Here is a 72089-nt window from a genome sequence, read left to right on the forward strand (position 1 = left end):
TTTACTTTACATGTATATACAAACACACAAGCATTGTTAAACGAGAATTGGAAAATTGGTTCAATGGAAATTTAAACACAACCTTGATAGTTGGATCTAAAAGTATTTAAATTAAGAAACTTGTTTTCCCTTTCACATTTCTCTGGATTCATTATATTAAAAGGAAATATAGAACACGGTTTCTCTTACTAGTTATCTGTAAAAGAAAGGAGAATGAAAAATACTAGACAGAACAACTTTTGTTCCATGAATGCCTCTTCAGTAACTAGTTTCTTCAGAATCGTAGCATTTTTTACTGTATCTTTTGAATTGTGCCAATTTCTTCCTGTGCCATTATTTGCTAACAGCGAGCACAGTTCTTTGATTTGTTTCTAGACAGAAAAATAGTCACCAATCACCAAATAGTCTATATTCTAAATTGCTATTTGAAAAGAAAAATCCAGCACAATTAACAGTAATCTTGGATGATTGGTGTTATGAACTGTACATATCACATCAAGCAATATCTATACCTTGAAGTGATCTTATAGGTGAAATAGCTTATAAGATTTCATTTTTACAGTCATCATGCCTTGAAATTTCAACCATCTTCACCATGTTGAACCTCTGAAACTCTACAATTCAGAGTTGGGTGTTGTTTCAATTCCATTTTGGAATCACATGTTTAGACTTAAAACTCTTCACCATCTTCTGTTGATCTTGTGATGGGTATGGACCATCTCCCCAAATGTGCAGTATAATTTATGCATCTGATGACACCTTTTCCCTTAGCTCCATCAGGGAAATCAAGAACACTAACGCTCCCTGCATCAAGATGAAATGATCCCAACCATTCTTTGCTCAAATTAAGACAGTGCCCCATTAGTGCTATGTGGATTGCAGGGTGACCAACTGCCACTATAACTTCTTCTGGCTTAGATTCATCAGATATTTCATCCAACAAAGATTGCCACACTTTTCCAGATTGATTCCATAATCTTGTTCTCAATCCATCATCAACTCTATTTAACCAACCAGGTTGAAATGGCGGAAAGTTTGATATATCCTGCAGTGAATAAATGAAAATTAGACAGAACATACTGATAATGCACACATAAACTGTTAACCTATCCTTGTTGTTTAAGACTAGAAAGATGGATATTGAAATTACAAGCAGCTATCAGTACCAAACACTTGGCAAAACCTTTTTCTAGTTGAATTTCTTGGTACATTGAGATGGTCACAATTTCCTTCTACTTTTCTCAATATTGTTTGTCATGAAGCTTTTTATCTATATCTTCAATTTGTATTTAGCAAGTTTTTGTGACAATTCCTTTGTAAAGATACAGAAAATACTACATTAACCAGTATCCATTTCAGAGAAAGAAAAATGTGGACAAATGATTGATCCACATTCAAACATTACTTGCCATTTCAGATTGCTTGAAGATAGTTTCAACATCAAGGTTCCCAATCTGCTTCATCTCAACATATCGAGGCACACAGTCAGCACCCAAGCAATCTGCAGCTTCTTGTACCTAAATTTAAATCTAACAATTTAATTAGAGGAGAACAAATATAAATAGAGAAAGAAACCAAAACTCTCCAGTTCAAACATACAATTTGTTGGAAGTCTCACGTTAGTTAGAGATAACGACTAGAGATAAAACAAATTTACAATATATAAGTAGGTGCAAACCTCATCTCACAAACTGGTTTTGTGGGGTTGAGTTAAACTTAAAATTCACTTTTTAACACAATTCAATAGGCGGTGTGTGTATTAAACCAGAATCAGTGTAGCAGTAGATGCAAGTATATATTAAACTGGGAAATAGGAATTTGACATAAGAGCTAACTACAAATTACCAAAAGTGAGGCTACCTGGGAGATTACCGAGGCTGTCCCAACACTGGCTTTGTTAGAACTGCTAATTATGGAACTCACTTTCAAATCAAGTAGTAGCTCTGCAGATTTCTGGGACTGTTATACATGCAAAAGGTCAGATGAAATAACTTTACCCCACCTATTTCTCATGATTGGATGTAATACCTGTATGACACCAAGCATGTTCAATGGTTGATCACCACCGAAAGGAAAACCATTCTGTTAACACAAGGTAGTTTGTTTAGAACCTGGATGTGAAGAAATGCATTTGGGATCATAGACCAGATCAATCAATTATCCTAAACCCTAAACCACATGGTTGTTGACTATATGAAAACCTGAAAGATGAACCAACTACTCCAAAACCTTAAGCTTTTTGGGTGAAATATTCACAAATAAGCTCATGATAGGCATCACTGCCATCATATGAAGATTTTATTAAAATGAAAATGGTTTTATATCCCACATGAAGCTTTTTAGGTGAAAGTTAAATAAAGACTCAATTTTTAGAAATTTATCAAATTCATTTTGGCCATTGTTTCATACCTCTGTATTTCCTTGTGTTGATCCATTACAAACAAGTATGATCCTCTTACTTGTCTCTCGACCTCCAGATTTCCCACCAGCAATAGGTGAACCAGGGGTCTGCATTAAAGTTCAACTCTGTTTGTAGAACAGTTTTTTGTAATAAAAAACATTTTTATTTGTTAATAAAGAGGGGAATAACACAGTCTTCATTCACATCAACTTTGAAGTTATGGCCAGGGGATAATAAAGCCAATTCCACATTTAACCTCAGATGGTCCACTTTGTGGCATTGTACCAAGTAAATTAGCCATATACCTGATTTAACCGGTTAAGGCAAATATGCGGAGATCCACCCTCAGATCTTGGGATGAAGTCCAGCACACTAACACCACAATTGCTCTGAAGTAATTTTCTGAAATACTCGGACCCCAGACCTGATTGTTAGGAATGGAAGAAAAACTGAGCATAGTATATTCAAATTGACAAAAATTTGATCTTTTCTTTTCATCATCAAAATTTCCTCAGAGGGAGAAACCGGTACCAATTGCTGTGGCAACAAGAGCCTGATTAACAGCATTGTGAGCAACCACAAGAACAGACCTGCTATCATGAGCTAAGATTTTAGTCCAGCAGCTTCTAGCACGATCCCACAACTCTCTAACTGGATAATGACCATCAATGATGAAATTCTCAGCATCAACCTGCCATTGACGAAAAGCAGAACCAAATTTTGCTTTCCCCTCATGCTTCAGCAGACCCTAAAGTAACACAAGATCAGTCACACCAAGTCACAAGCTATACCTCAGTACAATACAAACACCATTGTAGTACTTAAAAAGATACAGGCTTATAAATTTGGTAACTCACAGACTCTCAAGGATCAAGGTCTCTAAATACTTTCATGCTTCCATCCTTAAACATTGACTTTACCAATTTCATCCCTCCAAGTTCAAATTCTCAATATTTAAATCTTCCATAACGCAGAGTAGAAAGTTAATGCCTCGTTTTCTTTTTCCAGGCCTTAGACCCTCGTTGTCTGGAAGTTACTTTGAATCTTGACAAATCCAAGTTGAGCTTGGTGCCACTTAAGGACACAAAGATTTCCTAGTGCTTATTTTTCCCATACATAAGATTCGAACCCAACAAACAAACATTGGTAAAAGAGCTTGCTTGCTTTGGGAAAATATTTGCGAATCTCATTCTCTATTTTCATTAATAATTACAGAGACGTCCCCTTATTTTTGTGTTCATGTTTTCAAATATAATGCATGAAGAATAGGGCCATTAAAGGTCTATTTGGTTCGACAAAAAGTTTTCTATTTCTACTTTTAACGAATAATACGAAAAGGAATCAAGCTACTCTAAGTGTAACTCCAAATTATTAAAATTCATTTTCTGTTACAATCAAAGATGGAAAAACATAAAGAGTACTCTCTTAAAGTTACTTTGAAAATAACTTGATCTTTCCTAATCACAAAATTGTCGACTTATTTTTACTTTTTTCCCAATTTTCAAAGATTTGTGCATTTGGTACCTAAATCTTTGACATCACGTGACAAGTTTTATGACTACATGTGAAAGAAACAAAAGAATGAAAGCAAAATGTTTTCTTAAGTTATTCTACTTTTTCATACAACTGGTTTTCTCAGCCTATTGGATACACTAGTATCGTTGGCTCAACATGTTTTCATGCACAAGGAGAATCCTTCACTATATGAATTCACCAGAATGTATGAGCGCAGGTATCTGACCATGAAGTCAACACAGTGCACTCTAATTATGTTCATTTTCCAATTACCAGTGAACTTAAAGAGAGAAAATAGAATATGCTCTTAACTAAACAGAAACTGACATGCATATCAGCTCTTACAATAATGACTTTAACAATCACACTTAGCATGATTTATAATTGGTTAACTTAACACTGACTCTAAAAGTTGCTACACAGACATTAAGTATAAATTGAACTAAAACAGAAAGAAAAAAAAAATGATAATTGTGTGAGAGTGGAGCATGGCATACTTGAAAGGAGTACAAATCGATTTCCCTCAAATCAGAGTCGGTAATGATGGGTTCCGGGCGCGATCCCCAAATGATTTCAGCAGTTTTCTTGGATCGAGCCAAAGGACTACACAAAGAAGAAAATCCAGCGTCACGAAGAGTCATAATCATAATAACCAACAATTGCATTGATCAATGGAAGACGATGATAATGACGATGATGAAGAAGAAACCTGGCAAAGCAGGTATCGAAGTTGTCGTCGATGAGCATTTGGCGTGAGGTCTCAGCCTGAGACTCCCCCTTCTTCGTCAGAACAGAGAAATTAGAGCTTCCTTGGATTCTCCCCTCCGCGTTCCACGTGCTTTGCCCGTGCCTCACCAGAACCACCCTCTTCGCCGCCCTGATCGGCGGAAATGCCAGCGAAGGCTGCAGCTCCGAATCCAATTCAGCTTTCTCCTTCTTCTCCTGCACGCTGCTGAGAGAGCATCTAATAACCACGTTTCTGCTACGGTGCGATGTGGGAGTTGGGTGAAGACGATGAATACCCGCAGAAGAAGAACCACATGGTCTTACCACCAAAAACATCGTACTGTGTCCGCTGCCACTCTGATTGGGTTGGAACTTGAGATTCTGTTTCTTTCTAATTTTTTATGCTATGTAACAATATGGTTGGTTGCCGTTGTTTCTATATCGCTCTGCGTGGAGGGAGATGCCTGAGGAAAGACACGTGTTCCAAGACCAAACCTCTATCTTAAAAATCTTACTATGTATAATTTTTTAAGATTGTTACATTTAATATAGAATATGCATATATCACATACAATTCCAGTTCTGTCGATAAATACAAAACACCTATTGTCTGTATTTACAGTAATCGATCTAGTTATGTGATGAAATTGAATAACACTATTAAAATATCAACGAAAGCAATAGACATAACAAATGTTGCAATTACACTATATGGCGAACAGAAAAAAAAATTCTGCAGCCACAATTTGGAAGAAAACACATAACAAAGAAACTGAAATTCTAAACCATCACTTACACATTAATTGATCAACGAATTGAAAAAAGGCGAAGAAGGAAAGAACCTGCAAAATAGTGATGAACGAGAGAAGCAGTTTGAGGCGAAAATGAGAAAGATCGAAGACGATGAAGGTAGAGTGTTTGATACTGGAGTTAATTTAGCGACTAATTTAATGAAACTGCTATCTGACACGATATTATTGCTAGTGCGATACTATACTAAGTTGATATATGATTTTTTTTTAATTTAAAAAAATCAAAAGAAAATTAAAAATAAATAATAAAATTGATACCTGGTATGTATTATTCATTGTCTCGTTCGTTATTTAAACGTTAATAAAAATAATTGAATTGAATTAAATTTACTAAAATTGTAACCTCATAAAAGTGGACTGAATTAATAAAATTAAACGAAGATTAAATATGTATTTTAACCTATTATATGTAATAATAAACAAAATAAAATAAAAAGTTAAAATAGTATTCATATTACTGATCATTTTATAATATGACATAATTATTTAAAATTTATATGTACTCTGGTTTTTATTAGCTCACAATATAAAGTATTATACAAAAAATGATTGCTAAAAATTAAAAACTCAAACTCTTCTGCTAAGTTAAAAATTTAATTTAAATTCATCAACACCTTTTTATACTTTTTTTCTTTTTTATATTATATTTAGAGGCTTATTTCATCAATAAGATGTGAAGAGATATACTAATAAATATATCTGAACAGTTATTTGATACACATATACTAACTAATTATATTTAAGATACATGATATGTGAGGATCCGTTTAAAGTATATCTGTTTTATTTTCAGTATTTACCATTTATTTAAAGATGTATGCATGAAAATAAAAAATAAAAACTAAAATAGTAAGTACTGTCATACCCCTTTTCTGAATTTCCTAAAAACAGAAACATTGCTTCCCTTCCTTTTCACTTTCTCAACTTCTCTACAACCCAACAATCTCCCAACTTCTCTTCTCTACAACCCAACAACCTCCTAACCTCTCTTCTCTGCTGCTACCATTTCACTGATTCAACCTTTCTATACTTAGATTCTGGAAGGACCAACCCACAGGAACCTCAACGGCTTCCTCCCTCAGCTTCTAGTCTCCTAGGTAGGTCTCTTTTTAAAAATTGGGTTCAATTCCAGCTAGAATTCGCTAGTTAATCTCTGAATTTTGAGTCTGATCGTGTAATTCTTCCTTCTCCATGTTGTGGTGATGGATTCTCCTAGGTTAAACTGAAAACTCTGCTGTCTTGCAAATTGCTTGATTCCACCAACTAAATTCTTGGCAAAAAGGTAAGGGAAGCTGACTTTTCTCCAAATTTCATACGAAATGTGTTCATGAGTGATTGAATTGCTTGATTGTGTGATCAATTCGTGTTTGGAACTGCCTGTGTGTGAAATTGGATGTTGGATGATTCTGAGCGAGCCTGCATGTGAAGAACAGAGGGAATTTTCTGGTAGGTTCGCCCAGGCGAGCAGCTCTCGCCTGAGCGAAAATACCAGAAGATCACCTCTGTCACTGCGCGAAATCTCGCCTAGGCGAGCTGGAGTCACCTGAGCGAGATAACTTCTCGTCTAGGCGAGCCAGTTTAGCCTGAGCAAGAGTTCGCTCAGGATTTTCATTTTGCCACTATAAAAGGTCTCGCCCAGGCTAGAGCAGCTCGCCTAAGCGAGAAAAACTCTTTAGCTTAGGCGAGACCCTCTAGCCTAAGTGAGATTCCCTGCAGAAGTTAGCTCCCTCACTGTTTTTGACTAATTGATACTATAATAATTGCCTTAATATGATAATGGTTGGTCTTGGGTGTGATCCTTATGTATGATAGTCAGTGTGTGGGAATTGAGTGTGAATTTGGTATGAATGAGAATGTGTTAGAGTTAGGATTTCATGGGAAATTCTAAGAAAATGGTTTTAGTAAATGTAAGGGCATGAGGACTCATATTGGTGACATTCTAACGCTCCTAGTAACCATTAAGACTCGTGTAGAGTATGATGGATTACGTCGGGGGGAGTAGTAGGAGGTCCTGGTCTATGAACTCGATCTGTCATAGAGGTGATGGGATTTACCTTGGGAGTGGTTGAGTGAATACCCCTTGTGCCTAAAACTCTACAGAGTTTGGGAACCGTCTCAAGTGCAAGCCACCGAGAGCTCCAATGTCACTTACATAATTCGGATATCGAGTCTAGAATGGTGTATGGTGTTATGGTTGGGATTAATTGGATGATTTTGATAATTGTGTGATAAATTCTGATTTCTGCGTAAGTATAGAAATTGCATGAATTGCTCTTGATTCAAGTTAGCTTACCCTTCTTGTATGTTGTGTGTTCCTTGTGTCTTCTATTTTTGCAATGATCGTCCCTATTGAATGGCGTGAGCAGATATAGGTGCAGGTGAGGATACACCACTCTTGGACAAGAGATGAGAGGGTTCCAGGACGTTTCCAGTAGTTGTTGTCATTTGTTTTTCCTCATAGATGCTAGGGTGTTTTGCATCCCTTTTGTTTAGCATAAGCCGTATGTATGGACCGTATATGTATAGTTATTTTGAGGATGACTGTATTGTACTTCATATATTGGCCTGTTCCTACCCACCGCCTTTAAATCATTAAAAACTTAATGTTTTGTTTAATAGTATAACAACTATAAAAATCGGGATGTTACAAGTACCATATCAAATGTATTAAAATTGATTAAAATGAATAATAATTTTTAAATGAAATAGATTATATCTCCAAAATATTAAGTAAATTTAAATATATTACAATTTCTTTATTACTTCATTATCATCATATAAAAAATATAAATTATGATTAACTAATTAAAACATGTACTGTTGAATTTAAATAAACAATTACTTTATAAGAAGAAATAATGGTAAGATAATTATTTAAATTTAAAAAATAGTTATTTAATAGTCACTTAGTTATAAAAATATTTTAATGAAAGGGATTTTAACTATTGGATGAAATCTTACCACTAGTTAAAAATTATAGTTATTAGTATGGTTGGGCAAAAATAACTTAACCATATTGTACTATAGTTAATTGAACTATATTAAACTAAAACTAACTGAACTATTAATAGGAAAACTGAATTATACTATGTATTAGTTTAAGTTTTGAAAAATTGAACTTATAATAGTTAACTACTCACATAACTGTACTGAACTCTTTCTTTATTTTTCTAGTGATGTAAGTGGAACCTATTCTTATTGTTGTCACTTGATTCTCATGGAAACTCAATTACCCACATGAGCCTAGCAGCCCTGTAAACTATAGCATAAACTGAATATTTTTCTTTTTTCAATATTATCCAAATTTATTTTTTATATACCTAACTAAACCACAATCTCAATTACAATGGATTATCTACCACCCGAATTTAGCTATATCTTTTCCATCAATTTAGATTTTGGTTTAATATACGTGAATTTTAAATGGATTTTTCTTTTTTCTAGTTTAATATTATTAAATTTTAATTTTCATATTTTGTATGAATAATATTTTTGTTTTTAAAGAAATTGATATTTGCAAATAGTAATATTCTTTCACAAATTGATTTTGTTAATATATTGTTTAACTTATATTTAATTTACTATGTTGATGTTGTGAACAATTAATTAAGTTATCAAGAAATGACATATAGAATTATTATAGAAGAATATAAATATAAGCATACTCTAGCTATAAATAAATGAATTCAGCGACAATAATAATAAACAAGTAATAATAATATATTTTTAAAAGGTTGTTTATAAAAGAATTACCACTATTAGCGAGAATTCAAATTTATTTACAAAGTAAATGTAATAAAATTAATTTTTATTTGTATAAAATTAATAATACACTTATAAATATATACATATGTTATATTTAGAAACAAAATTGTAAATATATTATGTTTTTAAGAAAAATGTAAAAATATAAATTTAAGTTATATATTTATATTTAGTTTCCGATTTAGTTATAGTCACATAAAATAAAAATACATAAAATTATAAAAGTTAATATATTTTATTAATTTTTAGTTCGATAATTAATTTTTAATTACATAAACCTATGTATTAAGATATATTAATATTTTGATTTTGATATATTAAAATATTATGCTTATTTTCAATAGGAATTATGAAATACTAAATTTATCATGTTTTGTAGGATCTTGGAGTTTTCTAAACACTTTGAAGTATTACTAGTAGACTCACCCGTATGTAAGCATGAATTTGGTTCAAAAATAGTACAATTCGATTCAAAAATAGTGAAATTTATTCAAAATCAGTGCAATTCGATTTAAAAACGGTTCAAAAATAGTGAGTTAAGTTAAAAATTAGTGTTTTTCAGTTCAAGAATAGTGTAGCTTAGTTAAAAAATAGTGCAGTTGAGTTAAAAAACAGTGCAGTTCAGTTAAAAAATAGTGCAGTTTAGTTCTGACGTAGTGCAGTTCATAAAACAGTTCAGTTTATAACAGTTCAGTTTAGTTCATATTATAATGAAATGTAGTTCAGTGCAGTGCAGTCCAGTTTATTTTTAAGAAAAACAATTCAGTTCAGTTCGTCTAAACTGTTTTTTAGTTCAGTGCAGTTCATGCGAATTACTTTTTAGTTCAGTGCAGTTTTTGGTAGTACAATGCAGTTTGGTTTATTTTGCCCAGCCCTAGTTATTAGTTTTTTTTTTTTTTGTTGTGACTCGTTTATCTATTTTATGTTACCATAATTGTGCAACCCGCATTAATCTTATTTGAATGATTATCCACTAAAAATCAAAACCTTAACTTTTGATAACAATTATTAGATGGAGCATTTATCTTCTTTTAAAATCCACAATCCAAAATTTTAGTTAATATTAACCTGCAAAATAGTGATGAACGAGAGAAGCAGTTTGAGGCGAAAATGAGAAGGATTGAAGACGATGAAGGTAGAGTGTTTTATTGCTAGTGTGATACTATACTAAGTTGATATATGAATTTTTTTAAAATTTAAAAAAATCAAAAGAAAATTAAAAATAAATAATAAAATCGATACCTGGTATGTATTATTCATCGTCTCGTTCGTTGTTTAAACGTTAATAAAAATAATTGAATTGAATAAAATTTACTAAAATTATAACTCATAAAAGTGGACTGAGTTAATAAAATTAAACGAAGATTAAATATGTATTTTAACCTATTATATGTAATAATAAACAAAATGAAAAAGTTAAAATAGTATTCATATTGATGATCATTTTATAATATGACATAATTATTTAAAATTTATATGTACTCTGGTTTTTATTAGTTCACAATATAAAGTATTATACAAAAAATGATTGCTAAAAATTAAAAACTCAAACTCTTCGGTTAAGTTAAAAATTTAATTTAAATTCATCAACACCTTTTTATACTTTTTTTCTTTTTTATATTATATTTAGAGGCTTATTTCATCAATAAGATGTGAAGAGATATACTAATAAATAATAAGATATAACTTATTTATCCTGTTTTGAGATTATATCTGACTAGTTGTTTGATATACAGATACTAACTAATTATATTTAAGATACATGACATGTGACGATCCGTTTAAACTATATCTTTTTCATTTTCAGTATTTACCATTTATTCAAAGATGTATGCATGAAAATTAAAGATAAAAACTAAAATAGTAAGTACCATATCAAATGTATTAAAATTGATTAAAATGAATAATAATTTTTAAATGAAATAGATTATATCTCCAAAATATTAAGTAAATTTTACAATTTCTTTATTACTTCATTATCATCATATAAAAAATATAAATTATGATTAACTAATTAAAACATGTATTGTTAAATTTAAATAAACAATTACTTTATAAGAAGAAATAATGGTAAGATAATTATTTTAATTTAAAAATAGTTATTTAATAGTCACTTAGTTATATAAATATTCAAAATGTGTAATTAAGGGATTTTAACTATCGATGTAACCACAAGGTAAAAGTCATACTTATTGGTCTTTTTTTTATTTTCACTCGTTGACGTATATGTTAGGATAATTGTGCAACCTCATTAATTTTATCTGAATGATTATTTATTAAAAATTAAACTTATAATTTTAACTCTGATATCAATTATTAGATCGAGTATTTTTTTTTTTTAAATTCACAATCCAAAATTGAGTTAATGTACTGAAAATAAACTCTTATTTACATAGAAGGAATCACACATTCTGAACAGCATAGAATGGAGAAAAATTAAACCACAGGCGTTGTGAGATTGCTAGGTCCTTAAATTTCTATAAACATACATCTTTCAAAAAATCAAGTTTTATTAAGGAAATTAACACTATTAATTCAGTTGCAAATCTTCACCAATCAGCAACATAATAGATTAACATTATGGGTCCAACTTCTAAGCTTACTGGGATATTAGTATACCAAAGAATTATGATTTAGGCTTTTTTGGATTATCCGAGCTTGATAACTCAACTTTCCTCTTAATTCTCATAGGTGTCAAGCCACAAAGATTCATCTTCGATTCTTCTTGATATTGCTTCATACGCTTCTCTTGCTTCAGTTTTCCAGGTCCAACATGTTTCTCAAGAGCTAATCTTCTTGCTTTCTCTAAGCATTTACGAAGATCCTCATCATCATCTACAAAACCTGGAGTTTCATCTTCCTCTGTTTCGACACTGAGAGTTTTTTCCTCACGCAGCAATTTGGAGGCTTTCTCTGCTTTAGCATAAGCATACTCGTAAGCATTACTTCTCATCTCAGACTCCAATCGTTCTCGCTCTTCTTTCACACCTTGTCTCCTCACATTGTTCCGAGAACCAAGGTCACCAACACCCAACCCTGAAGACACAGCTTCAGCTTCAAGGGCATTAATGTCCAACTCATCTTTCTTCCGTAATGATTTCTTCTTCCCGGGCTTCTTAAATTTCAGCATTTCTTCATGCGTATAGTAATCTGATGATACCTTAACATCATCACACTGTGCCAACATTTTCTTCTCCTCATCATTGAACTCATCATCACATGCACCAGTTTTCTTTTTTGTAGCTTTATAAGCCTCGTCTCGTCGCTTCTGTTCTCCAATCTCAACGTTTTCGAGCATGTCAACCTCTTCATTAACATCACCCTCAGCAATTATGGGCTGATCTTTAATCGTTAGAACTACTACTGAACCGCCTTCCATGGCTTCATCAAAGCCATGGAGAGCCAAGTTTTCAGTGTGTTGGGTTGTATCTTTATCATCACTTTCGCATACTGCAATTTTGTCTTGCTCCTCAAAAATCTTTGAGAGTTGTTGTGATGCTCTTTTCTTTTCTAACTTGCGGCTTTTACTAAGCCATGCCGAAATCTCAGAACCACCTTCGGACGGTTTCTTTGTCCTTGATTCTTTCATCCTCGTCGGCTCCTGCAACGGTGCGTGCGCGGTGGCTACCATGGATGCAAAGAGTTCTTCGAACCAGGCTTCTTGTGTGGGTTGATGCACAGCGCAAAACTTAATTTTAACAGTTTTGTAGTTATTTGTATTTATATTAAAAAAAGAGAAAGATAGTAAAAGATAATGTGAAATGAGAATAAAAGATTTATTGATGTTAAAAGTATCATTATCTTTTTTAATATACACAATCGATATATTGTGAATGTGTTTTTAAACTTAATTGATTACTTATTATAGTAAAAACTAATTATGATAAAATTATATTGTTTGTTTCATAATTATTTTTTGTAAACATATACTTAAAATCTAATAACATTTTTTATATTAATAATTATAATGAGATTTTTTTTATAAAAAAAAATTATACATGTTTTTAATAGTCATATGTAACAATAAATTAGTTGAATATCATTTCAAGATTTCATTCTATTTGATTACATTTTACATTCTAGGATGACATAATCTTTCATATATGTATATAATTATATATATATATATATATATATAATTATGATATAAAATAAAATGTTAAAAGTAGTATAATTATAATATAAAATATTAAAAATATATAAATGTTGAGAATTATAGCGATTATAAAAATAAGAGAAATATGATATGCATAATAAATATAAGAGATATGTTATAAAAAAAATTATTATTTTATTTTATTCAAGTATTTTATATAATAATTAACTTTTAAAATTGAAAGATATTTTTAGAAATAAAAATATTTTCTTAAAAATGAATTTAAATAAAGAAAATACTAAGTAATTATTCTCAACTATAATAAATGATATAATAAATTTTATATTTTCTGAAAAAGTAATTAAGAAAACAATTTATGGCAAAGATGAGCTGCGTTTAATAATCGTCAGCGAACAATCTCATATAGTCCTATCAAATTGCGGATTTTTTCTTTTCCGAAAATAAAGTGACAATACATTTAACATAAAGAACTAGAATCGAAGATGAATCGAATTATTAGGTAGAAAACCTGTGTGGCGGATGGTGTCATGTTTAAAGATACCCGACTTTCCTGATTCGCGGCTATAATACTCAAACTCAATCGATGACTGTGTTGAATCCTGGCATAAAACTATTATGATTTTTTGGTATAATTTGCCTGTTTCAGTGCCAACCACAACCCACGCACACTACTTGTCTGTTTCATGCTCTGCTTTTCTCAAACACCAAACACCATGAATCGATGGTTCAGATTCATAACACAAAACAGAATAACTTTTTCATCATTCCTCCTCAAAATATTCATGATATAAAGAAAAAGCAATCGAGAAGATCAATAATTTAGACATGATCATTAAATTTAATACTGAAAATGATAATAACTCAATTTAAGTTACGACATACATGACATCTCATTTAAATAGAAAAATTTTTCTAAATAAAATGGCATAATTGCTAACAGAGAAAAAATTACAAGGACAACATCGTGATGATACTAAGGGTTTTCACATTTACTCACAAAGAAATTTTGAACATGTTATGGGAAGTAGTTAAAAATACATATAATAAAATTGGATTCATGCTTGCACTTGTGGTGGTCTTTACTGCTCTACAGAGTCATTGTCAATGGGTTTCATCCTACCACGCATAAGATTAGCCCATAATCATCTAAGGTCATTATCCTGCCAGAGACTAAGACCTCCGCTGCTCTCACCACTTGAATTAGTTTGTTTTATGTGAGACTGACTGATTTCTTTAGAGCTTTAGGATGCAACATTGTTTGAATACTTATCTAATTATATACATTACAACACCACCATGAAGTCCCACCGAGAGACTCATGGAATTACGTCTAACTCATACCATATCCATGTTCTCACACAAAATACACATGTAATCTCGAGCATTATATTCTCATGCCAATGAACAACCAACCAACCAATCCATGACTCATTTCATACCAAATACAACAAAATCTCAGTCTCATTAAATCACAAAAAATATACGGGGCACCATACTTCATGCTTTTAATGTAAATCATTCAACCATGGAGATAAACAACCAAAACAGAGAAGAGAACCGCACCAAAGCACACCCTTGCACCATTCTCGTTCACGCTAGAAGTCCTCGCTCGAGTGAAAGAGATTTCGTCGCTCAAGCGAGCCAGCTCAAACATTAAGCAATACATCAAGTTCTCGCTTAAGCGATAACTTCTCGCCTCAAAACTAGAGCTCACCGCCTAAGCGACAACTCAAGCTGAAACCAGGAGTAAGTTCTTGCTACTCTCACTTAGGCGAGGGCTACTCGCTTGGACGAAATTAGCAGGTTTCTCACCTGCTCACACATGCAACATCAAGCATTCAAAACCATATAACATTCCAATCAGTTCTATACGCATCACAGCAACAAAAGGCATCACAAACATGCTTCAAAACCCAAAAAAAAAACATGCAATACTAAAAAGAAACGTTAAATCCTAGCTTTCCTTACCTTGACAGAAAGCTAACCTAAAGAGAAGAAAACATGCAGTGGGAGGAGCACCAAGACCAGGAAAGCTTAAGGAGCTGAAACAGAAACAAGAGGGTGCTAAAATGAGACCATGACAAGGGTTAAGGTAGAACCAGAGCTTAGGAGTTGTAAACGAAGGGAACAGAGGGTGGGAATCAACTTACGCGGAAGAAGAATGAACTCAGTCAGCTCAAAAAAAAAACGTCACTCAAACCCTAACTAAACTTCTGCTTCAGAAAGGGGAGTAAAGAGATGAACTGTTTCAGTAACATGAGACAAATTAGGGAATAAAATTAGGGAATAAGTGGATGGAAGGGGTAGCAATGGAGTGCCCTTAGGCCTTTTACCAAAATTGGTCCAATTTTTTTTAAAACATAAAAGGGGTTTACAAGATCAATGTGAATGTTATTTTAATAGAAAAATAAAAAAAGTATATGAACAATGGGGTACCCATAAATATTTTCACTGTCACAAACATAAAAGAGTGAAATGATAAATAAAATAAAATAAGAAGTATTCTAATTTCATGTAAGTTGCATAGAAAATAGTATAAATAAAATCGAAATAATCATATATAACAAAATCATTGAGGCTTATACTATATTTGAAAGTAGCCATATTTGTTCATAATTGAAAAACCAAAAGTAATGATTAATTAACTTGAAGAAGTGCATTCTTGTGATATAAAAAATAACGAAAGTGTTATTCTCTTTCAACATGTTGATAACCATTTACAAGATCATAAGAATGAAGTAGTTTATTAGTTTCGTTGGTGTGGTGCCTAGTTGCTTTCATATTAGGTGTTTGGATAATGTAGAGAAGACTCACCAATCTAATATTCAAAAGAAGCCATTCTTCACAGCTAGCATTTTATATTTTATACTCTTTTTTTTCATTTTTCTCAATAATTATTATACCTCTTGATAAGTTGTGAAGTCTACCCCACCACCACTATGTCTTTTCTCACTTCTTCACACCCACCCATCTTTTCATTAACCAAATCCAAGTTTGTTAATTCATATCTAAGAACAATTATCTTTATTATATGAATAAAATATGTTTTTATTAACATTTTTATTTTATCTTATATTATAACTGTGTTCAAAATTTACATATACACATGATATTTGAATTTAAAACATGTATTTTCTTTTTCATGAAATACGTGTTTTGTAAAATTTTGCTTTTGTGAAAATGTTATAAAATTATTGTTTATCACGGAAAAATTTAGGTTGTTCATAACTTAGGTTTCAAAACACGACATAATCCGATAAAAGTTATTAGAATTAGCATTATTGTGGAAAAAACAAAATCTGAAACTGATATTTGTGAATATAATGTGTAATTTATACCAAGCACATTTCTTTTAATAAATAAATAATGTGAGTATTGGGTGTTTAACTATTTATTCATTAACATGTATGAATATTCTGACATGTTACCAGTGCATACACATTATGTTAGTTATTTTATTTGAGCATCTCTTTAAAAATTAATTTATTAAAATAAATTTACTCTTAAGAAATATTAATTAATTTATTGAAATAAATTTGTTCTTAAGAAATATTAATAATTAAAGAATTATTTCGAATTAAATTTTATAAATTTGTACTTTTTATTTAGATTTGTAAAACTAAAGTAAGTTTTAAAGAGATTAATTTTACATAAATGCATATTTTTTTTATACAATTTATTTAAACTTATTTTTCTAGATTTAACGATTCATTCAACCACCATATAGATTACAATAAATTCAATCAATTACACAGTTCCATGTATATCACATAATTAATGCAAGTAAGACAAAATCAAAGAACAACCAATCCTACAAATTCATTATCACCCTACATACCAAATCACATTAACAAAGCATAAATTTTTTATAACATTCTTACCTTACTTGATGTAAAAAAAAATCCTTGACTCAAGATTATTCCTAAAGCTCTAATTCCCACATATATTCTAACTACACAGAGAAAAACTCAATTAGAGATCTAAGTACATCCTTACGATGATAAAAGATAAACAAATATTCACTTTGAGCTATTTTGAGTCACAAACATTGAATCATATGTCACATGCGACTCAAAATGCTAACTGACTTAAAAAACGAACGAAAAGTGATTTTACGTTATTCTTAACTTTAGATTGGTAGAATTATTTGCAAGGAACACCCTTAGGTGATCATCAAATAGATGAAGAATGGGGTAAGAAATATAGAGAGATGACCGAGAGAAGTTTCAAAGAAATGATGGTTTCTATATAAATGAAAAATGACATAAAATTTTGTTTTTATTTTATATTATTTTTGTATGGAACTAATTTGTCATGGAGTGTATGGTATTGTTAACTTGTTGCTTACAGATATATACTTTGTTTTCAAGACGAGGGAGCGAGTACCTCCAAGTACTCTGACACTCAAGTCACTAATAGAGAAGCATGTGATAGTTTTAGTGATAACAAAGAGATCAAGATAGTGATACTGAGATATCTTTATATATTTGACTCTCGTTAACTATCTTTAAGAACATTTAGATTCTTTCATGACTGGTAATGAATACTCTATTGTAACTGTTGTAACGTTAATCACGCGTGTTATTATCTTGTTAAAACTAGAATATCCTTCTTTGAGATATTCTCATCTCACACCTTTAGTTTCCTTGCCTGAGATGCATCAGGTTACCTTGACTGACATATATCAGGCTATGTATATAAAGCTCACCGAATTATTGGTCAGGATGTAGCAGACCCACCTTGGTTGAGATGTATCAGACCTTTCATAGTGAAAGAGGAAAATGAGTTTGGAAAACAATCATATCTTTGGCCAAGGTGTAGTTAGATCATCTTGGGCGAGATGTGCAAGTCCAACACAATATATTAGAAGGTCTTAAGACCCTTTTACTAGGCCGAGATGTGAAAGTCCAGCCACAATATATTACCAAGTCTTAGAACCCCCTTTTTGTAGGTCGAGATGATCAAATCCTGTACAATTCGAGATGTGCAAGTTCAACACAATACATTATTAAGTTTTAGAACCCCTTTACTAGACCGAGATGTGCAAGTCCTGCACAAATACATATGTGCAAGTCTTGCACAATACATATATTATACTCATTAATTAATTTAAGTGATTATAGTAAATAACTCAATTTGATCTAAAATGTTATTTATGTAACTTAAAGTAAAGTGCAAAAGATTTTTATAATTTTCAAGTGATTAAAAAAACTATATTTCAGGAATTAAAATAAATATATATTCATTCACATAATGAATAATATAAGTTTTGTAAGATACGAAATAAATTGTTGATTGAAATCAAAATAAAATCAAATTTACAAATATATTTAAGACTATTTAATATAATCACTACACATTTAAAATATGAATTTTGTAATCCATTCTGCATAAAATTTTCGAGGACATTGTAGATTTGAATATCATTTTAAAATTTAGGTTTAGACTCAAGTCAATCATAAAAAAAAAAACTAACTACTATATATACATAATACAAGACAAGAGTTATTTCCATTTATTTATATAGTTTTAACATGATCATGACACAGGAAGTTTTAGTAAGAAAAAAATCATCTATATTCAGAAATCATAGTTATTATGAATTATTTTTCTTGATAATTTAAATGGTTAAAAATGATTATTTTTAGCTGATAAAAGTATCTCCACTATATTTATATACATTATCTACACATCAAGAAGATAATATGTTATACTATTTTCTTAATTCATTACCACAAAAAATAATTTAATAAGAATAATGTAGTGTTATTTACATTATTTTTTTTGTAACTCAACAAAAATCAGATCATCACTTACTTTTAATAAAAAGAATTGTATTTATCGTTTGAAATTTCTAACCACACTTTTTTAGGAAGAATCCAATAAAGAATGAAAAAGACATATTCTATAGCGTTGGAAGATGTTTTATTTTCATGTTCTTACGATGAAAAAAAAAACTTAAAGAAAATGTTTTGCATAAAAAACTGAAATAATAAGTATATAGAGGATTGAAATTATGTTTTTAAAAATGCTTTAGTTAAATCATAAATAAATAGTTAAAATTTAATTAAACTATAAAATTATGCTTGAAATGAATAATTTGAAATTCAAGAAATGGAGTCATTTTTCACCAGAAACAAAAAAAAAAATTGTGGAAATATCGAGATTTATGAATTTATGGCAAAATTTGAAATCCTCGTGAGAAATGTGAATTTTTTCTTGACAGAAGATGGCATTGATGAATGAGACGGAGAGAAGGGATAGTTTGTGCAGATATCTCTCGTGATGCTCTTATTTTTACACCAAACTCCAATTGCATTTCAACACTCTATACAAGGATATGCCATAGATGATTCTCTCACTCAATGCACCCCACCACCATTTTTTTTTTATCACGTATTATAATTATACGATTTTATCAATATTACACAATTAATAAATTTATATAGTCTGTTTTCGATCTAATATGAAGTCATTTCATCATGACCAGTCATATTAAAAATATTTCTAATGTTTAAATATAGATTTAATTAGTCGGATAATATCCACTCTCGTTCACATGTACTTACCTTTTACAAATGTGTCAATCTAGTTCAAATTTTTTGAAAAAGTATCTTAATCAGGTCCCTTTCAAACAAAATTTATTAAAGTTATTAACTTAATTCTTGACTTTTATCACTAAATTTTAATATAAATATAAATATTTAATTTTGTAAGTCATTTTAAATATCAATATTGTTAACAATATTAATAATTTTTTTTTGCTGAAAATGACCTAATTGAGGCATATTTTCAAAAGTTGGAACTCAATTGACACATTTTTAAAAGCGGGTACCAAACTGACATATCTAAATGAAAGTGACTAATTAAACCCTAAAAATATATTATATCAATTTGGATTGAATATGTTTTTGGTCGCTTAACTTTCAGTGAATTTTGAAATTAGTCCATTTTGAAACTTTGAACAAATTTAGTCTTTCATCTTTCGAAATACATGGATTTAGTCCTTATAATCAATTTTTTGTTAAGTTTATTTGACATTTCAAGTGCATTTCAGGATTGTATTTGAGTTGTTTATATAGTTTGACACATTTTTACTTTAATTTAAGTCAAATACTATTATCAAATACGTTTGAAATATCAAATAAACTTAACAAAAATTAATTAAAATGGCTAAATCTACGTATTTCGAAAGATGAAGGATTAAATTGGTTCAAGTTTTAAGATGGACTAATTCTAAAATTCACTGCGAGTTAAGCGACCAAAAACATATTTAACCATATCAAATTTAATCTATACAATGAGCTATTAAATAATTATATATATATATATATATATATATATATAATCATAATTTAGTATATTTTAAAACGTGTATATTTAATTAAGGAACAGAATGTGTAAATTGGGTCAAATAATTTGTGTGAAGTGACGATGAAGACGACACGATTTAAATTTATCATTATATATAATAAATATTTTAAAAACATGCATGAGTGAATAAAAGGTCTTGAATGGGGTAGGGGAGTGGTATCAATGGCACTTATATTAACTCAAGAAGATGACACATTAAATATCAACACACCACACTACAACATAAATGCTCTTAATGCCACAATAAAATACTCCATAGGTGAGTATAAAAAATTAAACATGCTTTATAAAATAATATGTAATATTTTACATTTAAGAAAAAGATATAATTAATTTAAATTTTAGTTTACACATTTTTAATTTTTAAATTTTAACCTAAAATTGAAATTTATTTATCTTAACTCGATACTGTTGAACTGTTTTATCCATTTGAGAACCCACAATGTTATTTAACATATAAAAAATTTATTCATCTTTTAAAAATATCAAAGACAAAATTATATTAAAATTTTAATTTATTTATTTTTTAATTTTGTATCTGAAAAAGAACATATTTAAATATAACAATCCCTGACGATGCTCCGTTTAACCAGGGCAACAAGTTCCTTCCGTTTTGTTTGTTTCTGTCTTTTCTTCGTAAGCCATGTAATAGAATTTTCAACCCCACCGTTTGTCTAAGAAAGAAAGAAAGAACAAAATAAAGACGAGAAATGGATAGATAAATATCTATTCATAAATTCCAACGGCCTTCTACACGGTCCACTTCACCTTCACTCCACACTCAACTCTCACACTCTTTCCTTACTCTCCCCTTTCCAAATCTCACACCTCACTGCGCATTTTCCATTTTTGCTCTCACTTCCATTCGCGTGTAAAACCCTAGCACCTTCGCTTCTTCATTCCTGCAACTCCACGCGCCAGATCTGCAACCGTTAAGCTATGCGCACCGCTACGCATAGCGCATAGCAAAAAGCTTATAACAAACATGTCCAATTCCGATCCTAACAACCGTAACCGCCTGGCTCCGTCGCCGCCGGAGCCAAAGCCAATGCCGCCTTCTTCCTGGGCCAAGAAAACAGGTTTCAGGCCCAAATTCTCCGGCGAGACCAATGCAACAGACTCGGGGCCGATAACCACCCCTCCGCCCAACGTCGATATCGAGGCCGGTCGCGTTCGAACTCCGGCAACCACTAACGGCGTCGCACAAGGCGACAAGCCTCCCGTTCCGGTTCCGCCGCCGCCTGCCATGGCGAAGAAGCGGAGAGACTCTGACGGCGTGCAGAAGAATTCGGTTCCGAGCACCAACGGACAGGCGACGGCGGCGGCGGAACAGCCACCGCCGAGGAGAAATGCGAGGCACGAGGAAGTGGTGGACGGCTTGCCGGTGGAGGTCGAGGAGTTCGTGTCGAGGCACGCGCATATGAAGTACGAGCTCAGAGATTCGCCTGGTTTAGGTATTGAAATATTTTTTTAATTTCGATTTGAATAATTGAATGACTCGTTGATTTGATTCGGTTACGGTTGGAATTAAATTATGATTTCAATTTTGTTATTTGTTACTGCGTAGTTCCTATTGGCGTGTACGGTGTTCAACACTACTTTTCGATGTTAGGTTCGTTGGTTCTGATTCCGCTTGTGATTGTTCCTGCCATGGGAGGCACTCATGTGAGTTGTTTTCATCTAACTTAGTTTGTGTTTTCGTGTTGTGTGGTGTTTGGTTTTGGTGGCGAAGTTCTTGATGTGTTAGTGAGTGTAGGAGGAAACTTCTATGGTGGTATCGACCGTGCTCTTTGTCTCCGGGGTGACTACTCTCTTGCATATTGCTTTTGGCGCCAGGTTACCCTTGATTCAGGGCCCTTCTTTTGTTTATCTGGCGCCGGCGCTCGCGATAATCAACTCCCCGGAGTTTCAAGGATTGAATGGAAATGTTTGTATCTCTTCCCTTTCGTTTATCTTTCAGAATCTAAGAATCTAGGAATTTGATTCCCTGCAGTCATGAATTGCGATTGTTGATGCTGGATGAAGTTCAGATGATTCACACTTTTACTTACAAGATAAAATATGAGTTGTCTGATTTTCGTTCAACAAGCAACAGGAAATCTGACTCCCAGAAGATAGTGATTGTTGTCTGTATACTCGTTTTGTCTATAACAAAGTTTTCGGGTGTTGCAGCAGTTTCTAATTTTGTTTAGTTACTCATAAGTCGGAAGTTATGTCATATTTTAAATTTTGTGATGGAATCATTGGAAAAAATAGATGATGAGGTTTATTTCTTTATTTGCAGAAATTCAAGCACATAATGAAGGAGCTCCAGGGGGCTATAATTATTGGTTCAGCTTTTCAAGCTTTACTTGGATATACTGGACTTATGTCACTGTTAGTAAGGTATGATTTTGGGATTTTTTCTACTTGATTGTTTTTATTTGTTTTTAAATACACAATTCAGCTTTTTCACCAAACTGAATAATTGTGCATTGATGCAAGTGGTGTGCCAAAAGCTGAGAAATTCACGTTACCCGAATCGTAGAGGTTGCAGTTGAACTTAGACAAAAGTAAAGTTATGGAGGGGCAAAAATAATAACGCATAAGATTTTATTTCTTAGTTTTTCTTATTGTGTTTAGGGGTGACAAGTCAATCCATTTATCCATCCAATTCATTCATTGGTAAATTCATTCAATACAATATACAATATGAAAATAAAAAATGGATGGATCCAACCCATCCATTTAATTTTATGAATGACTAACGATTCATCTATTATTTTTCAAAATATAATGGACCATTTAATCAATTCTTAATGAATCAAAATTAACTTACCTATGTTTTTCATATTTAAATCATTCTTAAATTATTTTTTAAAGTATTTAAATAATTGTTTTTAAAAAATATATATTTTAAAAAACACATTTCTAATTTCAATTAAATTAATTGTTAATTTTTTTTTATTCAATTTATTGTGAACTATATCAATGGGACATCCACCAATTTTTTTAATGAAAGCAGATGCATTATTGGTCATGAATAACATAAGTCATTTTGAAAAACAACTCATTGAGTCTGAGTAGTTAAATCAATCACCCTTAAAACTTTTAGTTTTATAAATATTTCTGAAATAAAATTAAAATCGTGACATTATTATTAATTAAAACTACCTGTTTAACTACTTTTGTCTGATATTATGAAATGCGTATTTGTTTCTTATATATACCATTATTTGTGTGGATGAATTGGATATCCATTCATGAGAAAATTGGTAGATGAGCATTTTTTGTCAAATAGATCATGGATGAATCAGATTTAAAAAAAAAAATAAAAATAAGTTATCTATTTAGTTTTATCTGATTCATCGAGTTTGTCACTCCTAATTATATTTCATGAGTTAACAACATAGAGAAGAAATACCAAGATTATTGACCATATTACATATGGACTCCATACATGAATATTTATGGCTGTATGAATGTTTTTAAAACTGGGCCATTCATTGAATTGCTCATGACACTAGTTCAAGGTTCAGTTGTTCACTCATAATCGAACCAGTATTAACAAAGTAATATGTAAAATACTATTAAAGAAATATAATATCACAACTTATAACCAAAAATACAAACAAAATATCATTCTATAGTTTAATAACATTCAAAAGTATAAAGTCGTACTTAGATTTAAGTTTTAACAAACACAAGTACACAACAATGTTCATTAACAAATAGCAGGTTTACGAGTAAAATGAAAAGGTAAATAATATTTTTTTTCTTTTATTTTTCTCCCCACCTTTTAATGAAAAAAAAATGAAAATGGCCTCATATTAAGCATTTTTCATTTACCCACAACAAATCAATCTTTCGGTGTTTTGACCAGTTTTTCTGTTCTTTGACCGGTTATTTGTTATGTGATTTAATTTAGACCAGACACTACACTGACATTCCAGTCACACACACCCACACACATGTGTATACATGTGTGATTGCGTTAATATATACATGTGTGCAAAGTTTGCGTTAACATATCCTGACCCTGTTGTACCTTATATTTTAAAAAAGTTTCTGTATCCCTGACGCAATCATCGTACTAGTTGAGCTGCCTCCTGTCAGCATTTCTTATAATGAATAATTGAAAAATTCAACACTGCAGAATGTTATATAAAATTTAAATATTGTCTATAATAATATTAATAATGATGTTCTCATGCTAACAATCATTAGATGATGATTTATGTAGATCTAAAAAATTTCTCCTCTTCCATAATGAAGCTGGTGAATATATTAACCAAAAATTGCTAGATAAGCAGTATACTTTTATAATAGTTTGAGTACTCTCCTCAAAATTTAAAATTAAGTCACTTCATTGCCTGAGTTGACTGACATAAAAACATCAAATTTCAGTCTTACTTTCTGTTCAGTGTAGTTGATAATGAACCTCGTTTTATGTGTTTCCTTACAGGTTGATAAATCCTGTAGTTGTAGCCCCAACTATTGCTGCTGTTGGACTTTCATTTTACAGTTATGGTTTCCCATTAGTTGGTACATGTATTGAGATCGGTGCAGTTCAAATATTAGTGGCTGTTGTTTTTTCTCTTGTAAGTTTGTTTAATTGACCTTGAGTGTTTATTTCTTTTAATATGGATTCACTCATTTATTCTTTATTTAAAAAATCATGGAGTGTGTATAGTATTGTTTGGTGCACTAAACTAGAGTTTGTAATCTGTTATTTCTCTATTTCCACAGTATCTTCGTAAGATATCTGTTCTTGGGCATCGCATATTTCTAATTTATGCAGTAAGTGGACTGCTACAATATCTTACGTAACTCCTTAGTCGTTGAAATAAAATTCTGGCTGTAGCAAATGATTTCTGTTTTTTTTGCCTAATTGCCAGGTTCCTCTGGGACTGGCAATTACATGGGCATTTGCTTTCTTGCTGACTGAAGCCGGAGCTTACAGCTACAAAGGGTGTGATATAAATATACCTGCCTCAAATATGGTTTCAGAGCACTGCAGAAAGCATTTTTCAAGGATGAGGCATTGTCGGGTTGATACGTCTCAAGCATTGTTATCCTCTCCATGGTTTAGGTTTCCTTATCCACTACAATGGGGTACCCCTGTCTTCCATTGGAAAATGGCTCTTGTAATGTGTGTGGTTTCCTTAATCTCATCAGTAGATTCGGTGAGTTTCTTGTCTTTCTCTGTTTTTGTGGTTCCTGGGCTGTATTTTATCTTACTCAATATGTTGTTCACTTGATGTATATAGCATCTTCATAGCCATTTCTAACAATATTGTATTTATAAGAGTAAACGATAGATATAAAACCTTTTATCCTCTGTTTTTCTGTAAGGAATAGAATGTATATTGCAACTACTGCCAATTGAGTGCTTTTATTGAATTCAAAGAGGCTATTAAATAGCCAGTAACCGAATACATTGGAATAATAACTGAATACATAAAAATAACTACGTGATAACAGTGAAACATAAAATGCTCCTAAAAGCTAAGCTTTATTATGCAGTAACAGAAAACACTCCTAGAAATTAGGCTTTATGCAGCAACAACACAACAGTAAAGATCTTCTCATTCCCTCCCTTAAACTGCAGCAGTATGCAGTTAGTTTATTTCAGAAAAATCAACCATTCCCATCTTTTTCCTGAGAGTCTGGAAAGTCTCGAGTTTTAAAGCCTTGGTCATTAAATCTGCAACCTGTTCTTTAGTTCCGCAGTGCACCAACTCGATTTCTCCATCTTGCACAAGATCTCTTAAAAATGAAAACGCACTCTAATATGTTTGCTCCTACCATGCATTACTGGATTTTTGGAAAGTTTAATTGTTGAACTATTGTCACACATAATAATTGTGCTACTGTCTTGAGTATGCGTTAAGTTTCTCAAAACTCTTTTCATCCACATTGCTTGACAGGCACTGGCAGCAGCAGCCACAAACTCTGCCTCTGTACTTGAGAGGGTAACAATTGGTTGTTTCTTGGACATCCATGACACTGCTCCTGAACTTAGCAAAAATACATAACCAGAAGTGCTTTTAGAATCATCCTCATCTCCTGCATAATCAGAATCTGTGAAAGCAAGCAGATTTTCCTCTCCCCCTTTTTTGTAGAATATCCCATAACTAGTAGTTCCTTTTAAATACCTCAAGATTCTTTTAGCAGCTTGTAAGTGCATCTCTGTTGGCTTTGACATGTATCTGCTAATTAAGCTTACACTGAACATGATATCTGGCCGTGTAGCTGTCAGATATAGTAGATTTCCCACAATTTGCTTGAAGTAAGTGTCATCCACAGCTGTACCCTCCACATCTTTGTTAAGCTTACTACCTGGAACAATTGGACTTTGTACAGGTTTGCTCTCTGACATTGCAAACTTCTTCAACACATCTTTGGTATATTTCCGTTGACACACAAAAATTCCTTTTGTTTTTTGTAAGACCTCAATGCCAAGGAAGAATCTCATCTTTCCTAAGTCAGTCATATCAAAGGCATGCATCATAGACTTCTTGAATTTAAGCATCATACCTATGTCATTGCCAGTATAAATCAAATCATCAACGTATATGCTAACAATTAATATGCCTTCTCCAACGCTTCGTTTGATGAATAAAGTTTGCTCACTTGGACATTTTCGAAAGCCTTCTTGTGTGAAATGTGCTTCTATGCGGCTGAACCAAGCCCTTGGTGCTTGCCTTAGACCATACAAGGCTTTATGTAACTTGTAAACTTTATGCTCCTTCACCTTTTAGACATACCCTTTTGGTTGTTCTACATATACATCTTCGCTTAACTCTCCATGTAAGAATGCAGATTTTACATCTAGCTGAAATATGTCCCATCCTTTGCATGCTGCAAGTGCCATAATCAACCGTACTGTATCCATGCATGCAACGGGGGCAAAAACCTCAGAAAAATCAATTCCATATTGTTGAGAATACCCCTTAGCGACCAACCTTGCCTTATATTTATCAACCTCACCTAACTCATTCAATTTTGTCTTATAAATCCATTTGACTCCGATGGTTCTGTTTCCAACTGGTAGGTCCATTAGTTCCCATGTTTGATTCTTTTCAATTGAATTTATTTCGCTATCCATAGCCTTTCTCCACTTCTCGTGTTTGACAGCTTCCTCAAATAGAATTGGATCATCACTTATGACATCTTGTACTATGTATGCTGCTGTATCAACTTCTTCTTCTTCACTTAATCCTTCTCCAGTGACAAATTCTCCCATCCAACTTGGCCTCCTTCTTTCTCTCCTTTGAATCATGTGTTGTGAACTCACTGTTGCTTCATTTCTATCCCTATTGCCCTCATTATGCTCATATTCGCACCATCACTATCATCTTCCACATCTTCTGCAAACCCATTTTCACCATTTTCACGGATGTTTCCTCCGTAGAGTCATCACTAGTAACTCATCATCACCCCACACCAACTTAGTTTCTATTTGCTCTTTATAAGTTGAACCCAATCCCAACTTTTCTCTTCTTCAAATATAACATCTTTACTAACAACAATTCTCTTTGTCTTAGGATTAAATAATCGATAACCCTTTGACTCATCACTAACACCCAATAAAATACAAGGAAAACTTTTATCATCAAGCTTACCTCTTTTTGCCTTTGGTATGTGCACGTGAGCTAGGCATCCCCAAACTCGAAGATGTTTTACTGAAGGTTTGATTCCACTCCAAGCTTCTTGTGGAGTGATGTTCCTCACAGCATGTGTTGGACAACGGTTCAACAGATAAAATGTCCAGTTGACCGCTTCAGGCCAAAAAAATTTAGGAACCCTTTTTGCAGAGAGCAAACAATGTACCATATTCATAACAGTTCTGTTCTTGCGTTCTGCGACTCCGTTTTGATGCGGTGTATAAGCCGTGGTAAGCTGCCTTTTTATTCCATGTTCTTCACAAAACAACTTGAATTGAAGAGAGGTAAATTCTCCTCCTCTATCTGTTCGTAAGCATTTGATGGATGCTTCAACTTCTTTTTCCACCATTTTCTTGTAGGATTTAAAGCACTCCAAAGCTTCAGATTTTTCAGATAGCAAATACACCCAACCTTTACGACTATAATCATCAACAAAGCTTAAGAAATACCTTTTTCCACTACTTGAAATGGGTTCTATTGGACCGCAAATATCTGCATGTATGAGTTCCAAGACCTTGCTAGCACGCCATTCACTCGCCTTAGGAATTGGATTACGATGTTGTTTGCCAGTGAAACAATTAACACACGTAATACTTGAGGTGCTGAGTTCAGGCAATCCATGAACCATTTGTCGTGTTTGTAGTGTCTTCAAGCCTTTGTAGTTTAAATGGCCAAACCTTTGATGCCAAAGGTAAGTCAGGTCAGAGGAGGTACGTAGACATTCTTCAATGGCATTAGGGTTAGAGCTTTCATTAAAGAGAATAAACATACGGTTGATACTCATTTTTGTATGTGCAATTAATCCTTTAGAGGGATGATAGATGTTGCATATTCCATTTTGTATAAGAATAGCAAGACCCTTTTCTTGCAATTGTCCCATGCTCAACAAATTTTTATGAAGCTCTGGGACGTAGTATACATCTCGAATAAGAAAGGCAGTGCCATAAACATCAATCGCACACTTCCTCTGCCAACAACAGTCATTCGAGAGTTGTTTCCACATTTGAAAAAGTATTGATCTCCTGATACCATTTCTACAAACATACCTTTATCACCACACATATGATTAGAACACCCTGAATCCAGAAACCATGCGCCATTCCTTTTGGACCCCTTTTCAACCGTAGCCATCAAAAGAAGCTCTTCCGTTTCATCTAACTCTGCATAATTTGCTTCTTCTTTGTTCCATTGGGGACATTCATATTGGAAATGTCCCAAGTTGTGGCACTTGAAGCATTCCACAGTGGCCTTTGAGAAATATTGTCTTCCTCTTCCCCGTACACGACCTAGTCCACGACCTCGAGGTGCGCCTCTTCCTCTTCCTCTGCCTCTTCCCTCCAATGTAAGTACTTGCTCATTATCTCGACAGACCTTTTTAAACTTTTGCTCATGGACCACCAAAGAGCTTTGAAGTTCGTCAATAGACATTGACTCTGTGTCCTTGGACTCTTCAATCGAAACTACGACATATGTGAATCGTGCTGTCAAAGTTCGAAGGATTTTTTCAACCACCTTTGCATCGGGCATAAGCTCTCCATTGCTTCGCATTTTATTTGCCACTGTCATGACTTTAGCAAAATACTCCGTGATGGTTTCTGTTTCTGTCATTTCAAGCACCTCAAACTCCCTTCTCAATGCATTAAGCATTGATTTCTTCACACGATCATTTCTCCCGAATTTCTTTTTTAGGGATTCCCAAACAATCTGGGATGTGCTCCTATCCAGAATTTGTTCGAAAACTGATCTATCAATGGCCCTGAAAAGGTAATGTTTGACTTTGTGATCTTCAGTTCTGGATTTCTCCAACTGCTCTAATTGTGCAGCAGTCAAAACAGTACCTTCGATAGGCTCCTCAACACCATTTTGAATTAAATTCCATAGACCCTTGGCACGTAGAAGATTCTCCATCAATTCACTCCAGTGGTCATAATGTTGGCCATCAAAGTATTTTTGAAGAGAGTTTGTCGTTGTTCATTGTCGTAAGTTTCTTTTCTCACAGGTAAGTTGCGGCTTATGTATCAGGCCCAGTGGGGGCTCTCTGATACCGGTTTGTAAGGAATAGAATGTATATTACAACTACTGCCAATTGAGTGCTTTTATTGAATTCAAAGAGGCTATTAAATAGCCAGTAACCGAATACATCGGAATAATAACTGAATACATAAAAATAGCTACGTGATAACAGTGAAACATAAAATGCTCCTAAAAGTTAGGCTTTATTATGCAGTAACAAAAAACACTCCTAGAAATTAGGCTTTATGCAGCAACAGCACAACAGTAAAGATCTTCTCATTTTCGGCCTATATAAGGCTTGTATTCTTTGTATTTTCAGTAAGTTTTTATGAAAATATTTTTTTCCCTTTCTTCTCTTGTTTCCTTTAACAATAAGGCTTCTCTTTTTCTTTGACGTGGTACAGCCTTTGATGGGAAATTGTGATTTGGATCTTCTACCAAGTTCGTAACTTTGTGCTGGCTGTATTGTATTTACAAGACCGTTATTTTTCTTGGATGACATACAGGCTTGATTGGAAATTTTGTTTTTCACCTACTACTATGATATACGTTTAATAAAAATGTTCCTTTGGAGGGTAAAATATGACCCTTGCGTATGCTATTTTAAGTTAATTTTTAACTGAATACTTCGTCATCAAAGGTGGAAAACTTTTGCTGTTGAAATGAGACATTATGAGATCCAAACTTAAAATTCACGATTTTCAACTTGTTATAATTTTATATGATCACTGTCTTTTCTTTTGGCCAGTATGTATTTACATCAAGTAAACACCGAGTGTAAGGTGAGTAATGTTGTATTGGTTCTGTCTCAAGACTTATGAAATTACTACATCAATGACGATTCTGTTTGTGGTAAAGTTTTAAGACTTTTGATGCTGCAAGGTGGTTATCGAATACAAATATGTGTTGATTTAGTTGAGAACACTATAATATCTCAATTAAAATGATATGTTCCTTGTATTTTTCTCTGTATGCAGGATTATAAGAAATCATTTTACCGTGTCATTGATATTTGTTTACTTTAATCTTTGCAGGTTGGCACATACCATGCATCTTCGTTATTGGTCGCATCCAGACCTCCGACTACTGGAGTTCTTAGTCGAGGAATTGGCTTGGAAGGTCTTTCTAGTGTCTTGGCTGGTCTCTGGGGAACTGGAGCTGGATCTGTAACTTTAACTGAAAATGTTCACACAATTGCTGTGACTAAAATGGGAAGCCGCTGGGCGGTTCAACTTGGTGCATGCTTTTTGATAGTGTTGTCTCTTGTGGGTAAGTTTCTATAATTTTTCTGTGCTGGGATCTAGTCTAACATTCTTCAGATGTACACTTATTCTTTATCATGAAATTTCTTTGGTTTCCCAGTGATTCTCAAATTTCATTTTTCTGGTCTGCAGCAATTAGTACCATTATTTTGTGTGAAACATATAATGTTTGTAAACATCATTTCTGGAAATCAAGCTTCCAGAAGAATTACCGGGCGAAGAATAAAAATTTGCCTTATCGTAGTTCATTATGATGTCCAAACTGAATTATAAATCTAATCCTACACAAGTTCTTGTCCAAACAAATGGTACTGCTATTTTCACTTGATCAATGATTTCCTAATAAGTGAATAAAGAAATATGTCTTATGGGGCAAAGATTGATCAGTGCAAAGTTTCCAAATATATCAATTTGAGGAGCGTTAGAAAAATCAGCCAGCAAGAGGGGGAGGGGGTTAAACTCAATTGGATTTGAAATTTAGTGAGAATTATTTCCTTTGAGTCAAATGGTTTCAATGATCAACAAAGAACTTTTCTTTTCAAAGATTGTGAGGTATGAGGTCTTCAAATCAATACACACTTTCAGCTATTGATGTATCAGGTTTAAAAATCTTGTTCACATTTTTAAGAAAACATGTATATATGCCCAAAACTTATGAGTTCAAGGGATAAAGAGAAAGTAACATACCAAGATTTGTATACGGGTTCACTTTTAACCCATCTAGTCTTTCAATCAATTGATTAGGATTTTACCGAATTTTCAAAAGTTTATAAACACACTTCACATGCAAACTTAGATAGCAAGTTTACCACGAAAGTTTCTTGAACCCCACAAGAACACTTTCAAATTCACTTATGAAAATCTTAGATAAACTGTTTTTATTGATTTCAGATCTCGTCCCTTACAATCTTTGAAAAGAAAAGTTTTTTCTTGCTCAAGCTCTTTAGATAGCTTTTGTCAACCTTTTCATTGATCTGTTCAGCATTTCAATAATACGCATCAATATTAATTTTATACATTTGAAATATGAATCATGAGATTCATTTTATTACATGATTTTGTGTTGCCATTTAAGGTATGACTAAGGGCACTAGCAGCTTTATGTGTTTAACTGTGCTAAATAATGCACTCAGAAGCTGGTTTTTAAGTTAAGACGGAGTATACGGAATAGTAATGATGAAAGGAGCAGTTGTGATGTTAGAGAATCTCAACATTGCTTAGGTTGTTTACATAAATAATGATTAGATAATTTTGGAACCTTTAATATTCAGTTTTCCCTGCATTTACAAATGCTTTTCCTAAGTTGCATCCAAAGTACTAACTAACTACCATAATATTTTATGATAGCAATATTATTTTAGCATCATCGTCGTGAGACATGTTAGTAACAAGAAAATGCTCAATTATATTAAAATTTGTGTTGGGTTTGATACATGTTTGGCTGACCCAGCTACTTTTGAGGTATTTGTGCTTCATATTTCGTTGCAGCCGAATGCTTCAATGGTGCTTTATCTAACTGGATGCAAGTTAGCCCTTTTGGAATGATGATCTAGAGCGATTTGTATCTTCCAAGTGAAAGAACCTATCTTGCTTTCAATTTGTCTGTTGAACATGTAGTGCCTTGAAGCATTATAGCTACTGGCATTGCATAAAATCTCAATTCTAACTGAAAAAGTGGTTTGAAGCTTCTCTGAGATACTTTCTCCGTTCTCCAATCCATATTTTTGGCATATAAGAGTGGTTATTCATAACCAGTGTTATCAATAGCAGGTAGTTGAATACGGTGGAAGGCCAAAGTTCTGCCATATAAACATGCCATTGCGGCCTATTACACCACCGTATTAGGACTGCCTTCACAAATTGTCTTTGGCAGTTGGCAGAAAATCAGCCATGGCAGTGCAACCACACTGTTCATCACAAAGTTCATCAACCTACATAGAAACATTAAATAAGTTGTTAATTTCTCGTATGTCCTGTATCCATTTTTGTGACTACATAAGTTATAATACAGTTAGGATGTGTGATTTTCTATAGTTTTGTAGTTTTACGCTCTCATCTGTGAAACAACTTCTCTTGCAAATTATCTGTGTTTAATTTTGCTTATGTTGCACAACAGGTAAGGTTGGAGGATTCATTGCTTCAATACCTGAAGTTATGGTTGCCGGTCTCCTCTGCTTTATGTGGGCAATGCTCACTGCATTAGGCTTGTCAAATCTACGCTATAGTGAGGCTGGAAGCTCTCGCAATATCATCATAGTTGGGCTATCACTGTTTTTCTCTCTTTCAATACCTGCTTACTTTCAACAATATGGCATCTCTCCAAATTCCAACCTGTCTGTGCCAAATTACTTTCAGCCCTACATTGTGGCTTCTCACGGGCCTATTCACAGCAAATATGGAGGGGTATGCCTGTGTCTTTTATGTTTTATTAGTATATATATGGTGCTTTAATTTATGTCAAATTTTCAGAAAAGATAGAAAGTAATCCAAAGGCCACTTTCATCACTATAAATGATAGTGGTGTATCTAAGACCCTAAGTTAGTGGGGCTAAGTCAAGTGATGTCTTTGTGCACTCTCAACTACACATAAGTCTATATCATAAAGCAGTGGCTAACGGGTTCAAATATATAAGATTAGGAGGTAAAATAATTTTTTTTCAAATACTTCGAAATAATTTTAACAAAATCAAAGGTGCACCTGAACACTCTTGTATGTATATATATACACACCATTGCTAAATGGGTGTGTGGCTCATGAAACTGTCATTACATATTATCTCCATGAGACTGTGAGTGGACATTGAGAGACTACCCATGCTAAATAGGGAGGGAATAGGTATTTTGTTTCTTATTGTAAGGTCAAAGTTGCCTGTTAGTTTTGACTAAGTATTCATTGTCTCTGGGATTAGTATTAATTATTTTTGTTATTTGAACACTTGAATAATGCTGGTTAAAAATCAGTGTTACTCCTTTGTAGAAACTTGTCTTGTGTTGGAATGTTAGGTTTGTCTAAAGTAGCAGTTGTTAATCCTTTTGCAGTTGGACTATGTGTTGAACACGCTTTTTTCGCTACACATGGTGATAGCCTTTCTTGTGGCTGTTATTCTGGATAATACCGTACCTGGCAGTAAGGTGGAACGTGGGGTATATGTTTGGTCCGAAGCTGAGGTTGCTAGAAGAGAACCTGCTGTTGCTAATGACTATGAATTACCCTTGAGAATTGGTCGGATTTTTAGATGGGTGAAGTGGGTTGGCCTGTAATGTACAACGCTCGTGTTTCTTTGGTTCCTTCACATATATTCAAATTTCTTGAGTTTACTCAATGTTACAGTACTAGTGATTGGATTTGTTGGGGGCATAATTGTGTTGTAAGTTATTAGATTAAACTTGTAGCTAGTTTTTTATTCATTCGAAATCTCCATGTGTATCTTTTTATCTTGCATAGAGGCGAGAGATTTGACAAATCATTTTGAATGTATATACTTTTTTTGTAGTTCTATCAAGCTTCATTTGCGTTTCCTAGTTGAGACTAGTTATATATAATTTTAATTGTGATGTTGTAAGCGTACTTGGTAAGTAGTCATGAAAGGTTTGTGCTGTTGTCAATATCTCTAGTTTAATAATGTTCATTGCTTGAACAATCTGTAAGAATATAAAGGCAGCTCATTTTACGGTGTTATTCTAATTAATTACGAAAAAATGCTGTGAAATGATGCAAACCTATGCATGTATTTGGGAAAAGGACGGCTCCAAATAATTGAAATTAATTTATAACCAAATTAAGTCAAATAATTTTAATCTATCTCATTTTAATATTTTGATTTCATATTTAAATTATTTTTTTAAATTCAGCAGTTAATTGGATATGGATTGAAACTATGTTTTCGATTTGAAAAAAAAATAAAATTCAATGTCCATTAGACATAGTTTAGATAAGATATTTTTTTATTGGTATTGGGAGAAACCATTTTATTTTCACTATAAAGATATATTTGGTTCGAAATTAGTTGAGGAATCGTTGATTAATCCTCTACCAGGAAATATTTATGCAGGTCATGCATGAATGGGAATCTTCAACTGTGTATTAAACGGAAATATCTTTTGTTGTGCCTTTAATCAAGATATTTGTGGCTAACATTAGAACTTTCAGGTTAATCTTGGGTAGGATATTTTTTTGGTGGCTTCAATTAAGGTATCACCAACTCATCTTTGATTGGGTTTGCCGGTGAAAAGGATCTGATATTTTTTTTAAATTATTATTTTTTCTATAAATAATGATACAAACCTTTACATGTAATTATTACTACTAAATCATATGTTTTATTGTCTAATTTAGGAAGACTATTATATGCAATTAAGATAGCAATCTAATTCACTATTTGTCTTATCTTCTTAAGAAAACGGTCAAGAAACATATCAATTTAGTTTTATATAATATAGGCTTAATTATATTTTGATCCTGATAAATTTATGATCCTAATTGAATTTTTAATAAATTTTTGTAATTTATTGAGTATTTAAAATTTTAAAACTTTTCAATCGAGTTTTTATAAATTAGTTGTGATAATTAACTTTTTGGTGTGACAATTATTTTACACTATCATATCATATTTGATGACAAAAGACCGTGATGATAAGATCTTTTAAAATATTTATGATATTTAACGAGAATTAATTCTAAATTTAATTAATATTACAAAATTAAAAAATCAAAATTTACAAAAATGTAAAACATGTAACTGTAAAGTTATGAAAACAAAATTATAAAATTAAAAATTAAAAAATTTAAAAAATATAAAATTACAAAAACTAACAAATTATAAAATTATAAAAATATATAATTTCATAATTACTGTGACATCTCATTTAAATAGAATAATCTACTCAATAACATATCGTATGATTATAATAATAAGAAGCAATCAGATGAACATAAAATATAAGAAAGGTATCTGTTACAATCATCCAGGGGTATACTTTGAAAGTAAACATAGGCATACCACCATGCCATAAAAACAAACACAAAGAGGTTAACAGTTTTACAAAAGACGATGCTCCCAGAGCAAGAAATTACAATAGGCACTAATGCCACAAAACCACTCCTGAGAGTCACACATACGGATCCCCTAAGCTGCACCACTGCTACCACCAGGCCTACTCCCAAGATTTCCCTCATCTGCTCCCATCAAGGGTGATCATCCCAAAAGAGAAAACATAACAGGAACATATACAAAAACACAAGGGTAAGCTAGTGTAATATAAATTTCATCATGGTATAACAAACAAGTACTTAAACAGTCCAAGCATGCAACGCAGTAGGTACAGAGAATCATGTTATAGCAAACAAACAGGACATTATGACTCAATTATCCGGATACATATGCTAAAATCGGATTCACTAGACGCTTGCACTTGTGGTGGCCTCTACTGCTCTGCAGAGCCATTACCAATGGGTTTCACCCTACCACACACAAGGTTAGCCTTTAAGCGTCTAAGGCCATTATCCTGCCAGAGACTAGGGCCTCCCGCCACTCTCACCACTTGAGTCAGTTTTTTCTACCTGAGACTCGCTGACCCATTAGAGTTTCGGGATGCGATCCTTACTTGAATCCATATCTTAACATATATGGTACACACCACCATGAGGTCTCCCCACGAGACTCATGGAATTACGCCTATCACATACAATTTTCATGTCTCTCATACCAAAACCACCACTTTCATCTCATGCATTCAATTCTCATTTCACCCAACCATCATGTACAATTCCATGCCATCACTCATACTAAACATACCAATTCCAGTGCATATATATATATATATATATATGTATGTATGTATCAGGAAATCATGCATATTCAAGTCATATAGCCAACCCAGATAAACCAAAGGAAATAGACCCAAACCTGACCCCTTTCTCGCTTAGGCTAAATACCTTCGCTTAAGCTGCACAACTGTCTCGCTTAAGCTAGGCGAAGTCGGCTGAGCGAGATCTGCAACAGGGGCGCTCTGCGAGCTCTCACCTGGGCGAGACTCCCTCGCCTGAGCGAGGTCACTCTTCGCTTAAAATTAAAAACATCTCGCCTGAACGAGAGCTTCAACAGAGAGCACCACTGGTCTCCTCGAGGACTCGCCTAAGCGAGCCGTTCTCGCCTGAGCGAGACGTGCATCGCTCAAAATCATAGTCGGTCGCCTGGGCGAGAAGCTCAAGCAGAACCAGGGCGAGCTTCTGCTATTCTCGCCTAGGCGAGACAAGCTCGCTTGGGTGAGAATATCAGCTCTCACCAATGTTCCACGCATGCAGCACCAAAAACAACCAAAGATACCCATAACACGCATTCATATACACTCACAAGCACTTTCAGTCCATTTCAAACATAAAACAGAGGCAGAATCAAGCACACACAACCAAAAGACTAAAAAAACCTAGCTCCCCTTACCTGTTTTGAGAGCAACTTAAGCAAACAAGTCCGAAACTAAGGGCACCACAGCTCCCGCCAAAGCTAGAATAGAGTTGAAACATGAAGATTCGTACAGAACGAGGTTAGGAAACTTAACCTAACTTGACCAACGTGTTCAAACAATGAGAAAAGGGGAAAGAATGGATTAGAAGCTCTAAAGCTCAGAGCTTACCTGGAAAAAGAAAGGGGTTTTGCTTGCTCTGAGACGGAGAAACCTTGTGCCCTAGCAGAACACCTTGCAGGAGACAAGATGGGAAGAGAAAATTGTTGTTTCTGAAAAAGGGAGACAAGAGAAAATGAGAAAGTTGATTGGGGTATTGGGGTCCTACAGAAGGGCTAACCTTGGACCTACGAAAGGCCAGGCCCAACCCTTTTTGGGACAGAAAAATGGGCTTACAATTACAAAATTATAAAATATACAAATATAAAATTATGAAACTAGTTAAAATATTATGAAATTATGAAAATAAAAATTATCAAATTGTAAATTTTTTATTTTATAATTTTTTTATTTTGCAATTTTATAATTTCAAAATGATAAAATTATAAAAAAAATTATAAAACAAAAATATTATAAAACTATAAAATTTAAAACTAAAAATTGTTAAATATAAAATTTTAAAAAACAAAAATTTTAAAAATCAAAAAAAAAATTTACAATTTAATAATTTTGTCATTTCATAATTTCACAATTTTACAATTTATTAACTTTACAATTTTATACCTGTTTAATAATTATATAATTTTATATTTGTATATTTTATAATTTCGCTATTATGAAATTATATATTTTTATAATTTCATAATATTGCAGTTTATTGATTTTTGTAATTTTGTATTTTTTAAAATTTATAAATTTTAGTTAAATTTAAAAACAGTTTTTGTTAAATACAGTCAATATTCGAAAAAGATCTCGACAATATAATTATCATATTACAAAGTTAACTGTCACACTTAATTATACTTAATTATAAGACTTAATAAAAAAAGTTTTAAAATTTGAAAAATTCAATACAACAAATTTATTAGAGGACAAAAATCATAATTAATCTTATAAAATATATATATATATATATATATATATATATATATATATATATATATTTGTAACCTATAAATTTAATATGAGGACAGAAATAATATCTCATGCCAAATTCTCCTAACGGGCTTAAATTTAATTATAAGAGTGAAAAAGTGGTCTTTGGATTCCATGCCAGCTAATTAGGCAAAATTTGAGAAATCGGATTGGAGTGTTAATCCCGCCCACCAGCTTTTTTTTAAGAAAACAAAAATTAAAAAAATATTTTTTTTTATATTATATTACTTAAAAGATGTTAATAAACAATAACTTAATTTATTAACATTTATAAATTAAGTTTCAATTATAATAGTTATTTAACATATAAAGATAATTATTTAACTTAAATATTTTTTCATTCTCAAATTATTATAAGAAAATATTTCATCCTAAATTAAATTATAAACTATTTCATCTTCAACTTTCATATAAAACATAGGTGGATGTTATATTATAATTTACATGGAAACAATTTTCATATTAAATTAAAGAATAAAGAAACAAATGTTCTTATCTATCATTTTTTTTCGAAAACAAGTGGGTTTTTATCTGTCATCAAATGAATTTAAAAAAAATCCAGTTTGGATTAGAAAAATATATTTTTGTAAAAAAAAAACAAAACAAGTGAGTTTTTCTATCAAATGTCTTCATTTGCTTACCAAGAGAACTTTGATGCATCATTTGCAACCTGTTTTGGTAATAGTAGTGTGGGTTAGGATTCATTTGTTGTTCACGTGAGAGAGAGAAAGTGAGTTTCACTGAAAGAGAGAGAGTAGTATGAGGTGAGACATGGGTGAGTTTCAATGAGAACTCTCCTGAAGTGGATTGAACCTAATACCCAACGGGTGGAGCTGCTGAAGCCAGAATGGAATATTCTTAGTAATAAAACAATTTTTCTTGGGTAAGATAGCCAAAGGTGATTGGCCCAAGTGGAGCTTTGGTCCAATTTCATGGCCCTAGGTAGCAGGTAGCATAGCAGACACACAATTAAAAACATGTACAACTTATTTCAATTTTCCCCTTCTCAGATCTGTTTTCATAACATTTTACAAGAATTCTGTTTCCGCCATCCTTTTGAATCGTTCAGAGATAATCTTACTTTTTAAGTATATACAACTAAGGATTTAATCTTTACATTTATGTATACAAAATTTATTATAAAATTACCATAATTAAATAAGTTTTTTAAGAAATTTTTTAAGTTACTTAACTTAGGTAGTAAAAAAATATCTTTTAATCCGTATAATTAAAAACATTTCTCCTAAATGTTTATAATTTGTAATGTCTTTCGAAGATAAAAAGAAATAAAAATAATGGGAAAACATTAATAATATACAAGAATTATTATTTAAAATATAAATCCCAACTTCATAGTAAGTTTCAGCTAAAAACAGGAAAAGAATCGGTTCACCAAACATATTTTCTTTTGCATTTCTGGTGATTATTGAAAGCTAAAAATGATTATAGAAAAACAGAAAACAATCATGGCCAAGGCAGAAATTCTGTAATGACAAGATGACTCAACAGCAAGATAAAATACAATTTGCAGATAGAATAAAAACAAAAAAAATATATAATAAAAAGGTGTGAATGTGCAATATGAGAGATTGAAAGAGAAAGGGAGGGGGTAGGTGTGGGATTGACCGAACCTCCTTCACGCATACACCATCCCCTCAAGACATGTCATGTTCCATTTTCTCTTAAAAATATCAAAGCACCAACCGATATATAATCTCCTCAACCCTTCTCTTTCTGCTCTCAGCTTGTTCGTTCCTTTCTCAAGAGAACACCAAGCTACACACTACACAGCCCAATAAGCAAATTCAACAAAATACCCTATTCCAATTACCAAACCTCAGTTTTCTTTTCTTAATAATAATTTCACTTAAGCCCTTTAATATGCAGACCCTCACTTCGCCGTGCGCTAACCCTATCAACTATCTCAACCGGCCGTCTCACTCGCTTATTCGGGTCGCTCCGATCCGATTTAGGGTCAAATGCGGTTACGGCTTCGAAACCGCGGGTTTTTCGCAAGGATTCGGCGCGACTCGAGCCGATTGGCAAAGCTCGAACGCCATCTTAGCCAGTAAAATTATGTCGCAGCAAGAGGATTCTCCTGCCGGCGACAACAGCCCCGCCGCCGTAAACGGCAGTAACGCTGCCGTAACAAATCTAAATATCGTACCTGTCAAACACGACGGCGGCAACAGCAAGCCGCTTCCGCCGAAGCCGCTCTCGATCACCGACCTCTCCCCAGCACCGATGCACGGCTCGCAGCTGCGCGTGGCGTACCAAGGCGTTCCCGGCGCGTACTCGGAGGCCGCAGCAGGAAAAGCGTATCCGAACGGGGAAGCCATACCGTGCGATCAGTTCGAGGTGGCGTTCCAGGCAGTGGAGCTCTGGATCGCGGATCGCGCTGTTCTGCCGGTTGAGAACTCCCTCGGCGGCTCGATACACCGGAACTACGACCTCCTCCTCCGCCACCGCCTCCACATCGTCGGCGAGGTCCAGCTCCCGGTGCACCACTGCCTCCTGGCACTCCCCGGCGTCCGCAAGGAGTTCCTCACGCGCGTGATTTCGCATCCGCAGGCCTTAGCGCAGTGCGAGCACTCACTCACGAAACTCGGCCTCAACGTGGCGCGTGAGGCAGTCGACGACACTGCCGGCGCCGCGGAATTCGTCGCGGCAAACGGCCTCCGCGACACGGCGGCGATCGCGAGCGCCCGCGCCGCAGGGCTCTACGGTTTACAGGTCGTCGCGGATGGAATCCAGGACGATCCGAACAACGTGACGCGGTTCGTGATGCTGGCGCGCGAACCGATAATTCCGCGCACGGATCGGCCGTTCAAGACGAGCATCGTCTTCGCTCACGATAAAGGAACCTCCGTGCTTTTTAAAGTGCTTTCCGCATTCGCGTTTAGGAACATTAGCTTGACGAAGATCGAGTCCAGGCCTCACCGTAGCCGTCCGATTCGCGTTGTTGATGATGAGAGCGAAGGAACCGCCAAACACTTCGAGTATTTGTTTTACATCGATTTTGAGGCTTCTATGGCGGAAGTTAGGGCTCAGAACGCCCTCGCTGAGGTTCAAGAATTCACCTCTTTCCTGCGAGTGTTGGGGAGTTACCCTATCGATATGACACCCTGGAACCCCTCTTGTCCCCGAGAAGATTGACATTGCAAATTTCTCCCGCGCTTCTCAACTACAATTGCCCATATTATCATATATCCACCACTCTCCATCTTCCATTTGTGACGGAAAACATCAAATTGTTTCAATCCCCGTGTATAGTGTAATGGAGTATCGAATCGACAGTGTAAATACTGTCACTTAATTATTTTTTAAGCATTTTTACTTAGTTAACAATGTGTGAAAATCAAACTATCTCATATTCTCTCTATTTTTGTCTTGTTAAGATTTAAATTTTAGATTTTATATTTCATTTAAATTACATTTATTTTACACAAATTTTATTTTATTTTTTCATATTTTGGACAAAATAAATGGTGTTCAATATTGGTGGTTTGATAAATATCTAGTAATTGTTATCACTAAATATTATTTTTATACTTATGATGGGAAGTAATTCAATTCTACAAAATGAATTAATTGAGATTTTTATTTATTTATTTAGTGTATATTAGTCATATTTTTAGTAGATATAACATGTTAACACTTTTTTTTCATGTTGAATATATATACATTTCAAATTGAAACTAAAATTAAGATTATAAAATTCTTTCTTTAACCGAAGAGGCTGCCATTTTTCTACTAGGAATATCAATCGAAGTAATTGGTAATCTTTTAATTGATTATATACTTCTATCATCAAGATTAAGTGCCACATTTGAGGAAAGTCCGGTCATCTTGCTTCTAATTGTTAGCATCGGTTTAATCATGATTTCCAATTTTTTTTCAAGTCAACAACTCTTGGGATTTTTCTTTGGAGTTGATGTTGGTTATTGTAATGGCTAGACGTGTCCGAGTCTCACCCGAACAATGGATTTAAGTGGACCGGCCCAAATGAAGATATTAAGCGACCCACTCTGCACATTAGCAGTCAAGCCATAACTGCAAGACCCCAGGAAACTCGGAGAGATATGGCCACGTTAGGTAATCGCCCATGACGCAGAACCAACTCAGTTAGTAGCCGTATTTTTCGACACGCAGGCAATTCGGTATATGAGGAGATGGAAGGAAGGAAGGAGGGGATAGATTTTTTTTCGAGTGGCTTTTGCTGTATTATTTTCGGTACTAAATCGGAACTAGTACGGCAAGAACATTTTGGCACCCATCGTGGGGCCTCAGGTAAAAAAGATTCTCCGACCCCAAAGTAATTTAAGATACAATGGTCCAGAGTCCAGAGCAAGGGTCTGACCATCAGGCAAATCACGCACAAGACACTCCTCCATGGAGCTCTTGCAGCAAATAATGGAATTGAGACGGGAGAACGAGCTCATTCGACAAAGAGCAGAAGAGGCCAATGCTGACAACATAGCAGCACGCCGAGAGGTAGAGGAGACCAGAAGACAGATGGATGAAACAATATGAGGACAGGACGCTTTTCAGCGTGCGAACGGTGATCTCCTGAGGCGCATGCATACAAGAGATGAGCAGGAGAGGGGCAGGCGGACAGAGCTCGTTATGCAGGAGGAAGGCTACCCACTTTCCGCTGCCATCATGACCGAGGAAGGCACAAGAGCAAACCTGGACATGATTGATGAGGTCAGAGATGCAGCAAAGGTTACCAGCGAGGCGATGAAGCGACGAGTAGAGTCCCAATTCAAAACCAAGGTAGTTCCTCGCTCTTTTACAAAAGTCGACCTAGTTCTGAGAAGAGCACATCCCCTACAAATCGAAGATAAGCTTTCCCCAAAATGGACGGGACCTTTCCGCATTAAACAGGTACTTGCAAATGGCGCTTACGTACGGGAAACTCTGGATGGACTGGAAGTTCCCCGAACATGGAATGCGAGGAACCTTCGTTTTTATTTTAGCTAGTTATTCGTGTACTTCTGACACTCTTTTTCCCTCTCAAGGAACATGAGGGTTTTTTAACGAGGTCAGAACATCCTTTAAATAAAAATTATCTTTTGTTCCTAACTGTTGGTTTATCTATCTCCACTTGTCAAACTACCTAAGCTCGGCTTAGGGGCGGTGAAGAACCGCTTAAAGCGGCTACCTAAGCTTGGCTTAAGGGCGGTGAAGAGCCGCTTAAAGCGACTGCCTAAGCTCGGCATAGGGGCGGTGAAGAGCCGCTTAAAGCGACTACCTAAGCTCGGCTTAGGGACGGTGAAGAGCCGCTTAAAGCGACTACCTAAGCTCGGCTTAGGGGCGGTGAAGATCCGCTTAAAGCGACTACCTAAACTCGGCTTAGGGACGGTAAAAAACTATTGCCAAAACAATGACTACCTAAAATTGATTTAGCAGGAGCCTAAGGTCGGCTGAATCTCAACTTGAGGGTTACGTTATCAGCACATAGTCGAATATCAAGAGCAAACACAGCAAATAAATAAATCCAACAAGCAGCAAAGCAAAAGATGTTCATCAAAATAGGTAAAATGTTAATACATAAGTTCATTTTTTCTCATCAATCAAAATATAGGTCGAAGTCCTTCAACCATCTACTAAGTTCCCATCAATCACGACTTTCTCTGCGTCCACACCAGAGAGATCGGCAGTAGGGCACAAAAGCCGAACTTGTTCCAAAGCAGCCTCAAACCCCACACCATATGTAGTGGCAGCCTCATTCGCCATCTTCTCCTCTTGCTCCCGCCAGGATCTCTCTTTCTCTTCAACATTCGCTTCTAGTTGGCGAAGTTGAACTTCAAGCAAATCAGACTTTCTCGCAGCCTCCTTCAGCGCAATCCCGAGCTCGGCCGACCTCGTCTCCTCTTCTTTCAATTTCCTCTTCAAACTCTCCAACTCAACAAGCTCGGCATTCAACCTAGCTATCTCCATTTTGGCTGCAGAAATTTCTTTGTCCCTCCTCTCCTCAGTTAGGCTCATTTGGTTCAATTTTTTGCACAAAGCAATTGAGGACACCTCAGCCTTATGAAGAAAGGCACAGATCTCTTCTTGAACCGAGGAGAGATCTTGATTCAGCAGACATTGCAGGTCGCCTTTAAAGACGTTATGCGCTAGGGAGTGCGACACATGTTGGTAAGACGAGTCCCAGAAACTTTGGCCGCCGCAGCTTGATCCCTCGAGATGCAGCGGTCCAATTGACGATGTTGTCTGCTCGGGTCGGGATTAGAACGATGTCGCTATTGCTTCGACAGCGGCTCAGGGCACCGATAATCTCCTATGGCGCTTCAACCCTGATTCAGATACGGTCTCCTCATCGTCTGAAGGAATCCGCAGAGCTTCGGTTACTCGAGTTGACACCTCATCGGCAGATGGTCGGGGAAAAATGGGTGCCCGGATGCTCTTCAAGCGCCTCGCCAGATCCTGTTTAGACATGCCCATTCTCGACTCTGCAAGAGTGTAACAAAAATCAGAAAGCAGAATGACAAGCAAACACAAAAAAGACAATTATCCGAGAACAGACCGATGTAAAGCTTGAGGTTAGCTGGCTGATATTCATAGCTTAATACTTGTTTTGTTTCAAAGATAGTTTTCAGCTGCTCCAACAGCAAGTAATGCTCCCGTTCTTGTGGTTCGAGATCTCCGAGTTGTCTCGCCCCGACAAGGTTCGGATTCTGGGTCCAGTATAATGGAAAACCCTCAAGAAAGTCGGGTTTTAGGGATGACGCTTGAATTATCAAAAAGGAGCCTTTAAAGTTTTTATAGGATGATTGGAAAAGAGTTAGGAGACCCCTACCCCCCACACCACTCAAGGAGGACCACACTTTCTTTGTTGATTTCTTCATCTCAAAAAAGTAAAGAAATACATTTGCACTCGAAACCACCCCAAAATGCGTACAAAGGATGTGGAAGGCTCGGACGAAAGCCCAGCTATTGGGATGGAGTTGTGCAGGGGTTACATTCAACTCGGTAAGTAAGGTTTCCTCGAAAGAGCTCAAGGGCAACCTTAGACCGACTTTAGAAAACAAGGTGGAGTAGAAAAAACAGAAGTGCCCCAAAGCCAAGTCGGCCTCAATATCAGCACACACGGGCTCATCTAATCCGCAACGAACCACAATAGCGTCCGCCTCGTTACTCTGACATAATCTCTACCCTTGCCGAAACCGATCTACCACTTGATCGGAGGTAAAGCCTGACATCTCTCGACGAAGTTCTAAAGACGCCCAAGGATATAATTCGTCATAGGTCGTCATCAGCTCACCCAAAACTCTAACCAAGCACTCCAACCTAAAGATCCCCTCGCACAACCAAAAGCAACCGGAAAACCACTCAGAAAAACCGCTCAGGCAGACAAAACCGAAAAAACACCCACTAGGGCAAAGGCCTCTAGAACAAGTAAAATGTGGTTCGAAACTAAAACAGCGACATAGTTAAAGCAAGCATTTTTTCACTAGTTTGAAACTAAAATGTGGGATGGCATAACAGGTTGATCTCGTTGTTCCGCGCTCGCATTCGCCTGCAAATTATTCCAAACGAACATAAAAAACCCTCGCAAATCTACATCTTGTGTTCTGCTTGAATAATAAATCACCACACAAAAACATAGTCTTAAAGTTTTAAAACCAACATTCATATGTTGAGATTTATGAAATGACGGAAGAAAAAAAAATAGATAGGAGCAATTGTACCATCAAACTTGTGTTATGTCGTATTTTCTTAACTTTCTCATATTTTAACTTAAAGAAAATATCCAATCAAGTTAGGAATACATGAATTCCATCCTATTTGTTGTTATTTAAAATCCAATCAATCTCCTATCTTCTTTTTCTAATATTTTTCCTTTTTCTCTCTTCTCCAACCAGTCTTTCACAACAACAGATAAAGTTTAAAAACTTTTAATCTTACCTCTTGACAAGGCTTACGTAAGGCTAAAATTATCATTACCTAAAAACACTTTTTGAATTGAGAGGCATGAAAAAAAGAGTAATAAAAAAATCATTTACATAAATAAAAAGAAAGAAAATGAAAGATTTTATCTTTATTTAAACATAAAAAATAGTGAAGCAAATAAATCAAATATATATTATTTATATTACAAAAACTTATCTTTTAAAACAACTTAAAGAAATATCCTCACGATTATTGGGAAAATAATTTGGTAAGTCTAAAATGTTCCTCCTTCTCATTTTGGTACTTTTATTTAATCCCATATGCTTTTTAAACATAGTGTAGTCAATATCATTTAGCATATGTGTGAAAATACTTATCTATGGATTGGTCCTTGTTTGTTTCTTTTGAGTCATTCAATTGATTTCTTTTTATTCACTCTTCGAAAGTATTTTAAATACCCTTCCATGTTTGAACTCATCAACCTTCGCATGAAAACTACTTATGCTATCACATGATTTCGTTCGAATACAAAAAATATAGCAACGATGATAAATACTAAACAAAAATACCCCTAAGGAAAATGACGTTAATTTAATACTTTAGTCACTTTGAAAATGAGATTTATTTATTTTCTTAAATATATTTATTTTGGGAATGTATGGTTAAGGGTATGTATTAATTAAGGAATAAAAGTGATATTAATTATTCACTAAAGGATCTTATTTACTAATACAAGAAAAAACACTTATTTTATTCGTTATGTATAGTTTCTATATTTTTATTTATCAACTTGTGCTTCTATCGAAAGACACATAGCAACAACATTCCTCTAAAAAAATGAAATAAATTTATTCTTTTAATCAATCAGTGAAAGCTAAGGTCAACTGTGTTCTTCAATCTTTATATATATATATATATATATATATATATATATATATATATATATATATATATATATATATATATATATATATATATATATATGAGTGTGTGTGTGTGCATAGATACAAAACAATTATTTTGATGCTACTTCTGAAACTGGTCGTCGAACTAGTTAAATTAATTTTAATACTAACGGCTTTGAAGAATTAAATTAATATCAATTATTATAATACAAAAACTGAATTGATTGTTTATTCTGCCTTAAATTTATGATGTGAGCACTTCAAGCCCATGTTTAACATATTTTAATCATGATCATAAAAGATATGTAACTACTGTTTCTGTAAAAGATTTTTATTATTTATTAAAGTCAAACTATTTTGGATATTTAAGTTGCATTGCATGATTCCACTTAAAAAAACGACACTGTATAAAGTTATAGATTTTAGACTTAAATATGATTTAGTGTAAGATTTTTTTTTTCCTTTTATAATGTTTTATTTTATTTTGGTTACTAGAAAATTAAGAATTGTTATTTTTTTTATCTTAGTATTATATGTATGATATTAATTAACTATTTATATGTTGAAAAAAAAGTGACACGTACTAATGTTATAATATAATGCAAACTAAAAAAGCTCCAAGTCAATATAATAACTATTATTGAAAATTAAAAACTAAGGATAATCATTTAAACTTTTTAATGGACAAAAAATTTCAAGAACTAAAATCAAAATCCATATCTTTATAAAGACTAAGCAATGATTTTAGATTTTATAAGAATAAAAAATGAAAAAAAAAAAAAAAAATATATATATATATATATATATATATATATATATATATATATAATCCTAAACAAGAACTATTTAGTTTTAAGAGAATTAAAAGATTAGTTAAATCTTAATCGTGGTTGTTGTATATAAAAAAGTTTGTTTAACTGTCATAATTTTGTAGGTTATTTTTCTAAACTGTCATAATTTTGATGGTCATAAACTTCCTTCTTCTACGTTTATAAAACAACACTCATAGATTACGTATTAGGTTGATTCAAACAATCAAAATGTGGATAAATTGAATGGTAGATGATGATGTAACAATAATGCATTTAGAGAGTTTAGAGAAATGATAGAACTGGGTTTTAAGCCTAACTCAATCCTACAAAACTAGCTTATAAGGTTATATATTATGAAATTGTCATTATGGGTGGTCCATTAGCGGCCCGCTAGCGGGTAAAACAGAATATTCAAGAAATTTCATTTTTTTTTTAAACAATTGGCTCTGATACCATATTAGAAATGGACTTTAAGCCTAACTCAACCATGCAAAACCGGTTTGTAAGATGAGGTTTGCACCTCACTTATGTATTATGAAATTGCCTTATCTATAGTCGATGTAGAACGTCCAACACAAATTATTAGAAACACGTTTTTAAACTCGTATTTTTATTAATTAATATATAAACATTTATAATCACAACTTATTTACAAATTTTATTTCGTGTTTATTATTTTAAATAGATTTTAATCATTGAAAAAATTATGTTTACTAACATGTTGCTTGTACTGTTTTCTCTTTAAGGTAGCCATAAAGTGTTAGCAAAAATGAATTAATAGTTGAAAAGTGAAATGAAGATAAGAGAGAAGAAAGTAATATTGTAATTTGTTGGCGGCAGGTTGGGTTGAGAGTGAGGGTTTGGTGAGGAAGATGAAAGGGTTGTGTGTGTAGTGGTAGGTGAGGGATGTGCTTTCTTATTCTTATATTCATCATTAATTAATTAGTTATATGATTTGTGGCTCATAATCATTGTTGCTTAAGTAAATCTACACGATATTTCCATTTGTCTTTAAAAATAATTTAATTGGATTTGAGTTTGTTTAGAAAATATATTCTTTTATAAGTTTTTTTTTTTTTAAACATTGATATTTATTTTTGTAGAACCCACTTGCAAGCCGATATACATGTCTTTCTTCTTTTCTTTTCTCATTCCTTTCTTTCCTAGCCCTTTTAATTCTCTTAATTTTCCTTTTCCATGACAACTGCAAATTCGTATAAATAAATAGTTGTAATTGGAGTTTTGTTTGATCCAACCAAAAAAAAAAATTAATGTAATCAACACCTCTTTTATTAGATGCAATGTTGTTTCTTTCTAAATTTAGACCAAATTCATTCTTTTATAATATTTTTATTAAAAAAAGTTTATTAAATGTTTCTCGAAATATTTTTAAACTATATTTAATTATATTAGTGGATTTCATTTAAATAAATTAATTTTAAACAAACTTTTATTAAGGTTAAATTAGTCGTTTCATCTTAAATTTGGTTAAAATAGTTCAATTACATAAAAACTATAGATCAAAATTTTAGACACATAAAAATTTACATATATAATTATTAATTAAACAAGTTAAAGATACATAAAAAATTATTTTAACTAATAAAAATATCTATAAAAATGTTGGACTTGGTTTAAACATAATTCTAAAAATATTTGATAAAAATATTACCATAAGATTTATACAAATAATAAATTTTGTCTCAATTTGAAAAGGGACATTATCCGATTTTAACAAACAATGGGATTAAATTAAATAAAAAACATAAATATAAAATTTAAATTGAGATTTTGCCACATCACATTGCTACGGTCACATCACATTGAAAATGTCATGTGGCACAATTGTGGATCTAACACCTAATTTTTTTTTCAAAAAAATAATAATTAAAAAGCTACAATTTGAGATGTGACATTGTCTTTAAAAATATTTATACATTACTAATAAACAGAAATGACCAAATTGCCTTAAATTTTCACAAATTGAGATTATTGGAGGACCAACTTAATATTTTTGAACCAAAACAAAGACCAAATAACTAATTAAACCTACTATAAACTTTAATTAATTGATAGTCACATTTGTAATTGTGTGATGAATGATGATGTAGTATAGTTAATTGGTCAAAGATGTTATTTCGAATGGGGAAGTACTACCTTAGTGTATGTAAAGTGTATTGAAAGATATTATCTGAGGAAGATATCTAGGTGGTGATAGTTGAAAAGACTTTACTTGACAAACGGTATAATACGAAAGAGAATTATATTTAGAGAGTTAATAAAATTAATCCTATCATGAATTGATGAATAATTCTAATTTATTCATTCATGATACAAGTTTTCACAAAATAAAGGAGTGATAAGTATGATAGAGATGTAGAGTCTTATGAATAAATTAATCTTACATAAGCAAAATTTATATTTATTTAGTTGTTGAAGTCTCTTTAGGTTGATAATTGATTGAACCATTAGGTTGAGTCATTGGATTGAGAGTTAATATTTGATTTGATGAATGTGAATTGTTTGTATTTTTTAACTAGTTAAATAATGAAATTTATTGTGGAATAAATTATTGGATTGATTTCTATAAAATATTTGTTTTAATAATTTTTATTATAAGTTATTTTTTTAGTGAGTAATTGAATAATAATATTGAGATGAATGAGACAAGATGATTTAGTGATCTTTAATAAATGAATGCATTATTTTACCATTAATTTTCTTTTATTTCTTAATTTTGTTTGATTTTGTACTTACCTAATGATGGTGACCAATACATGAGCACATAAACACATATGGTGTCAGTAGCTCAAAAGTTGGAGAAGATCAATGAAAACCTAGAGTAAAAGTTAATATTAATTACCATGAATTTTATGTTTTAAAGAAGTGTATTAATTATATTTCATTATTTTGAAATATTTTATAACTACATTGAGATATTATTTTGATTTGAATGTAATGGATTACAATTATCAAAGAAATTATATATATATATATATATATATATATATATATATATATATATATATATAATTTAAATCTATTTACCATAAGTAATGATCTAAAATATTTAGAAAATTTGGGTGTTACAATTTTAATCAAAATAATAAAGATTAAATCACACCGAAGAAGAGTATTTACAAATTGGTAGATCTGACGAAAGTGAATTCATTTTAAAAAATATTAGATTTGATTGAAATTTTACTTTTTTATGTATATTAAATAAAATCTAATCTATTTCAGTCTTAAACGAATTGGATCTAGTATATCAATTGAATTAGAATTATATTTTTTATTATTATTAAAAGTTATAATTTTTAAATATTGAACTGATTAAAAAATTGCAATTAACACATAAAAAATCTAACCAAATTAATTCAAGATAAAAATAAATTAATTTATGTAAGATAAAATTTAATTAAATTATTAATAAAACTCAATTTAATTGAATTTTTAAATAATTTGGCCCAATTAACATTCCTACCAATAAAAATATTTGTAAAACCAAATATATTGTGGACAAAAGTTTAATACAAATATATTTTGGACAGAAATTTATTAACACCGTAACGTCCCATTTAATTATTAATTGAAATTAAAAGAAACGTCACATGCGGATAAATCAATAGCGCAGTCTTGAGGTTTCATACACAACCCCTATAATTTTAGGCACACCATGATGCCAAGGAAACAAGATAAAAGTCTAACCGGAGGAAAAGAGTATTAAAGAGTCAAGCAATATAAGGGCCCTAGCCCTAACAAAGCCAAAGAAACGTGAAGTTCAATCCAAAAGACTATGCAGCGGAGTCGCCATTTCCTTGTTGATCACGGGAACCTCGCCCATCTGCTCCCATCAATCAAATTAATGATCATCGCAAGAAAGAAGAATCACATACAAGACAATCATACAACAAACAGGGTAAGCTAAAGCCAACAATATTTTCATCATACAGTCAAATATACTTTCACCACCCAATATCTATACAACAACCAAGCATGTTATGACTCTTCAATCAATACACTACGATTCGACTCGACTCATCCGGATACGTATAACTTGGTCGGATTTAGCGGATGCCCGCACTTGTGGTGGATACCTCTGCTCGCCCCCGAGCTATGTGTTACAAGTGTTACAATGAATCAATTTTCTCTCACCACAAGGTTAGCCCTTAATGAATTTCGGGCCTCCTGCTACTCTCACCACAGGAGTCAATCCGCTCTAAGTGAGACTAATTGACTCCTTAGAGTGTCAGGATGCAACCTTAACTTGAATCCTTACCTAGTTATACAGATGGGGCACCACCATGGACACCCACTAACATGGGCCATGGAATTACGTCCCGACCACTGAAGCGCGGCCCTGAAAATCTCACATAGAGATCCCCAAGGACTTACGCATTGACACGGACCAAACTTTCTTCATTAACCCAACAGATTCAGCATGCATACACACAACCTATATACATATCCATAAAATTTCTCGTAATCCACCTCTTTCGTATTCCCAACCAAACCATGCCAACTCATTGTTCTCGAACCTAGAATATGGAGCTCTGTCTCATACCATTACCATGCCACATTGGTACCAACCCTTTCATGTCTCATGACGAACTCATACCAAACTCATCATTTCAATTTCATGAATCATCTCATACAATTATCATGTTCACATCATGTTAAAACTCATAAATCACAACTCATACACCACCTCATTCATACAGGCCATTCAGTTCATGAATTTAAAAGTAATATTCATATAAACATGTTGTCCACTTTTTGAAATCAAGGAAACATCAAGATTAACCCCTTTCTCGCCCAGCATCTCGCTCAGGCGGAAAGGTCTCGCCCAGGCGAGGAGGACCCTCGCTCAGGCGAGCTCCTTTCGCCTAGGCGAGAGCTCGACTTCCAGTATGAGAACCCTGCACGCGTTCTCGCTTAGGCGAGTCCTTCCTCGCCTAAGTGAGACTAGGGATGTCAACGGGGCGGGTAGGGTACGGGTAGTAGCTCCCACGTACCCTACCCGCTGAATAAATATTCGCTCCGTATTCGTACCCATATCCGTCGGGTATCCGTTATGCGGGTACCCGTCTATTTTTTTCATATCCGCGAGTATCCACGGGTACCCGCGGATATTTATAAAAATATTTAAAAAAATAAAATATTTAACCATAATTAGTGATTGGATCAAGAAGTCTCTTTTCTCCGATTGATTCTTGAAAAACAAACAAATAAAAAATCACGACCAATTTATATTGTAGTTTATTTTTGAATAAAATATTAAAGAAATTACTAATTTCATCAATGTACACCTCTTACAACATTTTATAAAGTTTCATGTTGTCCAATTTTAATCTAGAAGAGCCTGAAAACATAAGAAGTTCATTACAAATTTCTAACAATCACTTAATTAAAATATCTGAGTAAAAATTTTAATTTCATTACCTTCCATGTTGGTCCATAACCAGTCTTGGAGACACATCAATGCCTCCACAGTATCTGAAAGTAATTTACTCAGTTGTGGGATAAGAATCTGACCACCATTATTGAATGAAGACTCATAATGTTTTTTACTAATATATATATATATATATATATATATATATATATATATATATATATATATATATATATATATATAAGGGTATTTTTCTAAATTAAAGTTTAGCGGGTACGGGTATCCACGGGTACGGATACTATGATACCCATACCCGCCCCGTTAATATGCGGGTATAAAAAATATCTGTACCCGCGGGTAGCGGGTATCCATTTTTAATATCTGTTTCTTACCCGTTGCGGGTTTTATTCACGGATACCCGCGGGTACGAATTTTTTTGACATCCCTAAGCGAGATGTTCGCTCGCCCAAAAGTACAGTGGGTCGCCTAGGCGACCCTTCGTGGAGAAATACACAGGCGAGTCCCTGTTAATCTCGCCTAGGCGAGGCAGGCTCGCTTGGGCGAATTTAACAGACTTCGCCACTGTTCCTCACTACCCAAACAACAACACAAATCATGCAATACACTCACAGTCACACATAAATACGAAAATCACATAACACCATCAAAACTACCATCATTGCACCAGACAATAGGGTTCTAGCTTCCCTTACCTGGAAGTAGCTAGAAGGTGCCTCAACTTTAACCAACGGAGCACGACAGCTCAAAGGGGGAACTTGCGAGCTGAATAAGACAATGGGACAGAGTTAGAAACTAAACTCACGGTGAAACCCTACTATAAAAACGGACAGATGCTCATGAAGAATAAGTGTGAGCTGAGAGATAACTTACGTGGAGTAAGAACTGAGTTTGAGTTAGCTCGAAGAATGGCTTGGGGAGAAACCTTAGCAGAGCGTCCTGTGAGAGTAGTGGAGATGACGACTGATTTCTGAAAGAGTAAAAGTGTACGCATTAAAACAGACTAGGGTCAATTTTATCTTTTGGGCCAACTCTTAAGCCCATTAAATTTGGGACAGCCCTATAAGTTAAGGGCATAAAAGAAGAGGCCTTACAAACACACTAACATATCCACAATAATTAAAACAATAACAAAATGGTTACTAAGATGGATAAAGAAAATGCCGTGGTTTAAATTTGATCTGCATTTTGCAAGGGACCAGTTTCAAAATTTCATGATATCGACACTCGAAAATAAAATAATCAGAAGGACTAAAATATAATTAATAAAAACAAGGTAGGCGAATACAATTACCTTCCAGTCACACAATTACTTACCTCAATGCAAGACAGAAGAAGGCACTGTCTAAAAGCTTAAACCAAACGCGCGTTTGAGTGAAAATCCGAGAAAGCCCCTAAAATGTTCCAGAAGCGTTTTCGTTTCCACCTCCTCCCTCTGTCGAAGAAGCACGCTCAGTTTCCGCTTCCACGTAACGCGGTTACCCTCTCCGACGGAGTTCAACAACCCTCAGACGCCACCATTGCCAATCTGGTCCTCAAATCAGACCCAGTCACTCTCTCCGAGGCCCTATCCAAGCCCACGATCCAATGGGCCCCCGAGCTCGTGAACCAGGTCCTGAAGCGCCTCTGGAACCACGGGCCCAAGGCCCTTCAATTCTTCAAACACCTGGACCGCCATCCTTCGTACATCCACTGCGCCTCGTCGTTCGACCACGCCATCGACATCGCGGCCCGCATGCACGACTACAACGCCGCATGGGCCTTAGTGGGCCGCATGCGATCTCTCCGCCGCGGCCCAACTCCCCGAACCTTCGCCATCCTCGCCGAGCGGTACGCCGCGAATGGAAAACCCCACCGCGCCGTCAGAACCTTCATCTCCATGCACGAGCACGGTTGCCGCCAGGACCTGAACTCGTTCAACACCGTCCTCGACGTCCTCTGCAAATCGAGGCGCGTGGAAATGGCGCACACCTTGCTCAAAACGTTCCGATCCAGATTCAAACTCGATTGCGTGAGCTACAACATAATCGCAAACGGTTATTGCCTAATCAAACGCACGCCGATGGCGTTGCAGGTTCTGAAGGAAATGGTGCAGCGAGGGATAAACCCTACGATGGTCACGTACAACACATTGCTGAAAGGTTATTTTCGGAGTAATCAGATTAAGGAGGCTTGGGAGTTTTACTTGGAGATGAAGAAGAGGAAGTGCGAGATTGATGTTGTGACTTACACGACTGTGATTCACGGGTTTGGGGTGGCGGGTGAGGTTAAGAAATCTCGTAGGGTTTTTGATGAGATGGTGAAGGAGGGTGTGGCTCCTAGTGTCGCCACGTGTAATGCTTTGATTCAGGTTTTGTGTAAGAAGGACAGCGTGGAGAATGCAGTAGTGGTTTTTGAGGAGATGTTGAGAAAGGGGTTGTGTGCGCCAAATGTGGTTACTTACAACGTTGTTATCAGAGGTTTTTGTCATGTTGGGGACATGGAGAGGGCATTAGGGTTTATGGGGAGAATGGGGGAACATGGTTTGAGGGCTTCTGTTCAGACATATAATGTTGTGATTAGGTACTTTTGTGATGCTGGGGAGATTGAGAAGGGTTTGGAGATGTTTGAGAAGATGAGGGATGAGCCTTGCTTGCCCAATTTGGATACTTACAATGTTCTGATCAGTGCCATGTTTTTGAGAAAGAAATCTGAGGATTTGGTGGTGGCTGGGAAATTGTTGATGGAGATGGTTGATAGAGGGTTCTTGCCGCGGAAGTTTACTTTCAATAGGGTGTTGAATGGACTTGTTATTACTGGGAATCAGGATTTTGCCAAAGAGATTCTGAGAATGCAGAGCAGGTGTGGCCGTGTTGTTCGGCGTTTGAAACTGTGAGATGTTTGATTGTTGGATTTGGTGAGTTCTTGTTTCCTTTTCTGACAGAGTTATTGTCTTTTGTTCTCGAGGTTATATTGCTCTGTGTTCATTTGCTTCATCTGTGCTGATGTGTAGTGTAGGTACTCGAAGTGACACAAGCCACTTGTTTTTTCAACAGTTGAAAGGGCATGGTGCATTGTATTGGAGAGCATGTTCCTCATTCTGCAATTTGGACGAAGTTTCTGTGATCTGGGGTGGGGAACTCACTGGTGGATGATGAACTCACCATTGCTGAAAACTATGCTTTCAGGGTCTTCTCATCCAGGTTCGTTTCATTTTTCCATTTTGATTTCCTTTTTACTGTTTGTGTTTTTGAACAAATAATTATTTTAAGTGTCGAACTCAATGTGTATCTGACATATTCTGACACAGTATGTTGAATTTCAGTTTCATTGATTCTTCTAACCTTTGTATATTTCAAGTTTCAATGTGACATGTTGCTGAAAAAGTTTTATTGTATAAGCATTTTTCTCCCATGTTATCGCAGGATATGAATATATAATACAAAAGGGTATGGAGTTAGTTATCATGTGGCCATGAGTTACTGTTTTTAAATTAAAATTTTAGCTGGCGGAGGTTGTAGGTGCACCATTTGTTGTGAGATTCGCTGTCCGTGATTTTTCTTCAACTCCCATCATATTAGTCATGTTTTAGCTTTTAAGAAAACTGGAAGGTTGAATGGTTTATAATTATGTTGTTACTGTTTAAGAAAAAAGGTGCATATATTATATAGGAGCTTGTGTGAAGATCAGAGATGTTATATATGCAAATAACTCCACTTTGAGTTTGAAATTCTGTTTCAAAGGACATAAATTGAATGAAAAAGAGATAAATTGCCCGGATGAATGCGCATTTAGGGGGCTATCTGGTTATAAGCTTGCTTGTTTCGAAGATTATGTACCTTTTTTTCCTACAATATAAAACAAGATATTGAAGGCCAAAATTCACCATTATTCATATTAATCTTACCCGAATTTTAAATTTTACTACAAATTAGCCAACTGTGAGTGAGTGCTAAGCTAGTGTCTACAATCTGATCATATTTCAGGCCTGAAGAGGCTAGAACATTGAAATCTATTGCCTGCAACAGTTTTGCTGCATTGGGGTTGATATTTCAAGAGTGGCTTGACATTTTCTGGATGAAGAGGTAATTAATGATGAATTTTCAGTTTGGTCACTCTAACATGTTGAAAAGGATGAGTATATGGATTTTGTCAACTCCGACCCGGCGAATTTGATCGGATAAGTCGGCCGGTTTTTGACCCGGACCCGATCGGAAACTTTGCCAATGCTTAACAGGGGCCAATTTTGTTGTTTTGCCTCTTGGGGAATACTGGATCATTTGCTGAAGCAAATTGGATTATTCCTGCTCTTACAATTCAAGGGTCTATATTGTAACTTGGAATAAGCTTGATCAATCAAGTATTTTGTAATTGCCTTTGCAGGGATGATGTTGGCAAGATAATGATGGAGCTCTTTAATCCTCGATTCATCTTTCTTGCCTCTCAATTTAGTCTCATGTAAATTCAGCTATTTTTGAATTAAGATTCTTTGTAATCTCTCTGCATTATTTGTTAGGGAGAAGTTATTGTGTAGAAATCAAATTGTGGTATTTTTTGATCAAATAGGCACTTCAAGTTTGTGGAGGGTGATGACGAAACTATTCATTATTTAATCACAAACGTTTGTGAACTAAATTAGACTCTTATTAATCTTTATATTGTTAAAGTATTTCTTCTTTTCCTCTACTCTTTTTCACCGGGTTATTCCACAATTATAGTCTTAAGGTTTACCAAAAATTTTAATTTCCCATAAGTTTTAATTAGTAATAGCATACAACTTGCTTAATAAAAGATATTGATTGCATTTATTGGTGGGAGAAATATTTGAAAAGCAGGTTAGAGTTTAATTTTATGTATTTATGTTTTCTTAATGCAATGTACTTTTTAAAATACTTAATTTTTAATTATTTATATTTCATGGTATAACTTATTAATTTTTTTAAAGATGAAATATGTTTTCAATAATATTTTATTATGAAAATTTTTAATTATAATTTAAAACAAATTTTTATTTGATTTTATATTTTAGATAAGTTCTTTTGAATAATTTTATTTAAAATTAGAAAAAAAAAATATTTGAATTTAAAAAAAAAAACTTAAATGCATATTTAGACAAAAGGGATAAGGTATTCATCGTAATTCATTCTCATGTGTTTATACATACATTATGGGATAAATTTAAGTAATTAGAGGATTAAAATACTTTCAATTCTTAAACTTAAATATAAAATTAAAATTCGTTTTTATCTTAAATTTTGATATATTTTAATTTTTAAATTTTAAAAGTAAATATAATTTTAAATACTATTTAATATGATAAGAAAATTGATATCATTCAGTTAGAATGAATATATTTATTTATGAAACTTGAGAAACAAAATGATAGAAACAATTTTAATTTCAAGTCTTTATTGATATCCTTGGTTTAATTACTCTGTTCAAATAAAAAAAACCTCATAAACATAGGGAATTTAATTCAAGTAATGAAGATATTTGCATACCATCACAACATGTCCTAGAAATTGGTGCTCAAAATGACACTTTCCTGAATTGAGAAAAAAAAAATTAGAGACTTTTCTTTTTGTTTATTTCTTTTTTCACCTAAATTGTAGTGATTATATATTGATTAAGATATCGTCGTGCTTTCAATTCAAGATGAAAATTATGAAGTTGACCTAAAAATCTAGGGTTTAAGAAGCTGGATTTTGGAAGAAAAAATTGGTTCAGCCACAATACAGTTGGATTGGGTCCAAAAAACATCAAATCAATGTGGTTGGTTGGGCAACACTTGGTCCAAAATTAAACAAACTTATGCTATTAAACAAATATCCAAGAAAAGAAAAAAAAAACATAACAAATATCCAAGAAAATAAAAAAAAAAACATAACAAATATAAAAGAAAAACATAAAAAATATCCAAGAAAAGAAAAAAAAACATAACAAATATAAAAGAAAAACATAAAAAATATCCAAGAAAAGAAAAAAAAAAACATAACAAATATAAAAGAAAAACATAAAAAATATCCAAGAAAAGAAAAAAAAAACATAAATTGTTGAGAGTGGGATTTGAACCCACGCCCTTTCGGACCAGAACCTTAATCTGGCGCCTTAGACCAACTCGGCCATCTCAACAATTTGTTGATATTTGTAGTTCTTCCCTTTATATACCCATATTAATTAAAACAGTTTTTAATTAATCATAATGGCACGTTCTTTACTAGGGGTGTACATTATTGATACATGAAAACAATGAAAAAATTTAATATTTCAATAATTTTTGAGATGTGATTTTTCAAAATGACATTTTAATTATATAGTTTTTTTATTAATTATAGGATTTTTTTTTTTTGACATAATAGATGTCCATTGTTTTAGTTCATAAGAGAATTTTCTTCATCTGCTTATTTCTGATGATGAAATAAACCGAAGCTTATTAAAGGGAAATATCTTGAATCTAAGTTGGACAAATAATTTAACAAATTTAGGTATATCTTTTTGTTGTGTCATAATAGGAGAATTTTAGGTCTTGATTAATCCACCCTCTAATGTTGTTAACAATCAAGTTAATAACAATTATTAATTATTTGTGGTTCTCACCGGAAATATTAGGTTTATAATTTTTTAAACCTATGTTTTCCTTTTCTCAAATATGTTTGCAAATGATGATTCTTCCATCCATCTTTTCATTTCACAAATTAAGAGTTTTTTATTTTATTTTATTAATGGTATTATAATTAGGGTTTGAGAAAATTCATCAGCCTTATAATATTGCAAACTCAAACAATATTTCATTCTAAAAATGTAATCATAATTCAAATTAGTTGTTATAATATGCTCTCTCTTTTTTCTTGAATATCACTTCCACAGTGTTTTCTTGCTTCCTTTTATTTTCTTTCTAATGACTTATTACAAGTGTGTTTAAATTTAGGTTACCTTGTCAATTCATAGTTAAAGAAAGAACTAAGAATTAAAACTCATTCAAATTTGAAATGCTTGTAAGACAAACTCCCTTTACTTGTTCAAACTCATAGGTTTATGATTATTATTTTTTTTTGGATAAATTATATACTAATTCAAATTTTTAATAAGGTTCAAGAATCTTCCTAATGATGGTTTAAAATACATAATGTTGAACGCAAGGATAAGGATAAGGTGGTGGTTTATTGTCCTTATGTGCCTCATTTAATTTAATTTAGGTGTAAAAAAATATATTAATCATAATTTAGTTAAATTAAGTTTAAATAAAGGATAAGTTATTACATGTGTTGGAAAATTTAAGAATATATACAAGAGAGATTAATTTCTAAAATATGAATTGTTTATAGGATTAAATATGTTTTTAATTTCTAAAATTTGATGTGAAATTGAAATTTGTCCTTATCTAAAACTTTGGTATTTTGGTCCAAAACTTTAAAATGAGTAGATGTACTCCTTTTAATCAATTATGTTAAAAATAATTTTACGTGTTAAATGCATTTCATGCTAGTATTTGAGTTGTTTACACTTTTCACTTTAATGTGAGTTAGAAGGCATTTTACATGCAAAACATTTTAACTTAATTGAGTTATAATGACTATATCTATTTATTTTCAAAGTTTGAAGATTAAGATATATCAATGTTTCAAATAAATGAATTTTAATTTTGCATTAACACTCAATAACTAAAAACATATTTAACTGTTGTTTACATAAAATATTTGATGTTATTTTCAATGTAAAAAGTTATTCTTTAATCTTTATGAAAATGTTTTAGTGACTAATTTTTTTTATTTAATATAAGACCCTTAATTCATAATTAGATTTGTGAATTAAATATAAATAAGATAGCAGTACATGTCAATTTTAAAGTATTTATGGACAATTAATACGTTTACCACTTAATTGATCAACTTACTAGTAAAATTATCCTCTCTTTAATAATTGTTTTCAAAATTTATTTTATGATTGGGTGATATATATTGAAAATGGACTATTTTAGTGAGTATCATTTTACTCTTTCTCCTCACGAGGGAGGGTAATTAAAATTAGTAATTTCTACCAAAATTTCAACCCATCCTGAAAAAGGTTTTAAAGTGTAAATAGTTTGTTAAGTAAATATATCTTGTAATTCTTATTTTAATACAATAGGTTTATTTAGATGAATTTCCTGAAAATTACTTATACTATACAAAAATTATGAAATGGGTTTATTTATACATTAAAATCAATATAAACATAATTTGGAAAAATCATGCAATTATATATATATATATATATATATATATATATATATATATATATATATATATATATATATATATATATATATTAGTTTACTCATAAGTTATTTTTAACTTACACAAGATTTTATTTTATTTTATTTTTCTAAGAAAAGACTCTATAAGAAAAGAACAATGATAGTTTAACTCATTTTTTTTGACTTATTTTTAATTCACCACTTCAATCACCATTAGATTATCACATTACATCATTTGAAATAATAAAAATAAATAATCTAATGGTGATTGAATGAGTTAATTAAAAATGAGTCAAAAAAGGTGGATTAACTATCTTTATCCATAAAAAAAAACTCATAAACAAAATTCTACGCTTTATATATATAAATAAAGAAATAAATTGACTTCTTCATAAATTAAAACTATTTTGTATATTAACTAATTTGTAGAAACTATTTTCCATAATTTTTCAAATTTCTGTAGTATTGCAGAATTTGGGAATTTTTGTATTTTGGGAGGAACGTTTGCGCTTAAAAAATGGTGATGATAATGTTCAAAAGATTTATTTGTGGATGGCATATAAAAATTATTTTCATTTTGTCCTTTCTAGTATCTTGAAATCAAAACTATTTTTCCGAATGTACAATCAAAAAATAAAAATGGCTTTTAAAAATTAAGAAACATTAAAGAAAAAATAGTTTTTAGATTATACAATTTCAAAGTTAGTTGACTTTTGAATTGTACAATTCAAATGTGTCGGATTATCTAATTTGAAAGTCAAAAAATTCACAAGTTTTTTTGAAAGAGGTAGATTTTAGATTATATGATTTGAAATTTTTGTTTCTTGGATTATATAATTCAGAAGTATTTTTAACTTTCAAATTGCATAATTCAAAAGAATGAAATAAAATAAAATTGTTTAGTTAGGAGTGCAGAAAGAAATATATGGAGGAAGAAACTGTCTCTCTGTGTAAAGCGGGTTGGGCTTGGACCGGTAAGGTCTTGATCTTACGGATTTTAAGTTTTAGCATGTTAATCAAATTGGAAAAGAATTGTTAATATTTAAAATTTACATTCTTTATATACTAGCGAACACACAGGCGAACAACGGATGTGTATTCGTATTTTTTTATTTTTAAGAAATTTAAGATCAATAATAAATATATTTTTTTTAAATAGTTGTTAAATATAAAATTAAAAAAAATGTAAAAAAAAATTTAAATAATAATTTAAGACAAAAGAGATTTGTAAAAAAATAATTTAAAGTAAATTATTTATAAAATAATTAATTTTAAAAATAACTAAGGGTAAAAGGTAAAACGGGTGTTATAAAATGTAGACATAAAAAGATGAATCCCCTTTATTATTGTTATAGAGTAATTTATTTATAAAATAATTAATTTTTAAAATAACTAAGGGTAAAATGGGTATTGTGAAATGTGGACACAAAAAAAAGAATCTCCTTTATTATTGTTACTAGCGTAAACACAGACGCTATCACGCCTGTGTGTACGCATTTTTTGAATTATATTAATAAGTTAATGAAAAAAAATAAAAGTATATTTATAAAAATTAAAGTGAAATGCATGGAGAAAATATGAGAAAAATAATTGTTGATGAATAGTAGGAGAAAAAAGAAGAAGGAGATAAGTAAATAATTTTATAAAAACTTGTGAAAGTAACCGTTAATTTTTAAAAATTTAATAAATAATTAAATTGTAAAGGATAAAGTTGGAATTATGAAATGTGGACACAAAAGAGTAGAGATGGCAAATAAACCCGTCCCCGTGGGTATTGCCCGAACTCGTCCCCGTTTTGACGGAGAATCCCCGCATTGACTGGGTATGGGTATGGGTATGGGGAATCCCTGACTTTTTCAATTGGGTATGGGGATGGGTATGGGGATGTACATATACCCGCCATAATACCCGTCCCTGCCATATCTCCATTCTCGTTTAAATTATTAAAATATTCACAATTAATCAAGTAACTCCTATATATATATATATATATATATATATATATATATATATATATATATATATATATATTTCTATTTTTTTTCTTTTAATTATTTCATTTGTCATGAAACTCATTCTCATCTCTAATATATTTTTTATCTTATCATAACCTTTATGTAATTATGTTAAAATGATGTATGTTAATAAAAAAAAAATATTATGCCTCACATTTGAATATTTATATTATTTTTTAATATTTTTATTTATTAAAAATTTTTCTTTCACATGAGAATGTTTATACTCTCAATTTAAGGTAATATAAAAAAAATTCTTTACTTATTATTATTATTATTATTATTATTAATTTTTATTTAATTTGAAGAACTCTTTTGTTTCATTAAAATAATTTTCGTTATTTTTCAACCATTAAGTATATATGTTGATATTTGAAAAGTTTTCTTAGTTCTCTAAGATATTTTTCGTCTTATCATACCTTAGTTATACATTTGATTTTCTTTGTGTGATTTTTTTCGATAGTCTCTCAAATTATTTCTAAAACACACATTTGTTAGTTTTTTAATATTTTTATTTATTATTTTTATTTTTATCATGTAGAATAATATTTCGATATATTCTATCTAATTATTTTTTATTTTATAACTCATTATTAATCATAATGTAATTTTTTCACTTTAAATTCTGTTTGAAGTGGTTAAAATTATATATATATATATATATAATGATATTTAGGAATAGTATATGATAATTCACTACAAGAAAAACATTAAATGGTGACTGATTTAGTCAGTAATCCATATCAGTCACTATTTTTCGTCATTAGTGGTAGTAGTTGATTTATTGTCTGAATCAATGACTAAATTAGTGACTGATTCAATGATCGAATCGATACTTGATTTAGTGACCAATTTAATTACTAATTTATTTGTAATTTAATGACAAATTTTTTGGTCACTAATGATATTTCTATTTAATTTTAACCACTTCAAACGTAATTTAATAATTAGTTCTCTAAGGTATTTTTCATTTTATCATACCTTAATTATACATTTGATTTCCTTTGTGCGATTTCTTTCGATAGTCTCTCAAATTATTTCTAAAACACACATTTGTTAGTTTTTTAATATTTTTATTTATTGTTTATTTTCATCATGTAGAATAATATTTTGATATATTCTATCTAATTATTTGTTATTTTATAACTCACTATTAATCATACTGTAATTTTTTTCACTTTAATTGTATAAATAACTTTTATTTACTACAATATAAAAATTTAATGTAATTGCTATGAATATTTTTTTGTCACTATCCAACATATATTGAAGTTCAAAAGATACAAAATCTATATCAAAATTTTATTATTATGTTTATTATTTGTTCTTTGTGTCATTTTGATCAAGTGATGTATTATAATTTTTATTAGTGTATAAAAAAAAGATTTATTATAATTTAAAAAATTGAAGTAAACAAACATTTAAAATATATTTTAATTTGAATATTTGTTTTCCTTTTATTATTATGTTTATTATTTGTTCTTTGTGTCATTTTGATCAAGTGATATATTATAACTTTTATTAGTGTATAAAAAAGAGATTCATTAGAATTTAAAAAATTGAAGTAAACAAACATTTAAAATATATTTTAATTTGAATATTTGTTTTCCTTTTATATTTTTTTGAAATATTTTTTAATTTTATCAACTAAGTTCATCAATGTTGTAGTTTGCAAATTTAATAAATGTTTTGGTTCACATGAAATTTTATTTGGTATTCTAATATAAAATGTAAACAATTATAATTTATTTTAAGGTATTTGGCATCGAAGAAAATCCTCCTAATATTGAATATTTCATAATATTATGTTTTCTTTACCGTAATTTTTTTCTTTTATAAAAATTAATATTGAAGTAGTCAGAACACGGGTACGGGTATGGGTACGAGATTATACCCGTTACCCGGTGGGGATGGGGATGGGAAAAAAATTTGATACCCGTTGGGTTTGGGTATTGGGATGGGGATGAATTTTTTATGCGGGGATGGGTATGGGATAGCGAAACCCGTCCCCGCCCCGCCCCGTTGCCATCCCTACAAAAGAGGGAATCTCCAGGGTAAAGTTGGAATTATGAAATGTGGACATAAAAGAGGAAATCCTATTTTTATTGTTATAGAGTAATTTATTTATAAAATAATTAATTTTTAAAATAACTAAGGGTAAAACGGGTATTGTGAAATGTGGACACAAAAAAAAGAATCTCCTTTATTATTGTTACTAGCGTAAACACATACGCTATCACGCATGTGTGTACGCATTTTTTGAATTATATTAATAAGTTAATGAAAAAAAATAAAAGTATATTTATAAAAATTAAAGTGAAATGTATGGAGAAAATATGAGAAAAATAATTGTTGATGAATAGTAGGAGAAAAAAGAAGAAGGAGATAAGTAAATAATTTTATAAAAACTTGTGAAAGTAACCGTTAATTTTAAAAAATTTAATAAATAATTAAATTGTAAAGGATAAAGTTGGAATTATGAAATGTGGACACAAAAGAGAGAATCCCCAGGGTAAAGTTGGAATTATGAAATGTGGACACAAAAGAGGAAATCCCCTTTTTATTGTTATAGAGTAATTTATTTATAAAATAATTATTTTTTAAAATAACTAAGGGTAAAACGGGTATTGTGAAATGTGGACACAAAAAAAGAATCTCCTTTATTATTGTTACTAGCGTAAACACATACGCTATCACGCCTGTGTGTACGCATTTTTTGAATTATATTAATAAGTTAATGAAAAAAAATAAAAGTATATTTATAAAAATTAAAGTGAAATGTATGGAGAAAATATGAGAAAAATAATTGTTGATGAATAGTAGGAGAAAAAAGAAGAAGGAGATAAGTAAATAATTTTATAAAAACTTGTGAAAGTAACCGTTAATTTTTAAAAATTTAATAAATAATTAAATTGTAAAGGATAAAGTTGAAATTATGAAATGTGGACACAAAAGAGAGAATCCCCAAAGTAAAGTTGGAATTATGAAATGTGGACAAAAAGGGAAATCCCCTTTATATATAATTATAGATTATAGGTTATTGTTATAGATACTACGTGTTTCAAACCTTTTTCTATTATATAATTCTTTTATTAAACAATAAAATTATTTTTAATTATTAAAATAAAAATTATTAATAAACTGTAAAATAATTTTTATTAAGAATAATGATTTAAATTAAAAAAAAATGTTACTAAAAAGGTAAAATTGAAAAAAAAAATTGATTATAAATAATTATTTAAATTTAAAAGAGTGGTTATTGAAAGAATAGATATGAAAAAAAATGTGCATATTGACTCTCATTTATTAGTATATATATATATATATATATATATTGTGGTTACAAGAAAAAAAATGAAATGTTATCTAGACTCAACCTTTTAATACTGCTACAAGTTTTATTAATGGTTTAACGGTGGAATCATTTCCTACGCTTAAAGAACTCATAAAGTTCTTATAAGATAGTGAAAGAAAGAATTATAAAACCTTGTAACATTTTTGTCTTCTACCTCCACATGTTTGATACAAAAGTTCCATCAAAATTGAATTGCACTCATTCAGATGTCTCTTTAACAATGTATTATTTTTTACTAATAGATTTTATCATGAAGATCGTATAACCATGTCATAACATATTTTATTTGTTTCAACAAGAAATAACTCCGTGTTATGAATGACTTACTCTTTTTTCACATATACTAAAATTATTATTCTTGTTAAACAATTTTAGCTTGATATTTATTTTCTAAAATATATGATCAGATCTAAGTTCTGATTACTTGTATAACATGTGTTTGAAGACATCTTGACTGTTTGACCCGAGATTAACTCAATCTAAATATATCGAGACCAAAATGACATAACCTTGATCAGGATGATACCATGTCGGTCACATCATTAACAATAGAAAAATGTGCTTAAGTTATAACAATGGCTAAAACATACTAACAGAGTATTAAACAAAATTAATCAAAATAATTAGTCATGTGGACCAACATACCTATTCGGATAAAAGTCCATGAATATGATATAAATAACATAATACAAAAAGTAAATTAATTATGTTCTATTATTACCGTCTTTATCATTATCTGACGCATTTATTTGACTTGAGTGGTAGAGTGTTTTATAAAGACATACCTTTTTTAGATTTGGAATGACTCAGAACATCTCATAAAGATATTTGAAATAAATCAGAATATCTCAGATTAAAATACGCATGAAAAAATTGAATATCTTTACAAAATATATTCTACCTTTAAAAAAACAATATCAATTTTTTATATAAAAGAACGAAAGAAGAACGGACTATATACACAAAAGTCAAACACAAAAAAGGAAAACAATATCATGTTACGAGGTAGAAATATAGATACAATAAATTCTAGTCACACAATCATATTATAGCATCAAAAGTGCATGTGTGTCACCTTTTAAAATAAGAAAAAAAAAGTTAAGGTTTCTGTAAAATCCTAACTAACTAATAAATTATTATTATTACTACTATATCATCTGCAATTATTATTTTCTTTTATCGTGTTTTTGAAAAAAAAATCTGTTTACGTAAGCTAAAATGTCGATGTTTTTTAAATGAAAACCGGTAAAAAAGGACCGATTGAAAATAAATAAAAACCTAGAGAATATTCTTAAATGTGATGTAACTAGAGAAATTGTCACAACTGGAAGAGAATAAAAAAGCTCAGAGTATTTAAATAATTATTGTATGTAGCAGTTATGAGTGTATGAAATGGAAATATAGAATAATAATATTAGTAGTACTTGCGAAATTAAAGGTGGAAAGTTAAAGTTCAACTACCTTCTACCCTGATTCCTTGTAAGCTATCATGAACTTTGTTTGCCAACCACCTCTGAACCCATTCCACTCCATAACATGTCATATCAAAACACAGTATAAACAAAAACATCTTACAAAACAGTAACATCAATTTTAATATATACATATTATTTTACTATTTTTCCTTTATATATATATATATATATATATATATATATATATATATATATATATTTGTATTCAGTTTTTTTATTTTATTTTGAATAAAGAAATTACACATCCTCTGTTATCTGAAGGTGAGATGCTTTTCTCTTTTTTTCAGCATGTTGTATTTTTTCTTCTATTCTGTATTTTCTTCTTTTAGTGTACTAATGGTGTACTAATGGGTATGAAGATTAAATCAGCATGTTCATAAACAAAAAAATTCTTTACATTTTTATAACATGACAAAATGCAGACCAATACATGTGTTTTCAATATAAATAATATCAGTAATAGTGAGAAGTTTAGAATTATATATACAATGAATTGATAAAAGGGTCGGTTATAATTATACTTCAGTATATTATGTTAAATCATATTGACATTTTTGTATAAGGATAATGATTTTCTTTAAGCAGTGTAAGCATGATACCTTTAAAACTTAAAATAATTTGTCTATAATATAAAAAATTATTATGTAAATTTTAAAAAATGTATAAATTTTTTTAAAAAAAGAGAGAAATATAATTTTAGGAAGTTTCAAAAATCTCGTCTGCACAATTTACTCTCGAAAATCAACCTTGTCTCAGTATAAGCTTGTGTATTTCAAAATTAGATAGTCCTGTGAGAATAGAAATGTCAACTGCAGAAAAATCGAAGGTGAGAGCTTTATTATTTAAACTTGGAAAAAGTAAAATAGCACGTGATATAGTGTATGACTTTTTCTACTTTTTCATTTGTCTTCTTTTTTTAATAATCATTTTCACGTACATATATTCCAAATTATATAAAATAACAGGATAATTAGTTTTACTAAATATTAAATAAATATTTCTAAAATTAAGTAAAAGTAAAAAGGTTCATTCTCTCACATAAAGAAAGTAGGCTCCACCATAGTTGTGTTACGTTCCCTACTCTAACCACCATCCCCATTCTCTCTTCAATTCTTTTCTCTAACATCACTAGCTAGTGAATGTCAATGCAGTAGTAGTTGTTTCCTATATGTTTGGACGAATTGTTTTTTAATAAGTAAAAAAATTATAAGTTAAAGTTAATTTTTGGTATCAATTATAGTTATGTATCTAACTTTTTATTAGGATGGTAATGCGGCCAGTCTGGTTCATTTAGGTCTGGTTTGTAAAATGTAGGCTGGACTGACCCTATCTCGCATTTTTAACACGAGTAATTTGGTCTGTCCTGTTTAAGTACAGGCCAACCAACTTTTTTTTTTTAAATAATTTTTTATGTTTAATAATTTAGAAAATTTTAACAAATTCATAAAATTAAACAAAGACTTCGTAGAGTTGATAATAAATTGATAATTTGTCATTTTTATCATATTTACCATATTTGTACTTTGACATGACGATATATTATTCAAATTCAAATTCTAGTACATTTAAAAATACATAATACTTTTTTGAGTCATAAAAGAATTTTGAATATTCATGCAGAATTAATTATTATATATAAATACAAACTTTTTTGAAATAGGTTGATAAGTCACTCATCCAAGTTAAGAACTTTCACGAGCCAAATTTCTACGAACTCAGCGAATACATTGTCCTCACCCGTCACATATTTTTTTTGGCCTAAAGACTAAGTCCATATTTTTTTCTGCCCTACAGACTAAGTCCATGTTGGCATCATCTACTTTTCATTGTCCATTCTCTACGAGGCACTAGATTGAATCGAAACTTTTGCATGCATCATAAACAATCTCTTGAAATGGTTGATGAATCAGTAAATAAAAAGGTTAAGAAGATGATGATGATGATGATGGTGACGGTGATGAATGTGGTTGACGTTAGATTGAGGCATAACATAAGAGTTCAGAAGAGAGACAGAGGAAAGAACTATTATTTGCACACTGCATGCAGGGGGGGCCAAGGCCAGTTGCAGACTCTTTTTCTATTTTTCTTTTCTCAGTAATCCCAGTTTGCCACGTGTCACATCCCATTGGAACAACCATCACACGTTTTCTCAGCCCAATTACACTCCGACAACCTTCCTCAACTGCACAAAAGCCACATTCATTAACATTACATCCCAAACAACATTTTCAATCACAAAATAAAATAAATTAAATCCTAAATGCTTTGTTTTCAGACTAACTCCTCAGTTCATTCCATGAAAATCCTGTACTTCATCTGGAAAAACAAATCTCATATTTCCCGTACAGTGTCAGATACCTTATCAAACAAAACAAATACCACCGATAATTATCGTCAGAATGTATTGCGTCATGTTTAAATTAAAACAATTCTTGTGTTTAAGTTATCATCTTTAAACAGTTATTTGTGTTATTATCTTTTTTTTTTAAATATGTATATTCTTTTAAATGTAAGAACCAAATAAAATAAAATTAGGAACGAGAAGGAGAGAAAGAAAAAAAAAAAAAAAACTATCCCTGTTGTCACCTTCTCTCTCCAACAAAAGGTAATAATTTTAATTTTGAGAAAACCTAAGAAATAAACTATGTAGTGTGTTACTGTCTAGAATCTTTTTGCCATTTAGGAAAGAAATTTTCTAACACTCACACCAAATCGTAGATTTCACCCACAACTCGATCCATGCGATAAACCGCTGAGAAAAAAAAAAGGAGCTTTCTTCTTTGCTCCCATGGCTTCCTCGTGCCGCGGT

The 72089-nt window shown here is 32.2% G+C and overlaps 4 protein-coding genes, 3 long non-coding RNA genes, 1 other non-coding gene and 2 pseudogenes across 19 annotated transcripts in view; 4 read left to right on the forward strand and 6 right to left on the reverse strand.

Annotated features, from left to right (window-relative positions):
* Window positions 1–384: 384 nt before the first annotated feature.
* LOC114168228 (phosphoglycerate/bisphosphoglycerate mutase family protein) lies at window positions 385–5101 on the reverse strand. Of its 4 annotated transcripts, none has more exons than XM_085669471.1 (9): window positions 4626–5099; window positions 4414–4519; window positions 2992–3149; window positions 2707–2803; window positions 2410–2508; window positions 2029–2082; window positions 1861–1959; window positions 1410–1517; window positions 385–1045 (listed from the first exon to the last, which is right to left on the reverse strand). In XM_085669471.1, exons 1-9 carry the CDS (start codon window positions 4976–4978, stop codon window positions 671–673), a joined length of 1449 nt encoding a protein of 482 aa, XP_085525597.1. In that variant the 5' UTR covers window positions 4979–5099; the 3' UTR covers window positions 385–670. The 4 variants fall into 4 exon arrangements, with proteins under 4 accessions (XP_085525597.1, XP_027908778.2, XP_085525599.1 ...); XM_028052977.2 differs by having other exon boundaries at window positions 2707–2825; window positions 2933–3149; window positions 4626–5095; XM_085669473.1 differs by lacking the exon at window positions 2410–2508 and having other exon boundaries at window positions 4626–5101.
* A 6708-nt stretch (window positions 5102–11809) lies between these two features.
* LOC146881899 (SART-1 family protein DOT2 pseudogene) lies at window positions 11810–12887 on the reverse strand (annotated as a pseudogene).
* A 1437-nt stretch (window positions 12888–14324) lies between these two features.
* On the reverse strand, window positions 14325–15613 carry LOC146881900 (uncharacterized). Its single transcript, XR_014986234.1, has 3 exons — window positions 15487–15613; window positions 15305–15378; window positions 14325–15148 (listed from the first exon to the last, which is right to left on the reverse strand). It is a non-coding gene; the product is annotated as an uncharacterized LOC146881900 (long non-coding RNA).
* Window positions 15614–21410: 5797 nt separating this feature from the next.
* On the forward strand, window positions 21411–35131 carry LOC114169711 (nucleobase-ascorbate transporter 12-like). 3 transcript variants are annotated; one of them, XM_085668916.1, is made up of 11 exons: window positions 21411–22164; window positions 22278–22375; window positions 22467–22637; window positions 22995–23095; window positions 25155–25290; window positions 25439–25489; window positions 25588–25875; window positions 26620–26664; window positions 31407–31641; window positions 33751–34037; window positions 34674–35131. In XM_085668916.1, the coding sequence occupies exons 1-11, from the start codon at window positions 21696–21698 to the stop codon at window positions 34893–34895; spliced, it is 2103 nt and encodes a 700-aa protein (XP_085525042.1). In that variant the 5' UTR covers window positions 21411–21695; the 3' UTR covers window positions 34896–35131. The 3 variants fall into 3 exon arrangements, with proteins under 3 accessions (XP_085525042.1, XP_027910778.2, XP_085525043.1); XM_028054977.2 differs by lacking the exon at window positions 26620–26664; XM_085668917.1 differs by lacking the exon at window positions 25439–25489.
* Window positions 35132–36472: 1341 nt separating this feature from the next.
* On the reverse strand, window positions 36473–38261 carry LOC114169919 (uncharacterized). The gene is made up of 2 exons (XR_014986621.1): window positions 38075–38261; window positions 36473–36810 (listed from the first exon to the last, which is right to left on the reverse strand). It is a non-coding gene; the product is annotated as an uncharacterized LOC114169919 (long non-coding RNA).
* A 2519-nt stretch (window positions 38262–40780) lies between these two features.
* Window positions 40781–42573, forward strand: LOC114169918 (arogenate dehydratase/prephenate dehydratase 6, chloroplastic pseudogene; annotated as a pseudogene).
* A 9914-nt stretch (window positions 42574–52487) lies between these two features.
* LOC146881901 (uncharacterized) lies at window positions 52488–55677 on the reverse strand. 3 transcript variants are annotated; one of them, XR_014986633.1, is made up of 4 exons: window positions 55538–55677; window positions 55094–55190; window positions 54916–54985; window positions 52488–52651 (listed from the first exon to the last, which is right to left on the reverse strand). It is a non-coding gene; the product is annotated as an uncharacterized LOC146881901 (long non-coding RNA). The 3 variants fall into 3 exon arrangements; XR_014986634.1 differs by having other exon boundaries at window positions 55515–55648; XR_014986632.1 differs by lacking the exon at window positions 55538–55677 and having other exon boundaries at window positions 55094–55508.
* OTP43 (Pentatricopeptide repeat (PPR) superfamily protein) lies at window positions 55520–58834 on the forward strand. 4 transcript variants are annotated; one of them, XM_028055650.2, is made up of 4 exons: window positions 55521–57116; window positions 57218–57402; window positions 58186–58284; window positions 58583–58834. In XM_028055650.2, exon 1 carries the CDS (start codon window positions 55620–55622, stop codon window positions 57093–57095), a length of 1476 nt encoding a protein of 491 aa, XP_027911451.2. In that variant the 5' UTR covers window positions 55521–55619; the 3' UTR covers window positions 57096–57116; window positions 57218–57402; window positions 58186–58284; window positions 58583–58834. The 4 variants fall into 4 exon arrangements, with proteins under 4 accessions (XP_027911450.2, XP_027911453.2, XP_027911451.2 ...); XM_028055649.2 differs by having other exon boundaries at window positions 55520–57116; window positions 57213–57402; window positions 58186–58834; XM_028055652.2 differs by having other exon boundaries at window positions 55520–57116; window positions 57256–57402; window positions 58186–58834.
* A 1416-nt stretch (window positions 58835–60250) lies between these two features.
* On the reverse strand, window positions 60251–60331 carry TRNAL-AAG (transfer RNA leucine (anticodon AAG)). Its single transcript has one exon. It is a non-coding gene; the product is annotated as a tRNA-Leu (tRNA).
* Window positions 60332–71829: 11498 nt separating this feature from the next.
* LOC114169016 (uncharacterized) overlaps window positions 71830–72089 on the forward strand; it is a 1824-nt gene continuing 1564 nt past the window's right edge. The window contains exon 1 of one of the 2 annotated variants that reach the window (XM_028054025.2): window positions 71830–72089. This exon is cut by the window's right edge and continues 676 nt beyond it. In XM_028054025.2, coding sequence (XP_027909826.2) covers window positions 72069–72089 — 21 coding nt within the window. In that variant the 5' untranslated portion in view covers window positions 71830–72068. The other variant, XM_028054024.2, reaches the window with a different exon arrangement.

This window comes from Vigna unguiculata, chromosome 11, assembly GCF_037176805.1.
Source record: "Vigna unguiculata cultivar grain cowpea cultivar isolate G323 ecotype 2 chromosome 11, ASM3717680v1, whole genome shotgun sequence".
Lineage (NCBI taxonomy): Eukaryota > Viridiplantae > Streptophyta > Magnoliopsida > Fabales > Fabaceae > Vigna > Vigna unguiculata.

Excerpts from the sequence above, each read along its gene's own strand:
- LOC114168228 (XM_028052977.2), bottom strand. The coding sequence starts at position 4,978 with ATGTTTTTGGTGGTAAGACCATGTGGTTCTTCTTCTGCGGGTATTCAT. Across the intron at positions 2,826-2,932 it reads TCTTGTTGCCACAGCAATTG|GTCTGGGGTCCGAGTATTTC; the intron begins GTACCGGTTTCT and ends CCTAACAATCAG. Across the intron at positions 1,960-2,028 it reads ACATGCTTGGTGTCATACAG|TCCCAGAAATCTGCAGAGCT; the intron begins GTATTACATCCA and ends CATGTATAACAG.
- LOC114169711 (XM_085668916.1), top strand. The coding sequence starts at position 21,696 with ATGTCCAATTCCGATCCTAACAACCGTAACCGCCTGGCTCCGTCGCCG. Across the intron at positions 22,165-22,277 it reads CAGAGATTCGCCTGGTTTAG|TTCCTATTGGCGTGTACGGT; the intron begins GTATTGAAATAT and ends GTTACTGCGTAG. Across the intron at positions 22,376-22,466 it reads CTGCCATGGGAGGCACTCAT|GAGGAAACTTCTATGGTGGT; the intron begins GTGAGTTGTTTT and ends TAGTGAGTGTAG.
- OTP43 (XM_028055649.2), top strand. The coding sequence starts at position 55,620 with ATGTTCCAGAAGCGTTTTCGTTTCCACCTCCTCCCTCTGTCGAAGAAG.